This window comes from Gymnoscopelus microlampas, assembly GCF_963454915.1.
Source record: "Gymnoscopelus microlampas genome assembly, contig: SCAFFOLD_60, whole genome shotgun sequence".
Lineage (NCBI taxonomy): Eukaryota > Metazoa > Chordata > Actinopteri > Myctophiformes > Myctophidae > Gymnoscopelus > Gymnoscopelus microlampas.
In genome coordinates this window covers 133499-205587 of record NW_028155639.1, presented here as the reverse complement: position 1 = coordinate 205587, position 72089 = coordinate 133499, and the positions used below count along the sequence as shown (strand labels likewise).

General features: G+C 41.7%; 3 protein-coding genes across 3 annotated transcripts in view; 1 reads left to right on the top strand and 2 right to left on the bottom strand.

The window, feature by feature from the left end:
* Positions 1-25706: 25706 nt before the first annotated feature.
* LOC311041339 (neoverrucotoxin subunit beta-like) lies at positions 25707-40257 on the bottom strand. The gene is made up of 6 exons (XM_084086248.1): positions 40122-40257; positions 37478-37651; positions 36745-36915; positions 36512-36664; positions 30365-30414; positions 25707-26494 (listed from the first exon to the last, which is right to left on the bottom strand). Exons 1-6 carry the CDS (start codon positions 40223-40225, stop codon positions 25953-25955), a joined length of 1194 nt encoding a protein of 397 aa, XP_083942374.1. The 5' UTR covers positions 40226-40257; the 3' UTR covers positions 25707-25952.
* Positions 40258-40259: 2 nt separating this feature from the next.
* LOC311041335 (nucleotide-binding oligomerization domain-containing protein 2-like) lies at positions 40260-68659 on the bottom strand (the record flags this gene model as incomplete). Its single annotated transcript, XM_084086245.1, has 12 exons — positions 68548-68659; positions 65858-65924; positions 56107-56446; positions 55633-55863; positions 50861-51091; positions 49668-49947; positions 49257-49337; positions 46292-46381; positions 44997-45237; positions 42421-42476; positions 40354-41955; positions 40260-40318 (listed from the first exon to the last, which is right to left on the bottom strand). Exons 3-12 carry the CDS (start codon positions 56119-56121, stop codon positions 40260-40262), a joined length of 2886 nt encoding a protein of 961 aa, XP_083942371.1. The 5' UTR covers positions 56122-56446; positions 65858-65924; positions 68548-68659.
* A 3371-nt stretch (positions 68660-72030) lies between these two features.
* The window catches only part of LOC311041340 (actin-related protein 3-A-like), a 22720-nt gene continuing 22661 nt past the window's right edge, over positions 72031-72089 (top strand). Inside the window, exon 1 of the mRNA XM_084086249.1 lies at positions 72031-72089. This exon is cut by the window's right edge and continues 45 nt beyond it. The gene's annotated coding sequence lies outside the window, so the exon portion shown is untranslated.

The window sequence follows — 72089 nt, the reverse complement described above, 5'->3', positions numbered from 1 at the left end:
TCCCCACATGCTTTTTTGGGGGGTCCCCAGATGACAGTAAAGTGACAGTTTAAGGACTTTTAAAACCCTTTAAAAAAAAGAAGGAAAAGAAAAAAGACCATTACTGCATCACAAGTAATAAACAACCTATACTATTTAAAACAAATAGCTGATCTACAAGCTTGTAGATCAGCTATTTTCACAATATTTATCTGTGGAACAGAGTAAGAAAAAAATATAATTCCAAGAGCCTGTCGGGGTGGGGGGTCCCCAGTTCAATTATGATCATTTTGGGGGGTCACGGCCTGAAAAGGTTGAGAACCACTGGTCTTAATCAGCCTGTGTTGTAGAAATGATTAGCTGTAGTAGGAATGTAGCTTATACAGTATATGATGTAGTATTTATGCCAGCATAAGCCCTAATGCAGGGCTTGTCTTTGAACGGTATTCCGCCATGCTGCCGAATGGTCCCCCCCTAGATTGACACAAAAAAAGTGCTACATCAACAGAAAGCTTTTCCCCTCACTGATGCTGCAGGGTATCTGTGTTGGAGCGATTATTTTTGATTTCTTGTCCACCTTTGGAGTTACATCATGGCACGTTAACTACACAACCCTAGCTTTTTACCAATTCAAATGAAAGTGAAATTAAACACAATGGCATCAATTCCTTAATGCTGAGCAGTTCATAAGCTAAGCTCAGTAGCTAACACACCTGTAGAGAACTCACCTTGGTGTGGATGGAGCTAATGTTTCCCTGTACCAGCAAACACAAATGATTGTTACACAGAACTGCTTGTTTAGAAGTAATAACACTTTATAGTGAAATAAACAACTGATAATGTAATATTACTCTACATGGAGGCTGAGTTATCAGTGTTTTTACCAGGCTGGTGAAACACACTGGCCCTCATTTATCAACGTGGTGCAGCCCAAATAATGAGCGTACGGCGTAATCACCGCAATTTTCGGCATTTATCAATATATCCTGACGTGGGCTTTATCCTACGGTACGCTGAGATCTCACGTCTGGTCGAGACCAGTTGTTGACGTTGGCTGCACCCGTTTATTCCATCCTAGAGCTGCGGAGCACCATTGTCTGACTGGTCGCTGTGAAAATATATTATTTTATAAAGTAATTTAAACAAACTGCTTTAACAGTCATTCAGATAAGATTGTAGATCTGTCTGTATTGCAAATAGCAGATATATAAGCTCACAAGCCAGCGTTGCATCGCGACGCGTTGTGAGCTTGTAGATCTGCTATTTTCAAAAATATACGAGCGCTTTTGCGCCGGCGGCCACCTTTTCATGGACAGTGAGGTCCACAAACTTACAGTGGCTTGTCCTATGTTATGGAGTTATGTCATAGAGAGTTATGTAGGCTACACAACCTGGCTGGGTTAAGGATATAAACCCGACGCTCCAATATTAACGTGGCGGCACGGAATCACTGCATTCCGCCCGAGTCTCATGTACCGCTACGCTACGGACACGGACATGAAAGACTAAGTTGGGCGGGCGGGCGCGTGCGTGCGTGCGTGCGTGCGTGTGTGTGTGTGAGAGAGAGAGAGAGAGCGAGAGAGCAAGAGAGCGAGAGAGAGAGGCGTGTGCGTGTGCGGCGAGGCCAGCGGGGGGGGGGGGGGGGGGGGGGGGACTGTTTCTTATTGGCTTTTAATGTCTTTGGTCGTATTCTGGTTCGTCTTCATGTCGTAAAATCGGGGCGTTTTGAGAATATTTTAAGGGCGTGTTATTTAAATGACGCTCGTTTCAGCCGTGACATTTATCAATGCTGGGACCAAGTGTAAGCTCGGATCAGCTGTGTAGGATGCGTTGATAAATGTGACTTCGACGTTGGTGTACGGCCGAATATATGGAAAAATATACGCCGGTTTATACGCTGCGTTGATAAATGAGGGCCACTGTGCGACCAGACTATGTGTCTGTGAGAGAGGGGGGGAAGGGGTGACAATCAGAGTACTTAAATAGCCCCGCCCCTCCCTGCTTCATAGCTCAGTGGTTCTCAATCTGTGGGTCAGGACCCCCAGGGGGGTCCCCACTTGATTTTAAAACATTTTTGGAGGGGGGTGGGGGTCCCCAGATGTAAGTGAAGTGACAATTTAAGGACTTTTAAGACCTTTTTAATAGAGAAAAGAAAAGCACCATCACTGCATAAAAAATAATCAACAAACTATAAAAACTGGTCAAATATTAATTGGCCAAATTGTCAAATAATATAAGAAAGAGGCAAACATTTTCAAAACGCTCACAACGCCTCAATCTATATTTATAGATTTATAGAGTAAAACCTTTATAAACCTTTATTTTCACTGATCACTATGTTGTAGTTTTAGTTTTGTGCCACTAGAGGGCAGCCTGTACCTATCTACCAGACAGGTGTGTTGCTTTACATTAGAATGTGATGTGATATGAAATGACTAACTTGATTTTTTACTTGTTGGTGTTGTTATATTAACATGCTCGTTGCAGAGGAATACATTAAAAAAGAAACTGAACCGTACATACCATGTATGGACAAAATGGTGACAAAGGCTCATGTAGGCCATACCTTTCAGGTCTGGCAATAATCCTCTAATAATAATAATAATTGTGGGATCGCTTTAGCGATCACACTATTGTTATCTTCACTATTTATTATTGTCTCCGCCAGGAGACGTTGTTTTCACTTTCCGTGAAACAAGCTAACATTGGTCAAGCCTCACTTGACACGTGACAATACGGTGAAATAGTGTGATCTGATTGGCTAGTGACGTATAGCGGCCTATAAATACATGTGTCACTTTGAAAGAGTCTGTGCCTCTTTCAAAGTGAGGTAAGACAGGAATAATCACGAAATGGTTGAGAAATGGCGGATACTGTAACAATTGGATAGGACACTTACACAGACAGGACAGATAGGACACTTATACAGACAGGACGGATAGGACACTTATACAGACAGGACGGATAGGACACTTACATAGACAGGACGGATAGGACACTTACATAGACAGGACGGATAGGACACTTACACAGACAGGACGGATAGGACACTTATACAGACAGGACGGATAGGACAGTTATACAGACGGATAGGACACTTGTGTCATGTTACTATGACACAGTAACATGTTCTATTTTTTGTAAGAATTAGAACATAAGAATTAGAACATTCCCAACATTCCCAACACAAGTCTGTTGGCGGAGACTTGTGCTCCGAGGAGCACTTTTTCTAGTTATTAATATTATATTCCCCCCGTTTTTGGGGTAATTTCAATGGAGAAATGCCATTTAGTGACGTCATAGTGCATAATGCCATTCTAGTGACGTCATAATACTGATGTCATTGTATTATGACCCTACTATAACTATCTAACACTATCAATACTCAATACCAGCAACATTCTTAGCGATCACATCCAAGGAAGTATCATTATTTTGGATGAAATATCACATCTAAAATAAAACCGGGCCAATAAGTGAACCCATACGAAAGTGTGCAGATGTTTTGAACATGTCACGTTGAGGTGACACATTTGCACGCGAGCGCTTCGCAGCACGCAGCAGACCCCGTTTCTACAGCGTTTTAAACACACAGTGACGTACCAGCTTCTCTGTGGTGAGGCTGGGTCTCCAGCGGCCTGAGGGCGGGGGTGAGGGTGGTAGAGGGGTGTATGGAAGGGAAAACACAGAGGGAAGAATAGAGCGGAGAAAGAAAGGAATGATACAGAATGATGGGACAAAAGATGGGAGAGAGAGAGAGAAAAGAATCAAATCTGCATCATAAAGTGAGAGTTTCCGTGCAAGAACTCTTCCAATGTGCTTCCAGGGTGAGAAGAGAGAATGTTAGTTTTCATCCAACAGGGTGTCAAACATCAGCAGCATGCTGTGTACATGCTAGTGAGACATTAAGCATTATCAACCACACAATCAACCCTAGCGTCCCTATTCTGGGCATATTCTCCTAATTGGTGAACATTTAGAGAAAAACAAAAATCAGAGACTCTGAAGACAAGCGCAACATTAGAAATCATGATAAAGTCTCCTAGCTAGGAACAGGCCCGGCGTCACGGGGGGCGACACCCCCTCAACCCCCCTCAACCGGACCATTATATTAGCAATATCAGTTGGTCAGTTTGGTTTGTCTACACATTATACACACACAAAATCACTAGTTAATTTACCTTATTGGCAACGGCAGGCGTTCCGCTGTGACAGCTGTGGTCAAGTCTGCCCACAGGCACAAAACAATCCCCAACCTGCTTCACTAAGACATTGCACTTGAGTGCACGTTGAGTGAAACGCCACGTGGTGTATTCAGATGGTGTCGTCACCGTCTTGTGCTTGCCGTATGTGAACCCACGGTTATCAACCAAGCGCTCGTGGCCTCGCTTTGTGCCTCCCCGGACGATGGTGTAAGAGACTGCATCTGCCTCTGCCTCTTCGGTCTCATCTGACTCTTCGCCCCTGGGCTAAAAAGTAAATCAGTAAGTAAATCAGTGTTGCAAGTGTCTTATTCCAAATAGTCCTTATGAGTATGAGATAGATTTCAAAACATTTCAATAGTTTAGAATAAAGTATGAACTAGAAAAAGTGCTCCTCGGAGCACAAGTCTCCGCCAGCAGACTTGTGTTGGGAATGTTGGGAATGACACCAGTGTGTCTACATAATGTATTGCTCCGCCATTTCTCAGCCATTTCGTGATTATTCCTGTCTTACCTCACTTTGAAAGAGGCTAAGACTCTTTCAAAGTGACATATGTATTTATAGGCCGTTATACGCCACTAGCCAATCAGATCACACTATTTCACCGTATTGTCGCGTGTCACGTGAGGCTTGACCAATGTTAGCTTGGCCGAGGAGGGGGGGACGGAAAGTGAAAACAATGTCTCCTGGCGGAGACAATAAGGAAAACATAAGGCTAAGACCAATGATGAGGGTATAGTAGATAGGAAGACTGGTAACTGGTAACAAACAAAAGACATTTTTAAAGTATGTCTTTAAAAACACACCCTGTGTGAAGGAAGCGGTGCCTTCGGGGCGGGGCTTAACTCATTTCAGTTCGTCCCTATTGGTGGTCTGAGGGTTTTATTAGAAGAAACAAAACAGTACTGGGTTTGGTGATGTTCTATATCGTCTGAATCAGCATTGTTTATGTGACGAGGGTGAAATGAGGGGTTCTTAAAAGTTTTGTAATTGTTTTATTGGTGGCTAATGTGTGACTGTTTCCTCATTTAACCCCATCATCTTATTATTTGTGTGTCTTTATATTTGCACTGTATTATATGTTACAACCGTTTTCCCCCCGGCTCACTCATTGAGAGACATTCACTGGCCGAGCGGCAGTCACGTGGTCACGCCCAAGGCCACGGTCATGGCCAATGTCCCGAGACAGCACGTCACCACGGGCGAATGACAGGCGAGGAGGAGTGGTTTTCCCAGGTACAAGAGAGGAGGCGGGACGGTTGAAGGGAGACGCAGAGCCCAAGAGAGAAAACAGTGTCACTAGGGAGAGGGACAGCAACGGGAGAGGTTGGGTACAGAGACACGGAGCAGTGAGACGAATAGCCGAGCGTAGACACACCAGCCACCTGGGAGTTTGGAAGCCGAGGTGTGCCTACCTACGAGGAACAGAAGGAGCAGCGATTGAACCGAAGGGGAGGAAGAGAGCGAGACCAGACCATAAGCGGATGACCATATAAGGAGCGCTGAGACAAAAAGTGGCGATAACGTTGCACACGCAACCTACTCAGCGCCAGGTGTAAAAAGCCTGGCTGCTAGTAAGTACCGGTCCACGCAACGTATATCCTTGTATAAACCACTACCTGTGAACACGCGCATGTACATTGTAAATGCACAGTAAACTGGTCCAAGTTTCCATTGATTGCAGGCGGAGAGAAGAAGAACAGAAGACAAAGACGACTGGCCTCAAATCCCCTTACCCCCATATATGGACATACAGAGTTTCCCCTGAACCAACCCGTGTTGAGTATCCCAAAAGCACTTTATTGGCACCGCACTTTACTGTGAAGTAGTTGCTGCATAGAACCCCTGGTGACCCAGCCTGCACATTTTGCACAACTGTATAATTCGTTTTATAGTTGTTGTGTAGATTGTTGTTTTGTGTTTTAGATAGGTTTTATTAGTATAGTTGTTTATTTGTGATTGTTTTTATGGCGCAGATGCCACCTGTTAGGGTTAATAAATGATTTACTTACCTTGATCCATTGTATCCGTGTCCAGTTCCTCAAGGGATTTCTAAGTGTGTGTTCTCAAAAAACCAAAGTATTGAACTTACCAGTAACTCGAACCTGTGAAGCCTGTGAAATAAGTAAAGTGTATTCAAAAGGGGACTTTCCCTCTATAACAAAAGTGGCGTAGTCGACAAACAAACAAATTTAGATTAGACTCACAATAATCACGCACCCAGCACTTTATTGTGTATTTATATTTTATTGTTGTGAGTTTGATTTGAATTATTTATTAAAGAGAAGAGTGTAACAGCGCAAGCTGATTGCAAGTCAAATGTGATACAATCACGGCCTTGTTCACATATTTGGCGTAGCGCGGCAGGACTGGTTGAGAACACACAGAAATTACCCTTGAGAACTGTACTGTTATTTTGTTTTTGTTTTTGCTTTTGCGGATTTAAATAATGATGATGCCTGTGTACCCTGGTGCCCCTTGGTTGCCCACTTTTGGTGGAACAGAAGGTGAGAGTAGATATAAGGAATGGAAAGAGCAGATCAAAGGATTATTAAGTACCCAGGAATTAACAGAAGCAAAAAAAAGTTAACATTATAATCAAAACACTCACGAGTGAAGCTAAACGGCAAATTGGTGTGGTTGATGAGGGTGAACGCGACACAGTGGCAAAAATCTTCGCATACTTAGACACTTTATACAAAGAGACTGTTTCGGTCGCAGAAATGCGCTCTTTATTTTTTGGATGCGCCCAGCGCACAGGAGAAAATGTACAAGCTTATATCCTGAGACTTAGAGAGCTGTTTTGTGGGCTGCGGCGACACGACCCAAGCACCGCTCCCTCCGATGCCATGCTGCGTGATCAGTTTGTTATGGGCTTAGCTGAGGGCCCTCTGGGCCAAGCTCTAAAAGTATATGCTCGACGACATCCCGATGACGATTTTGCTGCTCTACGTGAAGAAGCCTGTCTGTTAGATGCTGAACATGGAAAGCCTGAAATACTATGCCACGCTGTTAATCCTATTTCTGTTCCCAAACCTTCTCAGGATCCTGCTTGGAGAGAAAAACTAAAACAGGAGATCATGGATGATGTTAAGACCCAAATGCAAGGAATCACACAGGAGCTCATGAAAGAGATCAGACCGTTCCTCCGCTCTGGCGCCGCGGACACACGACCGCGCACTCCGCCGCCACCTGAACGACGGTACACGGCCTCTCAACGATATGAATGGGACGAAGGAGGTAGGCCGATATGTAGGCAGTGTGGACAGGCTGGACATATAGCGAGGTTCTGTAGATCTGACCGCGCGCAGTTAAACTAATACACCCTGTCGCCGAGGTCCAGGGGGCAGAGGTGCAACGTTCACTGAAAAAGTTAAGGGCCAATGAAGTGTTTATTGGGGAATGTCCGGAGATTGGGATAATGATGGGAGGGGTCAAACTGAGGGGTTTATTAGATACGGGGTCCCAAGTAACGCTCATGCAGCAGAGTCTGTTTAATGAAAAGTTCTCGCAAAGAAAGATGGAAAATGGCCCTCTGTTGTTTAGCCTACGGGCAGCTAATGGACTTGATTTGCCCTACTCTGGCTATGCCATATTCGATTTAGAATTAGAAGGACTGAGGATACCTGGAAGAGGGATAGTAATTGTGAAAGATGAACATTGTATCCAGCCGTTGATCATTGGAATGAACGTGGTCCACGCAGTGTGGCACGCACTCTTTAAATTACCTGGGAGGTCTGTGTTTCCATGCCAACAGGAGAGGACACCATGGAGAAAAGCCTTCGCCGCTTGTAGGAGAGTGGAGGCCGTAACCCACGAAGATGGAGCCTTGGGGTATGTGTGGCCTGTCGGCCGACGGAGAATCCGAGTCCCCGCCCGCAGTGAATTAGTAGTATGGGGCCGTGCCTGGAAAGGCCCAACTGGAGCAGAATACCAGGCCCTGATGGAGGCCATGCCAGAAGGGAAGGACCTGGGAGTGGCCCGAGCATTGGTCACCGTGCGTAATGGGCGAGTCCCGGTGCGCATCTGCAACCCCCATTCGTACAGCGTAGTCGTGGGCCGACATCAAAAATTAGGGAAGCTGTATGCGGTGGAGGAGGCCGACGTCCATGGGAGGCGAGACCTGAACCTGTCCCTGGGAGCCGATGGAGCAGTGGAAGTGTCCCTGGTGAGCATAGAAGACGATGGACCAGTGAAGACCTTACCTGAGGAGATGGAGGAGTTGACCCGACGTCATGACTTACCTGACCAGCAGAGGAAGGAACTGCATGCGATGATGTGTAAATGGAAAAAGGTGTTTGCAGTCCACGATGAAGACTTCGGGCAGACGGACGTTGTACAACACCAAGTACCGACTGGAGATGCGGCACCCATTCGTGAGAGGCACCGGCCGCTGCCGCCCTCCATGTATAGAGAAATGAAGACCTTATTGAGTGACATGCTGGACAAGGGAGTGATAAAAGAGAGTTGCAGTCCATGGGCGGCGCCCATTGTCCTAGTGAAGAAGAAAGATGGCAGCTGGCGGTTCTGCGTCGACTACCGCAAACTGAATGCAGTAACGCATAAAGATGCTTTCCCCTTACCTCGGATTGAAGAGACATTAACGAGCCTGACCAAGGCCCAGTGGTTCTCCACACTCGACCTGGCTAGCGGGTATTGGCAGGTGGGTATGGACCCTCGGGATCGAGAAAAGACAGCGTTTACCACCCCTTTAGGACTGTTCGAATTCCAGCGGATGCCGTTCGGATTATGTAATGCCCCCGCAACCTTTCAAAGATTAATGCAGCGCTGTTTGAGCGGTCAGGTGACGGAATCGTTATTAGTGTACCTTGATGACATTATTGTTTATTCACCTGATTTCTCCTCTCACATGCAGCACCTTGACCAGGTCTTCGAGCGGTTGTGGAGACACGGACTAAAGTTGCGCCTGGACAAATGCAAGCTCCTCCAAAAGGAGGTAAAATTCTTGGGTCATGTTGTAGACAAGGAGGGAGTGCGCCCGGACCCTGAGAAGTTGGCAGCGGTAAGAGACTGGACCCCACCCTCGACTGTTCGTGAGGTCCGCGCTTTTCTAGGGCTAGCCGGTTATTATCGCCGCTTCGTGTCCTCATTTGCTGCCATAGCCAGGCCTCTAAATAGTTTGTTAATCGGAATTCCAAATGATGTGAAGTCCCATCAGTGTAAAATAGAGTGGTCTCCTGAATGCCAAAATTCGTTTGATGCTCTTAAGACTGCCCTTACGCAGGCTCCAATACTGGCTTATGCAGACTATGATCAACCATTTGTAGTATATACCGACGCGAGTGGCCGTGGGCTCGGCGCGGTTCTGGCGCAGGTCCAAGATGGCCAGGAGCGAGTAATCGCCTACGCCAGCCGAAGTCTACACCCTACCGAACAAAATGATGCGAATTATAGCTCCTTTAAGTTAGAACTTTTGGCCCTTAAATGGGCCGTGACAGAAAAATTTAAGGACTATTTAACCGGTGCTCAGTTTACGATTTATACGGATAATAACCCCGTTGCGCATCTTCAAACAGCTCGACTGGGTGCGGTGGAACAACGCTGGGCGGCTCAGTTGGCCTCCTTCACGTATGATATAAAGTACCGACCTGGAAAAAACAATGCGAATGCAGATGCCCTGTCTAGGTTCCCTGTTCAACCTGTAGGAGTGGCCGCGGTGGAGTTGACGCCGGTGGCTAGAGAGGACGGGTGGGTTGGAGCTGAGTGGAGGGAGGCACAAGACCGGGATCCAGACATCCAAGTGGTGAGGGGTTGTGTAGAGCGGAGGCGGCTGCCTACCCTTATGGAAAAGAGAGGTTGGTCACGGGAAGCCAGACAGATGTTGCGACAGTGGGACCGGTTACGCATAAGAGACAATGTATTATATAGACAAGTGATTGATCAACATACACAAGAGCCATACTCACAACTTGTTTGTCCAGGAACACGAAGAAAGGAGGTGTGGAAAGGACTCCATGAGGCCGCGGCGCACGCCGGGTTGGACCGGACTTTGGCACAACTTCGCCGCCGGTTCTACTGGCCGGGCATGGAGGGGGCGGTGCGACAGTTCCAGCGAGGTTGTGTCGCTTGCAGCCTACAGAGAGACAGGACAGAGCCAAGGGCCCCCTTACAGCCTTTTGAAGTATCGTATCCCATGGAGGTGGTAGCTATCGATTTTCTCACATTAGGTAGACCTAGTGACGCATGGCAGAATATTCTTGTAGCCACCGATTTATTCACCCGATATAGTTGGGCTATTCCAACGCGTGACCAAACTGCACCCACGACTGTCCGTGCACTTTGGACACATATCATTCAGCCATTTGGCTGCCCGGCTCGTTTCCATTCTGACCGAGGCCCAAATTTTGAATCCGAATTAATGCAGCAATTGTGTCATACTTACGGTATTACAAAGAGTCGCACCACCCCTTACCACCCAGCTGGAAATGGGGGGGTGGAGAGGTTTAACCAAACTCTGTTGAATATGTTGCGTTCTTTAGATACTGATCGCCAGGGGAGATGGAATGAACACCTACCTGAGTTGGTACATGCTTATAACAACACTGAACATAGTGCCACAGGCTATGCCCCTGCGTTCTTAATGTTCGGTCGTCACCTGAGGCGTCCGGTAGACGTAACATTAGGCGTACCACTGGCACAGAATCGAATGGGAGTGGGAGATTGGGTGCAGGATCACCAGAAGCGAATGGCCACAGCGTATAGGACAGCAGAGAAAAAAATGGTGAATATAGCAGCGCAGCGTAAACAGGTTTATGACCGCCGAGCTGGCATGCCGCCGCTATTACCAGGAGAGAGGGTATGGGTGCGAAACAGGAACCGTCAGGGACAAGGTAAACTGGGCCCATGGTGGGACCCAGAACCATTTGTGGTGTTGGAGAGAGTGGGGGACGCGGGGTTAGTATATAGGATCCGACCTGAAAAAGGAGGGCGAGATCGAACGATCCATAGGAATGCATTAAAAGTGTGTATAGCCCCCAGGTCCCCGATGGAGAGCCCCGCACCTGCCCCAGTGTCAGAACCGGTGGGACCAACATGGCCGCCTTATATAGGGTTTTTCCCCGGTCCTAGGGAACCTGAAGGTCCGCGACGCTCTGGGAGAGCGAACCTAGGACAGCCACCTGCGAGGTACGGACATGACGATTAGAACCAGTTGCCAGGGACTGCCAACGAAAAAGTAGGGGGGAATGTGACGAGGGTGAAATGAGGGGTTCTTAAAAGTTTTGTAATTGTTTTATTGGTGGCTAATGTGTGACTGTTTCCTCATTTAACCCCATCATCTTATTATTTGTGTGTCTTTATATTTGCACTGTATTATATGTTACAACCGTTTTCCCCCCGGCTCACTCATTGAGAGACATTCACTGGCCGAGCGGCAGTCACGTGGTCACGCCCAAGGCCACGGTCATGGCCAATGTCCCGAGACAGCACGTCACCACGGGCGAATGACAGGCGAGGAGGAGTGGTTTTCCCAGGTACAAGAGAGGAGGCGGGACGGTTGAAGGGAGACGCAGAGCCCAAGAGAGAAAACAGTGTCACTAGGGAGAGGGACAGCAACGGGAGAGGTTGGGTACAGAGACACGGAGCAGTGAGACGAATAGCCGAGCGTAGACACACCAGCCACCTGGGAGTTTGGAAGCCGAGGTGTGCCTACCTACGAGGAACAGAAGGAGCAGCGATTGAACCGAAGGGGAGGAAGAGAGCGAGACCAGACCATAAGCGGATGACCATATAAGGAGCGCTGAGACAAAAAGTGGCGATAACGTTGCACACGCAACCTACTCAGCGCCAGGTGTAAAAAGCCTGGCTGCTAGTAAGTACCGGTCCACGCAACGTATATCCTTGTATAAACCACTACCTGTGAACACGCGCATGTACATTGTAAATGCACAGTAAACTGGTCCAAGTTTCCATTGATTGCAGGCGGAGAGAAGAAGAACAGAAGACAAAGACGACTGGCCTCAAATCCCCTTACCCCCATATATGGACATACAGAGTTTCCCCTGAACCAACCCGTGTTGAGTATCCCAAAAGCACTTTATTGGCACCGCACTTTACTGTGAAGTAGTTGCTGCATAGAACCCCTGGTGACCCAGCCTGCACATTTTGCACAACTGTATAATTCGTTTTATAGTTGTTGTGTAGATTGTTGTTTTGTGTTTTAGATAGGTTTTATTAGTATAGTTGTTTATTTTTGATTGTTTTTATGGCGCAGATGCCACCTGTTAGGGTTAATAAATGATTTACTTACCTTGATCCATTGTATCCGTGTCCAGTTCCTCAAGGGATTTCTAAGTGTGTGTTCTCAAAAAACCAAAGTATTGAACTTACCAGTAACTCGAACCTGTGAAGCCTGTGAAATAAGTAAAGTGTATTCAAAAGGGGACTTTCCCTCTATAACAAAAGTGGCGTAGTCGACAAACAAACAAATTTAGATTAGACTCACAATAATCACGCACCCAGCACTTTATTGTGTATTTATATTTTATTGTTGTGAGTTTGATTTGAATTATTTATTAAAGAGAAGAGTGTAACAGCGCAAGCTGATTGCAAGTCAAATGTGATACAATCACGGCCTTGTTCACATTTACATTCATTTATGTGCTAATAATAATGTCAATGTTTATGTACAATGTAAGTCAATGAGGAGCATATTTACAATGATCAATTTCTAATCAATGGAGCGATTATTTGTGATTTCTTAATCTTGTCCACCATGGCACGTTAAATAGACTCCAGTAAAGGTGTCACGTGACAAAAATAACAGATCTACAAGCTAACAACATATCACGGTGCATTTTCATTTGTCACTTTTACCTCGCCGGTCTTCTGCAGGTCCTCAGCTTCCTTGTGGCCAGGGGGTGGGGCCGGGAGGAAGCCTCGCCGGTCTGTTCCAGGTCCTCAGCTTCCTCGCGGCCGGGGGGGAGGGGGGAGGGGGGGGGGATGCGCTGAGAGGGACCCACGGTTATCAACCAAGCGCTCGTGGCCTCGCTTTGTGCCTCCCCGGACGATGGTGTAAGAGACTGCATCTGCCTCTGCCTCTTCGGTCTCATCTGACTCTTCGCCCCTGGGCAAAAAAGTAAATCAGTAAGTAAATCAGTGTTGCAAGTGTCTTATTCCAACTAGTCCTTATGAGTATGAGATAGATTTCAAAACATTTCAATAGTTTAGAATAAAGTATGAACTAGAAAAAGTGCTCCTCGGAGCACAAGTCTCCGGCAGCAGAATGGCGGATACTGTGACAATTGGATAGGACACTTACACAGACAGGACAGATAGGACACTTACACAGACAGGACGGATAGGACACTTACATAGACAGGACGGATAGGACACTTACACAGACAGGACGGATAGGACACTTGTGTCATGTTACTATGACACAGTAACATGTTCTATTTTTTGTAAGAATTAGAACATAATAATTAGAACATTCCCAACATTCCCAACACAAGTCTGCTGGCGGAGACTTGTGCTCCGAGGAGCACTTTTTCTAGTTATTAATATTATTCCCCCCGTTTTTGGGGTAATTTCAATGGAGAAATGCCATTTAGTGACGTCATAGTGCATAATGCCATTCTAGTGACGTCATAATACTGATGTCATTGTATTATGACCCTACTATAACTATCTAACACTATCAATACTCAATACCAGCAACATTCTTAACGATCACATCCAAGGAAGTATCATTATTTTGGATGAAATATCACATCTAAAATAAAACCGGGCCAATAAGTGAACCCATATGAAAGTGTGCAGATGTTTTGAACATGTCACGTTGGGGTGACACATTTGCACGCGAGCGCTTCGCAGCACGCAGCAGACCCCGTTTCTACAGCGTTTTAAACACACAGTGACGTACCAGCTTCTCTGTGGTGAGGCTGGGTCTCCAGCGGCCTGAGGGCGGGGGTGAGGGTGGTAGAGGGGTGTATGGAAGGGAAAACACAGAGGGAAGAATAGAGCGGAGAAAGAAAGGAATGATACAGAATGATGGGACAAAAGATGGGAGAGAGAGAGAGAAAAGAATCAAATCTGCATCATAAAGTGAGAGTTTCCGTGCAAGAACTCTTCCAATGTGCTTCCAGGGTGAGAAGAGAGAATGTTAGTTTTCATCCAACAGGGTGTCAAACATCAGCAGCATGCTGTGTACATGCTAGTGAGACATTAAGCATTATCAACCACACAATCAACCCTAGCGTCCCTATTCTGGGCATATTCTCCTAATTGGTGAACATTTAGAGAAAAACAAAAATCAGAGACTCTGAAGACAAGCGCAACATTAGAAATCATGATAAAGTCTCCTAGCTAGGAACAGGCCCGGCGTCACGGGGGGCGACACCCCCTCAACCCCCCTCAACCGGACGATTATATTAGCAATATCAGTTGGTCAGTTTGGTTTGTCTACACATTATACACACACAAAATCACTAGTTAATTTACCTTATTGGCAACGGCAGGCGTTTCACTGCGACAGATGTGGTGAAGTCTGCCCACAGGCACAAAACAATCCCCGACCTGCTTCACTGTGACGTTGCACTTGAAAGCACGTTCGGTGCAACGCCACGTGGTGTATTCCGATGGCGTCGTCACCGTTTTGTGCTTTGTGTAGGTAAACCCACGGTTATCCAGCAAGCGCTCCTTTCCTCGCTTTGTGCCTCCCCGGACGATGGTGTACGACTCTTCGCCCCTGGGCTAAAAAGTAAATCAGTAAGTAAATCAGTGTTGCAAGTGTCTTATTCCAAATAGTCCTTATGAGTATGAGATAGATTTCAAAACATTTCAATAGTTTATTGCGCTTATTTCTGACGAGTCTAGGCTACGAAACCCAGTCCCCTCCCCAGTAGGTGGGCTACTGAATGAAGTGGAGGAGAGCAGAGGAAATAGGGAATAGTTTTGCTTTCCTAGTTGTCTGTTTATCAGCTACTGTACGTTTGATGACAGCTGTATATATATTTTTATATAAAAACGAAATTGAAACTAAAGCTCCTGTTTCTGCAAATCCTCTCTGTGCATTTGCAAGCTTGATGACGCACTAAGGTGTGTCCCCCGGTCTCACAAGATCAAGCAATTGATTCTTTACTTCTGCTGTCAATTCTGGATATTAAAACTTGTGTCAGCTTACTGTATGTTTATATCACCAGGCAGTCAATCAATACCATTTGAAATGTGAATTCACGCGCGACCCGACGCACTGCAAGTCCCTTTAGTTACAGGGGAGGGCGGCCTGGACGGGTGATTTATCCCACAGCACCACGATTTATTATTTGTCCGAATATAAAAAAGTTGACCTGGATGGGTGTGTTTCGCCACATCATTGCTGCAAACTGAGGTAGGCTCCTCTGCTTCAACTTCACTTCATCTCCTAACCTGTGATCTAAGCTTAGTCCTGAAAGAATATCCTCTATGGAAGTGATTTACAATTCTTTGTTGTCTAAAGGTTTGGTCAGTGAGAGAGTGAGCTTGGTGCATGGCAGCAGAAACAGAGTCATGCCGTCTCATCTCGTTTTTTTCATTGACCCGACACAGCACGTGTTACAGCCCAATGTGTAGTCCGTCGTACGACAGGGTCGCGTGCCGAAAATAGCAGATCTACAGGCTCACAATGCGTCATGTCCGCGACGCGTTGTGAGCTTGTAGATCTGCTATTTTTGACACGCGACCCGCTGTACGGCAAAGTATAATTCGAGCTTAAAGGACTGGGGAGCTGTTCTCACATTATTGCTTTTCTAGCACAAATATATCGTCAATCGGCGATTTTTGGGCCGGCGATGGCCGATGGGAATATTTTGGCATATCGCCCAACCTTAGTGTCCAGTTTCATCCCCTTGGCAGCCTGTGGTGATTCTCTCTGGCAGGCAGCATCCAGGATGTTGTCAGCCATGTCTAGAGGTGAGGTGGAGTGGGTCTCGCCTGCAGAGAGAACACACAACATTACTGTTACAGTTAGTACATGTGGTTACACAGTGAAATCCTCAGTGTTCGTTTAACTCTGAGAGTTGGAACCTTATGGTATGAACATGATTCACCCGTTTTCATCTCTTTATTGCCTGTTTATCACAGTGATTTAATTCAACTCAGGCTGAGCATTAGTGAAATGAGGTTGTAATAATGTGGTAAGATGTGAACGAATGCAGTATTGGAGTTACTCTCTCACCACATTTAAATTAACATGCAAACAAATAGCTTCTTGACCAAAAGGGTCCTCTTTATATTCTAACGACACTGTTATCGTCTGATATACTGACATTTTATTTAATCAGGTGAGGTTTGTTGAGCATATCAAGTACTTGTTAGTAATATCCTGGCTTCTACATAGTGTTCAGTTAACAGACATTTTGTACCTGGGAGCTTCACAGTACAGCCAGTCTTCTACGGCCACTAGAGCAGGTTGAGTGGCTTTAAAGGGATAGCTCAGCTCACCCAAAGAGACACTTTGTTTCTATCGATTAGTCACCCCATGGAGACTTAAATTCATGGCTATTTTTTTTGTTTTTGTCGCATTCCTAAGCCAATAATTTGAGGACCGGCGGACCGGTAGGCAGCGGGTCATCAAATTATTGGCTTAGGAATGTGACAAAAACAAAAAAAATATCCATGCATTCAACTCAAGTCTCCATAAGAATAGATAGGAAAAAAGAAATGACATTTTGGTGGTGAACTATCTCATTAAATAACATGTCAGCCACACATCCTAGAGACTCTTCTCCCTCCTGGCTTCTAAGATGTGGAATAAATGCTACTTATACTAACTATGCAGAGATATGCTGGTTATTTGTTCACATCATGTTATTCAGAGATTAGTTTTTGTGCTGTTTAGACAGATCCTAGGAGGATTGACGTTTACCTGCCATCCTAGTTTCTTTGAAGCACTACCTTGTTTTCTTTGCTCTATTTATGTGAGCATTTAGCCGGCTATTTGTTTGACTATAGGGTTCATGTCATTTACTCTGATCTTACACTCTGGGAAGTCACTCTGGATCAGAGGGTCTGTATTTGTAATGCACAAGGTGACCACGAGAGGCAGCAAAGAGCCTCTCATCACTGCTTGACCATAATAATGGTTATAATAACCAGTGTGTTCTGTGTTGGTAAAGAGACTTCACTCCACACACCTACAGTGTGAGACATGATGAAATACCCCAGCATACATACCAGTATTAAAAGGTAGGGTAAGTGATTTTATTTGGCTAAAATCAATGTTAAATCGGTCTATATTCTCATTGCTATAGAGTGTTTGTTCATAAAATGCATTTTCAGGTCGGAATACCAATGTTTTTTTTTAAAGAGATGGAAAGACCCCTGTTACTGAACACTCTATAGCAATGATTACCATCACAATATAGAGCTTCAACCTTTTAACATAAAGTTCTTTGTTTTTTACAAAAAAAAGATCACTTTTACCCTACCTTTAATATTACAGTGATATCTATGGAAGAATACAGACTATATACACATCACAGCTACATACATACCTACATTGATAGTATAGTATAAATGTATACAGACTATATACATCACTGCAACATAGTAAATGTTAGTGTAATATTAGCTGCTATCTATAGAAGAATACATGCTATTATACACGGCAACATAGTACATAGCAGCATCAATGTTACAGTGCTGTGGGCATGCCATTACATACAAATAATTTAAATGTTTTTCCAAATATTTAAAAAAATAACACCCTGTGTGAAGGAAGCGGTGCCTTTGGGGCGGGCCTTAACTCATTTCAGTTCGTCCCTATTGGTGGTCTGAGTCCACTTACCAAATTTGTAATCCAGTCTGACTTTTATCTTCGTATCTATGAGAGTCTTAGCGACCATCTCCCCAGTGTGCCCTGGAATGTCACCAGTAAAGCTAGTGTAGCAGGGCTAGGAAAAGCAATGACTACGCCACCCACACATATAGGAGTGAGGGATCCTTTAAACACATTAATCATATACTGTAGATATATAGATATATAGGACTGAACAAGGTAAGGTTCCCCAGGAAGGTACGGGTTCAGAATTAACAGAACCAGAGGCTGATGTATCAAATGTGTCAAGTTTATTCAACAGTTGGTATAAAAATAATCAGGTTAAAATACAGAAAGGAATAAAGCGGTTAGTATTATTGTTCTGCAAAATGGACTAAATTCAAGAAGCAAAGGGGCAATAAGGGTAAGGGCTTCGGGGCCTCTAAACTAAATATACAGAAATTAAACAAAGCAAATCCAAATAATGCAAAACCAAAAGAGAATAAAGTAAATAAGTAACCAAAAGCAAATCAGCAAATAAGCAAATCAAAACAAACTACAAATAAGCAAAACCAAAGTCAAAATCATGCAATGCTACTTAATGGGCCAGTATAGCTCTGTCCTCAGTCAACCCTATTGCACTCAGTCTAAATAGTGTGTGTGTATGTATGTGTGTGTGTGTGTGTGTGTGTGTGTGTGTGTGTGTGTGTGTGTGTGTGTGTGTGTGTGTGTGTGTGTGTGTGTGTGTGTGTGTATATATATATATATATATATATATATATATATATATATATATATATATATATATATATATATATATATATATATATATATATATATATATATATATATATATATATATATATATATATATATATATATATATATATATATATATATATATATATATATATATATATATATATATATATATATATATATATATATATATATATATATATATGGCACGGTGGGAAAAACAGTGATTAGTTAGTTCAGCTCCTACAAAAATCAAATAATAAAACATTAGACCAACCCTCCAACAATTCATCAGGCTCCTATAGCAAGATGACAAAATACAGAAAAATAACAAACATACCCAAATAGTCAATGTATGCTCATGGCTCCAATTGATAAAGGCCTGCACAGCCACAGAGTACTGCTACTCACAGGACCTGGAGGCTTCTGGAAGTACAGATATGTATTAATATAATTAACAACAGGCCTAATATTGTCAGCCTATCTAAACTCTTATACATATACTATTGTTACAATGAGTTATAAAAAACCTTGTCATTTGTTTCAGATTGTCTTACAGAGAATTAGTGTGTACCCCTCATGCCTCCAGGTCTCTCTCACAAACACTCGAACCAGGCTTCTGGCTAGACAGGAGGCCACAAACCTGGCCACCCCTCTTTATGCACTTTCCTTAAAGGGCCAGTGCTACACTAGCTCCATAAAGAACCTCTCACTCCGCTATACAGCTCCGAGATGAGGTTCTATGTCGTTCTCTTTCCCTTTCCTCTTTATTTTCCTGAATGGGTTCCTAGATGTGTGTGTGGGTGAAATAGGCTCTCTGACTCCTCTCACTCTCTTTCTCTCGCACTGATCAAGCTCTGGTCTGTGTAATGAGCTGAAGTCCACACAGTTGTGTTGGAGGTTAATGAATGTTTTACATAAATAACAGTGAAGAACATGATGGCATGCTGCCTACCTGCTGCCAACCACTACCCTCACTTCCTGGTTACAGCTGTGACATCACGCATGTGTCTTAAAGGTGTACACAGTGACATCATGCATGTGTCTTAAAGGTGTACACAGTGACATCACGCATGTGTCTTAAAGGTGTACAGCTGTGACATCATGCATGTGTCTTAAAGGTGTACACAGTGACATCATGCATGTGTCTTAAAGGTGTACACAGTGACATCATGCATGTGTCTTAAAGGTGTACACAGTGACATCATGCATGTGGGGCCCAGATGGACATGTTGGCTGGGTATTTACACACTCACTCCAGAGGAACACATTGCATATACTGTCGGGCCGTTCTATGTCACACAAAAGTAGCAAAAATAGCAGATATACAAGCTCATATAGCGCGGCACTCTCTGCCGAGCTATGAGCTTGTAGATCTGCTATTTTTGAAAACTCTTGACCATTAAGTGCAAATATTTTAATACACATATTTTTAAAGGGAACATTTGTAACTCAAATCTTTCTGGGGGGGAGGGGGTCCCTGGAACAAAAAATATTTTGAGATGGGGGTCTGCGACCAAATACATGTAATTTTGGGGGTCCTTGACATGAATAAGTTTGAGAAAGTGTTCAAGTCTTCAACAAGGGGGTCCTCAGAGTTACTACAGGGGGTCCTCTAGGGGTCCTCAGAGTTACTACAGGGGGTCCTCTAGGGGTCCTCAGAGTTACTACAGGGGGTCCTCTAGGGGGTCTTCAGAGTTACTACAGGTTTTTTTTTTTACATGAACCACTTGAACCCTAGCATCCATATTCCATATAGTTGAATATTTGCAGAAAATATCAGATCTACAAGCTCACAATGCCTCACAGTGTGTTGTGAGCTGGTAGATCACATATTTTTGGCAACGGTTTAGAAAGTAAAAAAATCACACCCAGTGTGAAGTGGGCGGTGTGTGGTCATCACAACATGAGTCACTTTAAAAAAAAGTATAAATTACTTTTTTTTAAGTCCATACTGCTATTCACATTTCAGCTAAAGCAATTTTTGGATTCTTCTTTACGTCTCCCACGAAGCTACGTCTCTTCCATTGTTGGATTATATAGGCCACTGTATTTTTAGAAATCTTAAATTCAGCTGAAATTTCTCTGGAACCTTGACCAGATCTGTGCTTTGTCACAATTCTGTGTTTAAGCTCTTGTGATATACACTTGGGTCTCACAAGGCCAGTTCTAGGAAGACTTGCCATTGTCTTTGTTTCGGTTTTTACTTTCCTCATTTTAACCATAGTGATTTTGCGATTCTTTTTCACTGATCTCATGAAATACACAACATCTCAGTTAAATATACTACTCTCACATCAAAATGGTTTTCGATTAGCCAATCACAGGATGTGAAAATGGAGCACTATGTCACTGTTGTGACACCCAAGTAGGTGGTGTGTGGTCATCACGACATGACTCACTTTAAGAAAAGGATAAATGACTTTTTTTAAAGTCCTTACTGCTATTCATAGGGCTGCACATGTGTCATGTGTTTCGCTAGCCAATCACAGTCCTGAATTTGCCAAGTCAGCCAATCACATTACACTTAGTGGTGATGACACTAGCTGTAATGTGATTGGCTGATATGAAAAAAGTATCGATTTGCATTAACAATGGAAGGGTTAGGGGGTACATACATTTTTTGGTCAGTGTCCAAAACCCACTTATAGGGGGCGGCTACACCGCCCCAAAAAAGAGCAGACCAAGTACAGAGCTAGATGGTTTAAGGAGTAAAAGCACAATATTTGCCCAGTGATGGAAAAAGTACTCACATGTTTTACTCAAGTAAAAGTGTCAATACCGTGTCGTAGACATACTCTGTTACAAGTACACGTTCGGTATTCAAAATGTACTTGAGTAAAAGTACAAAAGTATTGGCATCAAAATGCACTTAAAGTACCAAAAGTAAAAGTACTCATTATGCAGAATGTCCCCTTTTCAAATGTATACAATGAATAAAAATCCTTTGAAAATAGCAGATCTACCAGCTCACAACACGTCACAAAGCCACGCGTTGTGAGCTTGTAGATCTGCTACTTTCAAATTGTGGAAGTATATATATATATATATATATATATATATATATATATATATATATATATATATATATATATATATATATATATATATATATATATATATGTGTGTGTCTGAAGTGGTTTTGTTATAATACAAAAAATCTACAAAGTAACTAGTAACTAAAGTGTTCAAATAATTGTAGTGGAGTAAAAATATCTGCCTTTGAGATGTAGTGGAGTAGAAGTAAAATTGTAAAAAATAAATTGGATATACTCCAGTAAAGTAAAAGAAAATGCAGTACTTGAGTAAATGTACTTAGTTACTTTCCACCACTACAAACAGAAATAATGTCCTAATAATATTAATACACAGGAACAACGACAGACTTTCAAAACATTTATTAAACAATTACAGTTTATTCTACAAATGACCTTAATCTCTCTCTCTCTGAGAAGATGATGTCATCTTTAATGATGGCACAATAACACATGCAATGAAACATTATGAAGAATGAGAATAATATGGAATGAAAACAACACAATGAAACAATGATCTAATAATGAATCAATAGATAAACAATGAATGATTTGACTTCATTGATGAATGAATGCATTTAGTGGATGTTTGAATCCAGAGTCAAATACACTCTGTTCCTCATTCTGTTGTGTCGAATAGACATGAAATACATGAGTGTGTTTCTACACGTATGACCCTGATATTTACATCATCACTATTTATGATCCATATTTATATCAAATACATGAGTGTGTTTCTACACGTATGACACTGATATTTACATCATCACTATTTATGATCCATATTTATATCAAATACATGAGTGTGTTTCTACATGAGACACACATGTATGACACTGATATTTACATCATCACTATTTATGATACATATTTATATCAAATACATGAGTGTGTTTCTACACGTATGACCCTGATATTTACATCATCACTATTTATGATACATATTTATATCAAATACATGAGTGTGTTTCTACACGTATGACACTGATATTTACATCATCACTGTTTATGATACATATTTATATCAAATACATGAGTGTGTTTCTACATGAGAGACACACGTATGACACTGATATTTACATCATCACTATGTATGATACATATTTATACATCTGTGGAGGTTTGTGCAGCGCTGTCTAATCTAATGTAATCTAATCTAATGTAATCTACTCTGATGTAATCTGATTCCAGGGGCAGCTAAAGTAGTTAACAGCATCACAATCATTTGAACCACTTTATAATGTTATGCGTTGGCTACACAAAAACAGCCAACGCATAACATTATAAAGTGCCGCGCTGTGAGCTTGTAGATCTGCTGTTTTTGAAAAAAGAAAAGTATTGAAAATGTTTGGAACATTTTGAATAATTTAGATTTTTCTGGTAAACATAAATCTTCTCCTCTGGGGGTCCCTGGTACAACACATTTTCAGATGGGGGTCCCTGACACAACTCATTTTCAGATGGGGGTCCCTGGCACAACACGTTTTCAGATGGGGGTCCCTGACACAACACGTTTTCAGATGGGGGTCCCTGACACAACATATTTTCAGATGAGGGTCCCTGACATAACACGTTTTCAGATGGGGGTCCCTGACACAACACATTTTCAGATGGGGGTCCGCAGCCCAAATACATATTAATCTGGGGGTCCTTGACTTGAACAGGTTTGAGAACCACTGCTGTAAGAGTCCATATGGACCCCTAGTGGACCCCGGACCTGATGTTGAGAAACAGTGTCTAGATCAGTGTTTCTCAAAGTGTGGTCTGGGGACCCCCAGGGGCAGTTTTTCTTATGAACCCATTAAAGGACGACTTCACCCATTTTCGACCTATATTCATATAATATAAACACTAATGCTCATGATAAAACGGTACCATGTTTTCCTACTCAGTCTGTGTCTCAGAGGAGAGCTGTGGACAGTTCAGAAACCCGTCTACCAGTGACATCATCGATGGGGAATCCAAGCTGATAGAAACTGCAGGCTTTGTATTCCTGGAAAGTTGCAATGCAATAAAAGAAGCCATTGTTCTCACGTTAATAAACATCTAAATAAAATGTTTTAAATCTTGTTGGGAAAAAAAAATCCTGCCTAATGATGATGTCACTGGTAGACGGGTTTCTGGACTGTCCACAGTCCTCCTATGAGACACAGACCAAGTAGATTTTTTTAAAAACATTTTATCATGGACATTAGTGAGGGCCTATTATATGAAGAGAGTTTGGAAATGGGTGAAGTCGTCCTTTAAGACCTGAGGCCGATAAAAAAAAAAAGATTTCTAAATAATACAATAAAATAAAAATATATATATTAAGGCCGGGCCGTTAACGCCGTTAACGGGCTAAGTTAACGCGGACTCTTATCGTGCGATAAAAAAAATTACCGCCGTTAATCTATTCTCAAAGTTCGGTCTGGGAGCCAAAACATTAGCTGATGTAGAATTATCTGTGTCTGTGTGTGTGTGTGTGTGTGTGTGTGTGTGTGTGGGGGGGGGGGGGGGGGGAATAGGTGTCGGGTTTCACATGGCCAGACGTGCGCACTGCCTCTCATTCATTTCACTCAGACAGAGAGAGGAGGAGTGTTGCTCCACTCGTTAATTCATTTGCTTCAGGTGTGTAAGCTCAGCGAAGCTTATTAAAGTGGTCATTGGACAAAAGCAGAGCCTCCGCTACCGTGTTGATGAACAAACATAGCAGTAGTTGGGCGCTGTTTGGTAATACTTGTTGCGTGAGCATGCTAATGAGTGCTACATGCTAACAACAACAAACACATGTATGCTATTAAGCGTGCGGGTGCACACGCACGCACACACACACACACACACACACACACACACACACACACACACACACACACACACACACAGAGTGTAGGACAGTGGTTCTAAAAGTGGGTCCTTATATGGGTCTGTAACTCGGAGTGTACAAACCAAATGGACCCTTATGGCTTATGGGTCTGTAAATTCAGTGTCCAAATGGAACCAATTGTTCACAATTTTCAATGATAGGCCTACTGGAGAAACTTTTCGATAGCAGACTAGATTCTTTTTTGGAAAAATGTAATGTAGCGTACTCTCAGAGAGTCAATATGGTTTTAGAACTAACAGATCAACATCTCAGGCATTGATGGAATCCATTGAAAGAATCACAGTTGCAATTGGAATATTAATTTACCCCAAAAAAGCTTTTGACACTATCTATCACACCATATTAATAAACAAACTGGAGAAAATTGGTATTAGAGGCATTGCAGTAGACTGGATTAAAGTATGGATGGATTAAAACAAGTTATTTGGACAGACGTCAACAGTTTGTGAAGCTGGGCAAATACAGCTCAAATCATTTGGGCGTCTCCCAGGGGTCAGTATTGGGGCCCAAACTTTTTATTCAATTATTCAATATCAATTGATATTTGCCAAGTTTCTTTCTAAGCTGCTGTCACTGGTACTTTTTGCAGTTGACACATATGTTTTTTGCTCTGGGGATTATCCAGATGATAATATAAAATAATTTGGAATAAACAGGGATTGCCTTTTCAAATGCAGTGTTTACACATGTTTTTCAGACTGGATAAAACTGTTTTTTTTATCGATCATATCGACATCGGTTATATCGGTTATCGGTCATAACAGCAATATATCATATCGGATATCGATATCGGCCAAAATCCCATCGGTGCATCCCTAGAACACACATTTTGAATGCCTTCGGCAGACTTCAAATGAGCCATTTTAATCTAGATTAATCTAGATTAACTCCAGGATTGCTGATAGATTAATCTAGATTAAAAAAATTAATCTATGCCCACCTCTAATATATATTTAAAGATTTGCACAAATTTTCATGATTTCACAAAAATAGCAGATCTACAAGCTCATAGCGCGGCACTCGGTGCCGCGCTATGAGCTTGTAGATCTGCTATTTTTGAATAGCGTAAAGAAATCTAAAAAGTGACACAGATGCTTAATGGGTTAAAATGTGGGTTAATGGGTTAAAATGTGATGTTAAAAAAAATATCTCGGCCTATGGGGGTCCCTGGAACAGACTATGTTCATATGGGGGTCCCTGGAACAGAATATGTTCATATGGGGGTCCTCGACGTGAAAATGTTTGAGAAACACTGATTTACTGATTGAAGTACTCGTGGTATCCATGACAACCTGGACTCACTCAGACATGTTGAGTAACCATGACGACCTGATGTCACCCTCACATAGAGACTCTATCTCTGCTCACACAGAAACACTGAGGAGAAGAGGTTAACATAGAACCCAGCATAGAGAGGTTCAGTGAATGTGTCCCTGAAGGTGTACAGGTGTATCAGAATGTCCTCTGATATTTTATAGAATGACAGAGTTCCAGCAGAACAGTCTAGATACACTGCTACTCTGTTAGAGCCTTTAGAGGGACTGACAGGGAGGAGAGTCTCCTTACTATTGTGTATGACACTGCGCTGTTCTCCTTTACAGAGCAGACACCAGGACATGTCATTGAATCCAAGCCTACAGTCATCACCCTTTCCTTTCCTGCTGATTCCTCTGTCAGTCACTGCTATAGAAACATAACCCTCCCACTCTACCTCCCAGTAACAGTGTCCAGTCAGACCCTCTGAACACAGAACCTGTGTCACATACTGTCCATCAAACCTGTCAGGATGAGGAGGATACTGATGAACCTGTCTGTCACGTGTCACCTTCCTGTTGTTCTCAGACAGAGAGAGTCTTCTGTTTGTTGTGTTTGTGTCCAGTGTGAGAGGATGATAATCTGATGAGAAAAACAACACAGTAAACATTAAACACATCATTCACTGAGTCACACACACACGCACGCACGCACGCACGCACGCACGCACGCACGCACGCACACACACACACACACACACACACACACACACACACACACACACACACACACACACACACACACACACACACACACACACACACGCACACGCACATGCACATGCACACGCACACAAACACATACCAGTGGTGGAACAAGTACTCACATTTTTTACTTAAGTAAAAGTACAAATGTATTGGTATCAAAATATACTTAAAGTACAAAAGTATTGGTATCAAAATATACTTAAAGTACAAAAGTAGGAAGACACAGACACACAAACACACACCAGTGGTGGAAAGAGTACTCACGTAAAGTAAAAGTACAAAAGTATTGATATCAAAATAAACTTAAAGTACTAAAGTAAAAAGTACTCATTATGCAGAATGTCACAAGTTTTCAAATGTATTAAAATATTTTGAAAATAGCAGATCTAAAAGCTTGAGCTTGTAGATCTGCTTTTTCTTATTAACCCATTAAGACCTGAGGCCGATAAAAACACACACACACACACACACACACACACACACACACACACAGTCACACAGACACACAGACACACAGACACACAGACACACACGCACACACGCACACACGCACACACACACACACACACACACACACACACAGACAGTCACAGACACACACACACACACACACTCTCACACACACAAACAGTCACACACACACACACACACACACACACACACACACACACACACACACACACACACACACACAGTGAAACTGGTTGTTGAGGCCGTAGAAGAAACGTTCTTTAACAAATCATTATTTAACTATTTAAATGCTTCTATAAAGCAGTAATTCTAGCTTTTAGAGTCAAGGACCCCCACATTTATATGTATTTTTCTGTGGACCCCCATCTGAAAATGTGTTGTGCCAGGGACCCCCAGAAGAGAAGATTTATGTTAAAAACTATCACTATTATTCAACTTCTTTCCAAACATTTTCAATATTTTTCAAAACTTATCTAAAATAGCAGATCTACAAGCTCGCAGCGCGGCATGAAGTGATGCGCTGTGAGCTTGTAGATCTCAAAGACCCCACTTTGAGAACCAATGCTATAAAGAACCATTAACCACTTTAACCCTTCATCGACCGGTAGATCTGCTATATGTAAACAGCCAACATTTAAAACATGTATAAAGTGGTTGAAATGATTGTGATGCTGAATGAAACATTTTGCTGGGGACCCCCTGGAACCCCCCAAGGACCCCTGGGGGTCCCCGGACCCCACTTTGAGAACCAATGCTATAAAGAACCATTAACCACTAATTAACCATTAACCATTAACCCTTCATCGACCGCTGTCTCCCAGAGCACTTTTACTTTTGATTCTTTAAGTACATTTTGATGCCAATACTTTTGTACTTTTACTCAAGTAAATGTTTAATGCCAGACTTTAACCCATTAAGACCTGAAGCTGATTCTACAAATGTCTTCTAAATCCCAACAGCAATCTGATAAACGTATGTTTCTATATCAGTGGTGCTCAATCTTTTTCATGTCAAGGACCCCCAAAGTGATATGTATTATACCGCGGACCCCCATCTCAAGATATTTAGTTCCACGGACCCCCAGAAGCAAAGAATTTAGTTAAAAAGGTCTGCTTTAAAACATAAATATTCAAAGATTTGCACACATTTTTCACGATTTTTCAAAAATAGCAGATCTACAAGCTCATAGCGCGGCACTCGGTGCCGCGCTATGAGCTTGTATATCTGCTATTTTTGAATAGCCAAAGTGTAAAATAATGCCTTTTTTTTTAGGCCAAATCAAAAAGTGACATAGATGCTTCAGGTCTTAAAGGGTTAACTTGTAACAGAGTATTTCTACATTGAAGTTTTGATACTTTTACTTAAGTAAACAAATTGAGTACTTTTTCCACCACTGCTACTAGCTCTGTGTTGTGAGCTTGTAGATCTGCTATTTTTGATGAATGTTCACGTATTAGGACATGTCAACATTGAGATGCAGGGGTTTAAGTGGTTAATGGTTCAAAGAAGGTTTTTTGAGGAATTATTTGTGGTTGTGAGCTTGTAGATCTGATTATTATCTTATATTTTTGATCTTATATTATCTGTTTAATATAGAAAAAAAAAATAGAAAAAAAATGTTTTATGAATTAAAATCAGTTCCAGATGACAGCTTTAATTAACCACTTGAACCCTAGTCACCCTATTCTGTAATAATAATACTAAAATAGCAGATCTTCAAGCTCACAACATGTTACAATGCTACACGTTGTGAGCTTGTAGATCGGCTATTTTCGGCTAACAGATTTGGTGTAGAGGGAAAAGGAGTGTGCCAAGGACAGAGCCCTGAGGGACCCGGTGTGAGAGAGAGAGAGAGAGAGAGAGAGAGAGAGAGAGAGAGAGAGAGAGAGAGAGAGAGAGAGAGAGAGAGAGAGAGAGAGAGAGAGAGAGAGAGGCAGACAGACAGACAGACAGACTTTCTTTAAAGCGAGAGACAAACACAAAGTGAACCAAATGAATTAATGAATTTGTGGATGGATGGAAAAAAAAGGGGAAAAAAGAGTCAGCCTACTACCTGGCTCTAGACTCTCCATATATTATAGCAGTTAGAGTGTGTGTGTGTGTGTGTGTGTGTGTGTGTGTGTGTGTGTGTGTGTATGTGTGTATATAATTATAATATAATATAGAGCAGGGCTGGGCAACCTTAGGCACGGTGCCAACATTGACACAGAGGAGGGTGATCACTGGCATAAGTGTGAGAGAGAGGTTCTTCTTTTTAATTTAAATATTCAAAAAAAGTTAAATGAATTCCCGTCACATCTATTTACAAATGACATCCTGCACTTAATTCTACATTCATTCAAACTCCCAAATCTGACTGGGGAGGAAGTCTGGGAGCTGCTCTGAGTCTAATGATCATTATAATATATTATTAATATTTCCAAAGCAGAAGAAGAACTAATAAAGGTTGTTATTTCTAGCCAATGGACAATCAAATCAGTTGGAAATATTGAATTGTGATGTGGTGTCACAGCACACTGACTATTAAGCAAATGAAAACATGGCACCTCATGTCAACACACAAGCGAGCACTCAGCAGCAAAAAAATAAATACAAAATTGTGTCCAAAACACTTTCTCTTTTGGCACAAAGGCGCTACTATGTTGCAAAAAACACCATCCAAGTTTCCATTTTATGAACAACATTAAATCCTGTGGGTTAATGATTAATCACCATGCTGTTGGAGAGAGGGACTCGCACAGCCAGTTCGTTCAGTCAAAACGTCTGACTTGTGTTTCAAATCGTATTCTTTGATCTGCTGGTGATATAACTAAACTGACACAAGGTATTTATAAACATACATGTGTGGATTACGGATACATATGAATGATATGTTGCTCAGGGACGTGCGCTGTGCACTAGGGTTTAACATTTTCCAGGAAATAGCTTATTTTAATTCCCGGGAATTTTCAGACCTTTTCCCGAGCTTCGCGGGAATTCCTGTTAAAGGGTAAAAAAGTGCCCACTAAAATGCATTTACATGTAGATACTTAAATAGCCAATTTTACATTTTACATCGAGATGCCCAGATGTCCCTATTGTATCCACCTACCCTAAGGACCAGGCCAAGAGCAGAGAAACCCTCTGAATTCCCTGGAAGTTCTACTGAAGAGTTTTCAGGACAGCATCCAAGGAGGGAGGGGCTAATAGAGTATAAAAACAGTGTATGACACAGACAGACAGACAGACAGACAGACAGACAGACAGACAGACAGACAGACAGACAGATACTCACATTTTTTAAGGAGATGAGGTTTAATCCAGTGTTCTCCTCCGTGATTCACACTGTGAAAGCAGAAAAATAATGCATCAATGCCTGACTGTCTAACACTACCTGACACTATTATTATTATTATTATTATTATTATTATTATTATTATTATTATTATTATTATTATTATGTACACTCAATTGGCTGTGGCAAGGTAGGGCAGGTGCCATACCTTGGTTCCAAAAAAGCAGGTCAGTGGGAGTTTTTTTTTTTTTTTTTTTTTGCGAGGTCAGGCATGTAGTGGGTAGTGGGATGTGTGATGCTTGTGTTTTCTGCCATGTAGTTGATTGATTTGGCCAGCATTGGTAATGCAAGACATGAGTTACAATAATATGCAGTTGTTACCTGATAAGAAGTTGTTTAGAATTTGTTGTTACATTTGTAGTGTTTACATTACAATTGATTAGGATTCTATTTCAATATTTAACTATTAAGAATTGGTACAGTAAAACATCTTGGTAATAAGCACATTACATTACATTACATTACATTACAGTCATTTAGCAGACGCTTTTATCCAAAGCGACTTACAATAAGTGCATTCAACATAGGTAGGGAACGAAACTACTAATCACCAGAGGTCTTAAGTGCATTTCCTGTAAAAACAAGCAACCTAGAGTATACCTAGCGCTAAGGTAAAAGTGCAATATATCAGCTATCTACTTTCAAGCACAGATGGACTTAAGGAGGTGTGGTACAAGAATCAATATATCAACCAATAACTCATACTAAATATCAACGTTTTAGAAACAGGAACTCCAACTCTGTGAACCCCTCTTTGCAGACGTTATTGTAATATTTAAAGTCCTGTTTATTATTGTAGGCCTATATAATAAGCATCAGGGCATTAATTCACACGTTGTGATGCATTTAGAGCTTGGAGATCCATTGGTAGCTTTTAGGAATTTAGCCCCATTTGAAACCTCTCCCTCAGCAGCGATTGGAGTTATTGTCAGCTGTTCAGACACCTAACTTTGTTTGGACAAAACTCCTAACTCCACTTGAGCTGGATTTGGGTAAACTGGTGATCATATATGACACATGCAAGTATCTGACAATATATATATATGTGTATATATATATATATATATATATATATATATATATATATATATATATATATATATATATATATATATATATATATATATATATATATATAGTCACTACACCAACTTTGATGAGGCAGTATTACTTTTTTAATATAATACATTTCGTATTAATGTAATCTATTATATTAATAATGTTATATGTTGTTTTATTGTATAACGTGATAAAGAATGTTTTCTGTGGGATGTTGCGTGCTGGTGGTATGAAGAAGTTATCCCATGCGCCAGCCATGTCTTAAGGCGCAGTGGCCCTCATTTATCAACGCGGTGCAGCCCAAATAATGGGCGTACGGCGAGATCACCTTTCGGCATTTAGCAATATATCCTGACGTGGGCTTCATCCTACGGTATGCTGAAATCTCACGTCTGGTCGGGACCAGTTGTTGACGTTGGCTGCGCCCGTTTATTCCATTCTAGACCTGCGGAGCACCATTGTCTGACGGTCTGACAGGCATCTAGACACATAATCCACTCATTAATGTGTATATCTACACTAATAAATAATCCCTGTGAAAATATAACATTTTATAAAGTAATTTAAACAAACTGCTTTAACAGTCATTCAGATAAGATTGTAGATCTGACTGTATTGAAAATAGCAGATCTACAAGCTCACAAGCCAGCGACGTATTGTGAGCTTGTAGATCTGCTATTTTCAAAATATATGGCGCTTCTGCGAGAGCACCAGGTGGCCACCGGGAGATCAGACATTTAACCCATGGTCCAACACACACCAGCCTTCATTCATTAATGTTCTCTCCAGGCTATCTCTCATTAATGCGGAGCGGGATGGGACTCGCCCGTCTGACGGTCCGAGTCTCACTGGGGAATGGGAATAGCCTACATGACTGCTTTATGTTAGTGTAACTCGAACGCGCACGTGACAAAGATTGTGTACCGCTACGGTACGGATTACGATAATGAAAAACACAGCTGGGCGTGTGTGTGTGTGTGTGTGTGTGTGTGTGTGTGTGTGTGTGTGTGTGTGTGTGTGTGTGTGTGTGTGTGTGAGAGAGAGAGAGAGGCGTGTGCGTGTGTGGCGAGCGAGGGAAACTCTTTCTTATTGGCTTTTCATGATGTCTTCTTTGGTCGTATTCTGGTTCTTCAATCTTCATGTCGTAAAATCGGGGCGTTTTGAGAATATTTAAGGGCGTGTTATTTAAATGACGCTTGGTTTCAGCCGTGACATTTATCAAGGCTGGGACCAAGTGTAAGCTCGGATCAGAAGTGTAGGATGCGTTGATAAATGTGACTTCGACGATGGTGTACGGCCGAATATATGGAAAAATATACGCCGGTTATACGCTGCGTTGATAAATGAGGGCCAGTGTGAGTGTCCAGGGGCCGTATTTGAAAGTCCTTTGTAAGTTTGCCTGTGACGGTGTGGGCTGGAAGATTTTCACAGTGAGCTTGTAGATCTGCTATTTTCAAAAAGTTCAATTCTTGAAAAGAAATAATATTTTATATCGATAGATAGATAGATAGATAGATAGATAGATAGATAGATAGATAGCAAATATTATTTCACTATTTATTTTTTTAAATAGTAGATCTACGAGCTCACTGAGCTTGTAGATTGGCTATTTTCACCATATATATTTATTAATTCAGATGGGGGTCTGCGAAGAAATACAATAATTTGGCATGCACATGTTTGAGGACTGTTTCAACAATAACATCAACAAAGTAACTACACTTTAAAAGCCCAAAAACCCGCATCACGCAACAACCAATATTTACAGGCAACTTTACAGGAAAAACAAGCCCAAAGTCGCTTATAATAAGCCGACATGGCAACCAACAGATCAGTTGCGCACTACAGCGTTTTCAATCAGTGTTGCGTCACCATCTAAAGGCAAAATAAAAAGTGAGAACGCAACGGCACTTTAACGTTTTCACTAGAGAGAAGGTTGTCATCTAAACGTGTACACACGTAAATTAAAGTCCTTTAAGTTTAACTGAGTGTGTGCGCTTGAGGCAGGCGAGGGAACAACAGCCTGCCTGCCTGACCTGTGCTTGTGTCTGTGCTTGTGCGCGCGCACACACACACACACACACACACACACACACACACACACACACAGAATGGTTGTTTGGATTGGATGTGGCGAATGCGCAGTTTGATCGAGCACAGACCAAGACACCACCCAAGACACCGGAGGTTAGTCAAATTATAGGAGGATACACATAATCCATTCATTAATATGCTGTGTCTGGGCGAGGACCCCTATATTATATTTGTTATTAGTGTCCTCTGAAACAATGTGGTTTACAGTTATGAGAACTTACTTCACTTGTCCCTTAAGCTTGAATACTTGTATTTATTTATTTATTGTGTGTAAAGCACTTTGCAAGTGCTTTATGAATAAAGTATTTTTAAACTTAAGCTGATGGTGTGGTGGACACTAGATGGAGGTATCTCACCTCAGAATAGACTGGGTGGGTTTTAATGGGAGGATATTAGGAAGTGCCTGTACCTGTGTGCCTTCTTGAAATGTTCAAACACTGGTGAGACATTCGATTTAAACACACTGTCATTCAATATGCGTTTGCCTCTTCAGTTTTAAAATATGTAAACGTCATCATCACAATAGTAGGCTACAGTAGTTATACAAATTAAAATATTTTAAAAATAGCAGATCTACAAGCAGATTTCACAATGTAAAACATGCTGTCTCCAAGAACCAACTACTACTACCAACTTCGTGTTTTCTTGAAATATGACAGGAAAATTGGACATTGTCCCTGATATTTCTGTTAGGGCTTTACCACAAAACATGCACTTTGCAGCTCATGCTTCTTCTTCGCAATAGTCTTGCAAATAAACTCTTTGTGTTCCACAAAGCCAAACCACACAATAGCTGAATTTGCCGACATCTTCTTGAACGTACACAATTAACCTGTTTGGTGACAGTTTCCGACTGAAACCTTTCAAATGAATGGCTCGTCTTCAAATTAAAACAATACGATCAATGGTGTAAAGTAACTAAGTACATTTACTCAAGTACTGTACTACTTACAATGTTGAGGTATTTTTACTTTACTGGAGTATTTCCAATTTTCAATACTTTTACTCCACTACATCTCTCAAATATTGTACTTTTACTCGGCTACAATTGTTTGAAAAGTTTAGTTACTAGTTACTTTGGAGATATAAATTATGACATTATACATAATTACATTAACCACTTTAGCCCTATTTTATACATAGGCTATTTGAAAATACAAGCTCACCATTGTGAGCTTGTATTGTATCTATTTTCAAACATTTAGTACTTTCGCCTTTGGTACTTTAAGTATATTTTGAAGCCAAAACTTTTGTTCTCTTACTCAAGTAACATTTTGAACACAGGCCTTTACTTGTAACAGAGTATTTGCCTCATGAATACAGGTCGATGCTTTTATATTCATGGTGAAAACGTTTGTGGATGTAGGCCTACTTAATTCTTTATTGCATGAAATAAATAGAACGCGGAGGATCTTAAGATGAAAAGCAGAAAGAGGTAAGTTTCCCAGTGCGTAATAATGCACAATGTGGTACAACATAATAGATCATTTAAGTGATTTGCACATTTAGTCTCTAATCATCTTTAGAGAACCTTGTTCATTAAAACAACCACAGGCTACAACACAGTGAACACACACACAAACAAACACCTGGAAAGCTTGCGCTGTTCGTGGAAATAATTTAAAAAGAATATAAACTAGAGGGACAGGGCAGAGGTGCAGTGTGGTGTCTGTTGGGCTGCCGATGTTCTGCTGCGCTGTGTGTCAACCACAAGAGCTGGCGGGCACATTATGCGCTCCCTTACTAAACAAGACAGCTGTCCATAAGTGACAGACAGCTTACTTATAATGTTAATGTGAATGGGCTCCTCATAATATGGGTATAATAAAATGGCAATGCATTCGTAGTGACACAGACTCGAGTGGACTCGGTGGAGGTAGAGTCCCGAGTCCCTTAGTCTGAGACTGAGTCAAGACCGAGTAAAATCATGGGCGAGACCGAGACAAGACCAAGTAAATCAAAATGCAGACTACAACCAGGTTTTTTTTCGAACCCAAGATGCACTGTCAGGTGCATTTGAGCCTATATGTGGTATGCGCCTGGACCGCTAGGCCGGCGGACGCCCCACAACAGTCCTGTTTAAGTTTGCTGATAAGCATAAACTTTTGCCTTCTGTCATGCACCATGCCCCTGTTTCACTAGGATATACAGCACACAATTATAAATAAATACTGTAAAAACATGTCTTTAAAAAGTGGACATGCATGAATTAATAAAGTCATGATTTCTGTGCAGAAATTTAAATGAAGCCTGGATAAGTTGGGATTCGATCCACCTTCTGACTGATAGGTAGAAACTGTACTTACTGAGCTACAGCAAGCACATAATTGAAACTCGTAAACATGGGGAACTTTTAAAGAAGAACTGTGATTTCAAGATGCAACAGTTGAAAAATAACATTGATTTCTGGAACACTTTGCCCATATCCATGGTTGGTCGTATTAATGCCATAAAGATGGTCGCTCTGCCTAGATTTTTATACCTCTTCAATTGTTTACCTGTGTTTATACCTCTCTACTATTTCAAAAAGTTGAATTCTGTTGTTTCATCATTTATTTGGATAAACAAATCTGTGAGGATATCTAAAAAAACATTTATGTCAGTCTAAGGCAGCAGGGGGCTTTGGGCTACCGCAATTTATATTGTACTACTGGGCAGCCAACTTGTATGCGCTGTCTTTTTGGCGCAACTACCTATCAGCAGAGCATGTAAATGGACCAGCTTGGCTTCAGATTGAGATGGCTTCAGTTGCTGTTACCTCTCTTCTTGCGTTGCTTAATAATTCGGCCAAGCGTAAACTACTACCCTACATAACCAGCTCTATTATACTTGACTCTTTAAAAATCTGGAATCAAATTCATCAATGGCTGGGCCCACCTGCCCAGCCATTGAAGCACTGCATTATCCAATAGAACACAGTCCATGTCTACTCACTCGACAGTCTCCAATCCAACTGATAGCATTTCCTGGCCAGAGTCTCCTGTATGGTTGCAGTTCAGCTCCAGGTGTTTCAGGTAGGAAGGATTGAGTTTCAAAGCTGAAACCAGAGAAGAACAGCCCTCCTCTGTGACCCCACAGCCTGACAACCTGCAGAGAAATAAAGACTTTAACAAACTGAACTTGATGTTCAAGTACAGATCCACACACAAATAAACCACATTATTTACCTCAGGGTCTGCAGTTGACAAAGTGGACTCTTCAGTCCATCTGAGAGCTTCTTCAGTCCTGCATCCTTCAGGTTGTTGAAGCTGAGGCACAATTCTCTTAGGGAGGGAATAAAGCTGAGAGCTGAGGCCAGGATCTCACAGCATCTCTCTGACAACCAGCAATGAGTCAAACTAAAGGAAGAATAAAACACAACATGTCTGATTGTGTGCTACAGTAAATTTAGCACACAACAAGGACTTGGGTGAGTGAGGTGAGTGAGTGAGTGAGTGAGTGCCCATGCTAAGAATGCAGTGTGCCATCCGAGTCGGCAATAGGTTGTCAACTTTTTCAAAATCACACGTAGCCTATGCAGGACATTGCATGAAGCAAAACAAGCATTTGCATCTCCCTAACACGAACATTTTCCTCTTTCCAAAGAAGTATTATCATATTGATATTTGCATTCTTCATTCTGATCTTCTTAGATATTAAAATAGTTTGTGATTGATTGATTGATTTAACATCGAGTGTTAAAAATGTTAAAAATACATAGTATTTAAAAAAACAGGGGATGGAAACAAAACATCCAAAGTCTAGTGTAATCAGAGATATTCAAGGTTAAAATTTATCTCAGTATGCCTGTACATACTGTAGTCACTATACCCAATCATCAAACGTGTTCACACTCCTCAAATGAATAAAATGCATACTAAAACAAAACTTATCAAACTAATTATGGTAAATTAATCTGACCTAAGTTTCTCCAGTTTACAATGTGGACTCTTCAGTGCAGCACACAGTCGCTCCAGATCTGAATCGTCCAAGGCGTTGTCACTGAGATCTAGTTCTCTCAAATGGGAAGGATTAGAGCTGAGAGCTGAAGCCACAACTTCAAGGTGTGTCTTGTCGAGTCCACAGCCAACAAGTCTGTACAAAAAGATTGAATGCAAAATCAGAGATTATGACAATTAATTAGACCATGTTCACTGTCAAGGAAGATAACTAAGAGGCATTCTATCTAGTTATCCATTCATTAACATAAAGTAAGACCAGGCAACCAGAGAACAGAGTGAAACTTGCATGATGTATTAAGTAACCCTTTTGGTGTGTGGGTTTCGTGTGTGTGTGTGTGTGTGTGTGTGTGTGTGTGTGTGTGTGTGTGTGTATCAATGTCAATATTAGTACTATTAGTAATACTGACTATAATTTGTACAGCCACATCTCTTGTGGTTGACTTACTAGCAGTGGCGTAATTTGTATAGGGTTGCTGGGTTATGAGAACCCATACACGGTACTTCCACGCAAGGAGGCCCCCCAGGAGGGGATTCATTAATTCATTTAAGTTTAATTAATTTGTTTTTAATAAACATAAAAATAGACTCCCATATAGGGTTAACCCTAACCCAAGATTCTGGTGGTAATCACAACACTCGCCCCTATTCCTTTCGTGGACAGACCGCCGCATTAGACCCGGGGCGAGCGTGTTTTGGGGAAAGCGTTCTTGTATTCCATTCCAGCCACCATGCTGTACCTGGAAGAGATTTCATTCACCACTTGTTTACGAGTCGATTTTGGGGGGAAAAAATAATTAGGAGCTCAAAATGAGAGGATACAAGAGTTATCTGTGCAACAGCTGCAAAGTGTGCATATTTAAGCAAGTATCTTAAAACAGTGAAACCTACCGAGGAAAAAGACAGAAAGTGATTCTGCGACTCCAGTTCAAAGTAAACTAGCGAGCACGGGAGTTCTCATCAAATCCAAAGATTCATTGTGAATAATTATAAACAAACAACCTCCTGTTGCTCCCAAATTGGGGATCAGTTTGACCAAAACCAAAGGTGTTTAAGAGGAGGAGGCGGAGAATATGTTGCGGCCGTCGGAGATCAAAGGATTTAGCTGTAGCAGCATCAGTCATTCTTAATGACAGGACCACTGGACCAGGCACTACGACCAGGTAGGGTCCAAGTGTTTCCAATTGGTCTGCACCTAACCCTATCCATCAGATCCAAAGTAGACTTACTAGGTCATTTGTGAGTGTTTGCCACTGCCCCCTGCTGGAACCGGCTGGCTCCAGTGACCAGGAGGACTTAACTAATAGGGGTGTGCCGATATATCGTCCCGCGTTATATCGAGATACGTTTTCGTGACGTTATGTATCGTTTTGGGGAAAAAAATATCGTTTTGAAAAAAAACAAAAAAAAAAACATGTGACAACATGTTTGTTTTTTTTCGGGTCAGGTGTCACACTATTGCCCTATTTGGATTCAAAACAGCTCTTGTAGCTGAAAAGTTACAAGTTTGCATGTCTGAATAATGCAAAAACAGAATTATTTGTTTGCATTTGCTTTTTTTCTCCCCCATATATTTTCATAATAAAAGAGTGCGTATCGTATCGAAATCGTATCGAAGTTGTGAGCCAAATATCGTATCATATCGTTTGGTGAAATTAGTGTATCGGCACACCCCTATTAACTAAGATACCTTTTCACAACAGTTTTAACAAAATATGATTGTTTATACATCTACAATATTTGAAATTCTTATTAGACACAAGCCAACAGACTAGTGATACCTTTCAAAATGATCGGGTAGAAATAGCGGATTTTACCGCGATTTTGCAATTTTTGGATGGAATCTGACGATTTTGTTAGCAATGCTAGCACATGCTAGCTCTAACCTTATATTTTAATACATGTTTATGCATTTATTTCATATTTACATGTCGACTTAAGCTCTGAAATTTCTGTCAGACATACTCTGGTATGTGAAGAGTCTAGCTGGGCTATAAACTTCCTGAACAATGGCCACCAGCGAGAGACAGATCTTAGTCTGTTACTGTAAATGTAGTTTAAACCAGTGAAATTGCCGCATATGATGCATCCATATTAAGGGCCCTTCTGATACAAAAACCCACGGCAAATAAAGTCGGTCTACGCCACTGCTTACTAGGAAACCACGAGAGATGTGAATCAGTTGTATTTAATGGCATTATTATGTGTGTATATGATATAGTTAGTTTTTGGTGACTAAATATTTGTGTAGAGTTGATGTTGGTTACCACCATATGTTTTCACCTCACCTGAGTCTAATTACATGGTGGTTCTCAAACCTTGTAATTTCAAGAACCCCTATAACTCAGAGTGTACACATGGAACCAAATGAACCCTTAGGGTCCATTTGGTTCCGTTTGTATCTCAGAATTACGTAAAACCCCCTCAAAGAACACTGATATAATTATATATCAGTGGATATTGTTCCGATTAAACTGAAATACCATTTGTTTTAAAACATATTTAAGATAAATGTGTCTATTATGGTCTAGTTTATACTATATTATTAGAATACACTATTATGGGAAAAATATGTTTTGTGTTCTGAAAAGACAAAAAATACTAACCGAGCCTTTGTGCAGTTCCTCACAGCTGGGACCAGTGTCTTTTGCCCATCCGATGATGTGTTGTATTTCTGCAGGTCCAACACCTCCAGAACCTCCTCTGACATCTGCAGCAATCTGACCAGAGCTGAACATTGGATCTCAGAGAGTTTCTTCCCTGACTCCAGGTAATTTTGGATCCCCTGACTTACTGAGAGGGCCTTCATCTCCATCAAACATTGAAAGATGTTGATACATCTGTCAGGAGAGCCACTGCAGGGATCCATCTCCTTCAGGTTGGCGATGACTTTCTGGATCTCCTCTGGGCTGTTCTCTGTCTGACCCAGCAGGCCTCCTAACCCTCTTTGGTTGGACCCCAGTGAGATTCCATGCAGGAAACGGACAAAGAGGTCCAGGTGGCCACTTTCACTCTGCAGGGTTTTTTCAATTACAGCTTTCAGGAAGTCAGACAGGGAACTGTTGCTGTTGAAATCGTCATTGTTCAGGAATGCCTTCAGTACTTCCATGTTCTTCTGTGTGAAACAGTCAAACAGGTAAACTGCAGCCAGAAACTCCTGGATGCTCAAATGAACAAAGCAGTAGACAGTTTCCTGGAAGAATTTACTGTCTTGTTTGAAGATCTCTGTGCACAGTCCTGAGTTCACTGGACCCTCTTTAATATCAAGGTGACATCTGTCCAGGTCTTCTTCGTAGAAAATGAGGCGGCCTTTGAGAAGATGTTCAAACGCCAGCCTGCCCAGCTTCAGAAGAACTGCTTTATCAGCCTTTGTGAGTTTCTTTTGATTCTCACCATGCTTTAGCCACTTCATCTTTGTCTGGACAAAGATGAAGTGGCTGTAAATCTCAGCCAGGGTCTTGGGAAGCTCTCCTTTCTCATCTGTCTTCAACTTGTCCTGCAGAACGGTGGCAATGATTGAACAGAAGACTGGGGTGTCGCACATGATGTGGAGGTTCTTTGATGCTTCGACGTGTGAGATGATTCTGCTGGCCTGCTTCTCATCTCTGATTCTCTTCCTGATGTACTTCTCCTTCATTTCATCAGTGAATCCTTTCACCTCTATTACCATGTCAACGAAGCATTCAGGAATCTGTTTGGCTGCTGCAGGGCGTGTGGTTATCCAGATTTGAGCACAGCGAAGCAGTTTCCCTTTGATGAGGTTGACCAGCAAAACTTCCAGTAATGCGGCCTGGGACAAGTCCTTAGAGCATTCATGCTGGGTTTTGAAGTCTAAGTTCATGTGGCTTTCATCGTATCCATCAAGGATAAACTGAACTTTGCAGGGACTCTTGTCGTAATTTGCCTCTCCTGACGTCTGCAGCTTGGTGAAGATATCATTAAGAGCTTCTTCTGAGATGCATTCATATGTGGGGTTGCATTCATGAATTAGCTGAGCCAAACTAAACTTTCGCCCCTGCAGCAAATTGAGTTGGCGGAATTGGAGCACAAATGTGAGATGGGGATCTTGATCTTTTTCCGTTGCCCAGTCAGAGACATACTTGTGTACGAGAAAGGTTTTGCCAACTCCTGCTTCGCCAATCGACATCACTGTTCTCATGCGTTTGTGTTGTCCAGAAGGGTGTGTAAATATTTCACTGAGTTGGATCTCCTGCCCTGCTTTCTTCCTCTCCATCTGTGCGACCTCAGGTGAGCTGCTGATCTCTGTGCCACCCACACGTGCGATTGTGAGACGTGTGTAACATTCTTCAAAATCCTTCTTATCCTCCCTTTGGACTGTCCCGTCAGGTACACACGCAAATGGGTCCTCTACTTTTGTTTTAAGCTCGTTTTGGTGGTGTTTAATAGGACGGGTATCTTTTTGTGTTTTAACCAGGAAATCTGTAAGGAACAAAACAATTCCTTTAGATATTAGGGGAAATTACAAGATCGGCATGATGTGTTAAAATAATGAATAACAAAATGTTTTCACTTGACATTATTATTACTATATTTCTTTGCCCATATCTTTTATACTTTACTTTGTTTACTTTACTTTACATTATTTTACTTTACTCCAGCTGTTTTGTACAAACCTGAGGACCCATGTTATCCCAGCATGATCTGACATGTCTGATGCAACAATGCTACATGCTACCATTATCAGAAACATGTTAACTGCTATACAATGCAATGTAATGTAATTGAGGGTAAGTGTAATGTACGTTTAATGTCCAATGAAAAAAAATCAAACAAAACAAAAAATGTATAATTGTTCTTGAAGAAAGTTACTAGGCTGAAATGGCACCGAATAGTAGGAATGACCCATCATTATTACTACAAAAAATGACTTTAAACAGCACTGACCTGAGACAGAAGCAGCTGTTCCTTTGGGTTGTGTTGCACTGGGCGTGGGAGTGTTCCTGTTGTGAAATTCATTTTTTTCTTTACTAACTATACTGTATATACAGTAAATCTACCATCCTATACAAATCCTATATTACACTATAGAACCAAACATTGTCAGTCATTTCATTATACTATTCATAGATTATAACTAAGACATATTTTGTCTGTTGAAGATCACCTAATGCAGGGGTGGCAAACTCATTTTGGGGTGAGGGCCGGATTGGTCAAATGGTGACTTGATGGGGGCCGGAACCAGTTGCGGGCGCACATGCGCGCTCACACGCACTCAGACACGGCTACTAACTATGCATATCACTTTTTTTTTTAATGTATTAAGAAGAATAGCTACTTTAATTATTGACATTAAAAACAAACAATGCAATTTGTAATAATAATAATAATAATAATAAACCATTTTAAGTAGAATAATTCAATTTGAAGTGGGTGGTTAAATAATTAGATTCATAGAACAACAGCGGTGTAAAGTAACTAATTACATTTACTCAAGTACTGTACCTAAGTAAAGATTTGAGGTATTTTTACTTTACTAGAGTATTTCCAGTACTTTTACTTCTACTCCACTACACCTGAGTCACTGCTATACAGTATATCAAATTCTTGGCCAAAACCGAATACCGAATATAGGAAACACTTGGCCGAATGGCTGAAAATGATTATTTAAAAAATATAAAGTATATACATTTTCTTAAATATTATTTTGTACCATTGCTGTCATGGCTATGCCTCTGTTGTAGAGCTACATGATTATGGCAACACTTATCATAACTATAATCCATAGATCAGTTATTTAAAGCTTATTTTTAGAATTATTTATTTACTATTGTGTAGTAATATAATACAATATGTCTCAAAACCTTAGCATGCCATACAGTTGCAAATTAAATAAATATGATTTCAAGAAATTAAAACTAACATTGAATAGCCTAACAAAAGGCAATATAATGTCTGCAGTTCAGGCCTGGAATTTCGTCATTTTAGGGGCAAGGCCACTTGGCCTTTGGTGTTGTAATTTTGGCTATTTGCACGATTTTAAATTGTTTTAAATAATAAAAAAAAGGAACATACAAGATTTCCAACGATAATATATTAGCCTGGGATCCAGCCTGCTTCGCTACGTTCGGCAGACTTTTTTATTCTCTCTTGCTTATCAGTCTGGAACGCCTCCGATTGACTCGTCTTGCAGAACTACGCTGGAACTACATATGTTACGTTAGGCAACGTCGTTGCTGATTGGATGTTGTTCAAACGAATGACGAATCACAACGATCACACTGTTTTTTATGTCCCGCCCCGCACCACAGACCAATCAGAAGCCACGGTAGGTTTGGAACCTTGGCTGCTGTGTCCCGCCTCCTGGAGATAGGAGGCATTCCAGACTGATAAGCGAAGAGAGAATAAAAAGTCCGCCGAACGTAGCGAAGCAGGCTGGATCCCAGGCTAATAATATATAGCCAATATATGGTTCTGTATCAGTATATGAGTCCGTTTTTGCAGATTTCATTCTAATTGGCTACTATGCCTGCATATGAATTTCATGGGTCTGTTGGTCACCCTGGCTTGGCGAAGATATGCCCTGTTGCGCACTCTCCGCACAGCAACAGCAGGTGAAAGCGATTGACTTAAACGAGGGCTGTGTTGCGCACCAAAAAACGGACTAAAACTGACACACACACACACACACACACACACACCGACACACACACAGTCAAGCGTTCACAGCTGGTGTTAATTATTTTGCCCTGCGCAGGCTCTTAACTGTCGCTGGTTATCCTACTAATGTCACACCCTCTGACAAATGGATTCTAGTTTTCAAGATTAGAACAGCAACACTGGTTACAAAGTGGGGGGCGGGGTGTGGGGAGGAATGCAGCCACTCTCTACTCCTCCAAATGAGAGACGCAACTGGTATATACTTCTCCAAACAACGGTGTTTTACCGGATTTGTGATGCTGTTGAACAAGCGCTCTCTCCAGTACAGGTAGAGTTGAATGGTGATGGTCCTCTATATGTTAATGACCTTGGCTGTGGCTTCACGGCTTGTCCATTGTTCTCACATAACAAGTTTGTCCAGTATTCAACCCCCAGGCAGCCTCAGTAAGGAACTGGCGGGCGCTGGCGTTTTTTCCTGCCTTTTTTTTTTCTCTCTCGTTTTTTTTCCCATTAGAGGTAGTATTAAATGCCGTTTTTTCAAATCACCTCGCGGGCCAGATTTGACGACGTCGCGGGCCGGAATTGGCCCCCGAAACACCAGTTTGCCACCCCTGACCTAATGCAAAGTTAACACCACAATGACAAACATAAGATTAACTATATATGAAAATATTGGGTCAACAATTCTAATTAATATTGTAAGACGTATGAATATACTGGCATTAAAGTGAATCTCTTGAAAATTGAAAGAGGATAAATGAGAATGACACATGATAGTGAAAGCATCATGGCCTGAAAAGGTACATTGTCTTGTAATAATACAATGTTTGGCCTAAAGATGAACATGAATGAGTATTACTTACAGCTCATCAAGAAGACCCTTCTCATCTGTTTCAAGACCTTTGTAGAAAATGTCTTTGGCTCTTCTGCTGTTAAGGAGATTGTATAGCTCCCTCATCTGATCCTGAGGGGTGGGCTTGACCATCACATTATTGTAGCCCTCCTGGATGATAACACGCTCCTGAAGGAGCATATCCAGGATGGGTTTGACCATGGACACTCTCTGAACCAGGACGGGCCGGTGTTCATCGACAAAGTGATTATCTGAAGATAAGTGGAATGAAAATGTAGTTATTGGTGATACGCTGTGCCAAACCCATTTAAACACGTTTCTAAACATTCTACATTTTAAAATGCAAAGACTTTCCATCCCTCTGTTAATGGAATATCAATCTGGGAACCCATCGTCAAATAAAAAGGAAAAACAGCGCCCTCTGCTGTTTTTCACATTTCCATTTGACCCTGGGCGGAGCTGTACGGAGGACCTGTGCTCAAGGAAACCGGGGTTTTGGTCTGTCCTCAGCCCTCCACTTCCAGTGGTGCGACTATGTTTTCATTCCCACTAACAATATTTCTCCATGGAACACTAACACCACTTCTCCCAGAGAACATGGATGGTTTTGGTTATAAGCCCACTTGTTTCTATGATGAAAGAGCAAGTTAAAATGTTACTAACTTTACGTGGTTTTGTCGGCTTCGAGGACGCTATTGTTAAATGAGTTTCTATTTGTTTCCAGTGGGAAATGAGCGCAGAGATGTAAATCCCGCCCACTACATTTGATTGGGTAAAGCGCGGCCTGCTTCCTGATCTGAAGGCACGCTCACTTGTAGCTACTGTGCATGGGTTTTCAACACGCCTCCAGACAGATTCAAGCGCAGCAATGAATCTGTTCTTGAGAGATTAATGGAATATTAGCAAATGTTTGTATACACCTATATCTGTTTTGGAGGGGAATTTAAATGGGCTCGTCAATCATTGGATTAGCCAACAATTCTTCCAGTATTCACCTGTTTCCTAGGCTGTGTGTTTTCCACTTCCTGTCGGATTTCATTGGATATCATTAGTCATCTGACCGGTTTCATTGGATTTCATTGGATCAATCGACAGGAAGTGGAACACAGTGAAAAGCCTTTGGAAACAGGTGAATAAAAATATATGGATGGAAAGTGATCATGTGAATGGAATGTTAGATCTGTTTCATTATGATGTATGTGACCCTGTTTTAACTCAGTATATGAAGCACTTAAAGGAATACTACAGACTACAGGTAAAGAATGTGAACAGCTCATAGCACATCTATTCATAGTGTCAGCTTACCTTTAGCTTTAGAGACTCCTGGACTTGTTGACGTTGGAGTTGACATTGGTGGGTCAGTGTCTGTAGCTTCACGCTGGTCTGATGTTACAACTATTGTTGAGTTAGAAAAGACAAAAGACTTGTATAAGAAACCTGGTATTACCTGACAGTAACTGATATTAAATTAATTGCATTTGTGTTAACAAATAAAGTGCACAAGGTTTTCCTGTACTGTTTCCTGGAACCTGCCTGGTGCACTGGGAAATCTAGAAGGTGTTCCGTCACCTCAGATACAGATATAACATTCGCCTCAATAACCATTATTATTCGCTGTTAAAAATGGTTGCCCGTGAGTTGGATGGTCTGACTCCTACTCCTACACTCACTACATTAGTGGCAGAGGGCTACGCAAATAACGCAGAGGCTGCAGTAAATAAAACAGTGTTCAAATTAAATTAAAACACACACACATGTGAGCTAAAATGGCGTAATAAAGATGAACACTAACTGTTAAGATGAATCACTTACCTAGCTAAATGCATTGATGAAGGACCGTTTCTCTATTACATTTTTTTAGCCAGAAAAGTGAAAGAATACTGTGTAAATATAGGCTTGTAGCTCACATGTAGTGTATGGTGAAGCCTTTCTTAAGGAGTCCCCAGTAGGAGACTTGAGTTGTCTCCTACCGATCATCAAATTAATGGCTCAGGAATGCGACAAAAACTACAAAGTCTCCACGAATTCAAGGCTTCATTGGGTGAGTAATTGATAGAAAATAAGTATTTTTGGGGGATAACTAATCCTTTAATGAACTAAGCAACTATTGTCTACAATATTAAATCCCTAGCTTTATATTTCACATTTATAATCAATCCAAAGTACCTAGGCCTACACACAGTCAGTCCGGCTAAACACATACTCACATTGGCCCCTATTCACTAAGCAATTTACGACCATATTTTGATCGTACCGGCATTTAAAATAATTCCTACACTAGCAGTCAGATTCATTCATGTTTTTTGTAGGTGATTTGAGCGTGAGGTGCGTCCGTTCTCAAGTCAGCCCCTAGGCTGTCTTACCAGGGAGCAAAGCTGTGCGTATGTCGTTAGAATGCTTTATTCTTCATGCAAAATAAATTACAACAGTGACAAACCTCAAATAAAATAGTATGTGCCCAACATTTGTCAACACATATATATAAAAAAGAAAAAATATGTCAAGCGATGTATTGCTTGTAGCCGATGCATAATAGACCATAGGTATAGACATGATGCAGATTCCACAACTTTTTCCCCCCTAGGCTATCAGTTGCATTTAGAGCAGAATTATTAGGTCCCTCAGAATGTTTGCCAGTGTCGCCCTAGGCTGCCCTAGTGCATCTGATATCTGGTCTAGAGGGGCGGGTTCAAAATATCCGGAGAAAAATTCCGCGGGATCCCATTGGCAGGGCCAGGTTAACTTAAGAATGGGCCCTAGGCTAAGCCCGATCCCCCCCCCCCCCCCACCTCGCTACATATAAGGTAAAATATAAGGTGCTTATCCTCTTGCCCCAAATGTTAACTAGGTGTCCGGAGTATTTGTACAATGTATTAGTCCATATTTGTCAATAAAGAAGTGTTTTAATCCCGTCTGTGACCGTACGCCATTTACCCCCCTCGTTTACTTCCTGTTTACATTGAGTGTAATTCCGGCTTTCACCGGATGTGCTCCCTCACTACCGCCCATTGGGAAATTCTGACTCAGAATCGGCCATCAGCAGACAGCAGACAGCAGACAGCAGAAGCCAGTTGTCCAAGTCCAGAAAGTAATCCATTATCCATGCAAGTTTTAACGTCAGCAAACTAAAGAATGACGGCTTCATTGGGTGATGATGGGATATGTTGCGTGCAGTGTTGAGCAACATTACTCTATTAGATAAGTAATATGTTACTAATTACTTATCCTTCTAAAAAGCAATAATGGTAAATGGACTGCATTTATAAAGCGTTTTTCTTCAAAGTGCTTTACATTACAATGTTCTTCACACACATATTCTCACACACACACACACACACACACACACACACACACACACACACACACGCTATTTTTTTTTAGCAATTTACAGTAGCAGGAAAGATAACCAGGCACTCAAATGAGTAAAAAGTCTGAGACAAACTATAATTCCCCCCAATTTCCCTTCCAGTGATTGAAAAGGACCATGAATGAAATGAAACTGACTTATGTTTGTAAATTATTCACTGTTAGGAAAAATCAATCTTGGAACCCAGAGACAACTGAAAAGGAAAAACAGCGATCTCTGCTGTTTGTTACTACCTCAGTTGGCTCTGGGACAAGCTCGACGTAGCACGTAGCACGTGCGCAAGGAAACCAGGGTTTTGGTCTGCCTTCAGCACTCCACTTCCGGGTGGTGCGACTATGTTTTCATTCCCACTAACAATATCTCTACACGGAACACTAACACCACTTCTCCCAGAGAACATGGATGGCTTTGGTTATAAGCCCACTTGTTTCTATGATGAAAGAGCAAGTTAAAATGTGAATATCTTTCCGTGGTTTTGTCTGCTTCAAGGACGCTATTGTTAAATGAATTTCGGCTTGTATTCAGTGGGATTGATTGGGAAGGGAGCGCACAGACAGTAAATCCCGCCCACTACATTTGATTGGGTAAAAAGTGCAGCCTGCTTCCTGATCTGAAGGCACACCCACTTGTAAGCTAATGCGTACACGTTCTGAACGGGGCTCTCGACAGATTCAATAGCGCAGCTCTTAATCTGTTCTTGAGAGATTAGGAAAAATGGGTGCGTCTGTGGGCCAGATGATCGACTCCAACATTACGTTACGTGGTAAAGTAATGATATGAAGGGTAATATATTACTAAGTTACATGTTATTGCCCAACACTGGCTGTGTGTTTCTACAGACTACAGGTAAATAGTGTAAACAGACCAGACAGTTGAATCAGTTTATTGAACACATCTATTCACCTTCAGTTGTAGAGACTCTCCTCGTTGTAGAAGTTGTTGGTGGGTCAGCGTCTGTAGCTTCATGCTGGTCTGATGTTACAACTATTGTGTCAGAAAAGACAACAGACTTGTATAAGAAACCTGCTATTACCTGGCAGTAATTACATTAAATTACATTGATTATGTTTGTGTTTTAGTAATGTAATTGACTGTTGTCTACAGACAGTTAATCTGCAGCAGGAAAAACAACCGTGTGTGTGTGTGTGTGTGTGTGTGTGTGTGTGTGTGTGTGTGTGTGTGTGTGTGTGTGTGTGTGTGTGTGTGTGTGAGCGAGTGTGGGTGGATGATGGATGGGTATTAATGAATTGCACCTGCTGTTCGTATCCAATTACAACATAGGAGTGTTTCAGTAGGTTTATCTTGTAAACCTACCTTGGGATATGTCTGGAAACCTGTCCACTAGATCATTCCTGTGGATGTTCTTCAGAACATTCACCACGATCCTCTGAGCTGCATCACTGGAGTAGCGCTTCACCATCAGATGAGCGATGGTCCTCTTGTCCTCCTCCTTCGGGGTTCTCTTTGGGATTGGAGCCAGGCCTTCAAGGACATCAGGGTGCCGCAAATGTAACTTGAACATCTCGAACTCCAAGTCTACCAGCTTATCCAGAGTTTTCAACATGTGTTTCTCAAGTGGCTCAATAGTTGAGTCCTGGTACAAACAGAGGATGGTAACATCTCAGCTTCATTCTCTTCATGTGTTGGTTGTGAAGAAACACAAGCTTAACCATGCTTTATACATTAGTGAATATACATGAATGTACATGAATATATATTTTGTACGTGAATGTACAAAATAGCAATTACATTGCTATTTGTGTGAACTAATGTCTTAGTTCTTACAGTGAATGTCTACAATGTATTTAAACACTGAACTCTGGTCTTTAATTTGTTTGTTCTTACAGTGAATGTCAATGTCTGTGTCTATGTCTATGTCTGTGTTTTCAGTGGTTTTACGCTAGATGGCGCTGTTCGCTAATCTATGAGTCACCATTTGACTCCCAGTGAAGGAATGAAGGAAAATCATTGGAAAAAAAACTGCTACTGGGAAAATGTCCTTTTCTCAGCTTTCTGTACTTTTTGGCGAAAACAACCCACATTCAACTGCCCACTATGGAATGGATTATTGCGTTTTTTTTCTGACTTTAAAAGACCCCCAACGTCTTTTAAAGTGATCAGCAGGTGGATCGTGATGAATAATGATATTCTATGATTATGATATTAATATTCTATGATAAATATTCTATTCTTTGTTGTCCCTGCTGCCACACCCCCTACCTCTGTCTCTGTTGTCCCTGCTGCCACACCCCCTACCTCTGTCTCTGTTGTCCCTGCTGCCACACCCCCTACCTCTGTCTCTGTTGTCCCTGCTGCCACACCCCCTACCTCTGTCTCTGTTGTCCCTGCTACCACACCCCCTACCTCTGTCTCTGTTGTCCCTGCTGCCACACCCCCTACCTCTGTCTCTGTTGTCCCTGCTGCCACACCCCCTACCTCTGTCTCTGTTGTCCCTGCTGCCACACCCCCTACCTCTGTCTCTGTTGTCCCTGCTGCCACACCCCTACCTCTGTCTCTGTTGTCCCTGCGATCATGGCCTCCTCTCCTGTTGTAGGAGAAGTCTCTGCGGTCTCCCTCGTATCGGTAGCGGTTGCTGCCCTGCATGGAGCTCCTCTTAAAGCCGTGGTCCGCCGCTGTGCGCTCTGCGCTCCTCTCGCACACGCCCGCGCCGTTGCCCCGCGACTCCTAACTGTCATGGCTGCTCTCCCGCTGGAAGCCCCGGGAGTTTCTGCTGGAGCCTGATGGAAGAGGAGACACATGATGTTACCGCCATTTTTATTTGTTTTCCACATGAGGCGCTCTAAGGCAACTTTGGAATGATCCACAGACCCTGTAAAATGGAATGGACGGATGTCAATCGAGTCCATAGGCCCACAGGTTGTTCTACATGTAACCCCCCCCCCCCCCCCCCCCTCAAAGAGCCACAGTGTAAACAATATGTTAGACATGGAAGAAAGAGAACATTACCATCCCTGTGCTCATGCCAGCGCTGCTGGACGGACGGCAGGCTCCTCTCCCTCTCGTCGAGGCTCCTCTCGTGGCCCTGCTAGTGGCGCCGGGCGGCCGGGCTGGACCTGTCGGAGCGGCCCCCCCGGTGGGGCGACGAGGTGTCGTGGGAGGAGGAGGGGAGGGGCGACCGGGAGCGGTGGTGGAGGTGGTGGTGGGCCGGGGAGAGGGAGTGGTGGTGGTGTGGGGGCGGCGAAGAGTGCCTCTGGGTGGAGGAACCCGAGTGGGAGGAAGGAGAATGGTGGCGGGGGGAGGTGGGTGTTCGCTGGCGTTGAGGGGGACTGGGAGACCTGCAGGGGGGGGCACATCAGAGATATGTTGCTATAATCAGTGGTTGTCAAGGACCCCCAAAATGATATGTATTTGGCCGCGGACCCCCCAGAAGCAAAGACATGAGTTACAAATGTTTGCTTTAAAAATATATATATTTTCAAAGATTTGCACACATTTTCAAGAAAAAAAATAAATAGCAGATCGACAAGCTGCTATGAGCTTGTATATCTGCTATTTTTGAATAGCCAAATAAATCTTAAAATGACACAGGTGCGTTCCCGGTCTAAAAGGGTTATGGTACAGACATGTTCCTACAGTCTGTAGTAAACGTTGTGGTAAAATAAGTGTTTTTATTTGTTGTTGACACGCTGTGCAGAACTTTTAATTCAAAGACACAGGAGCGTGTATTTAAAAAAAAAATCTTAAACTTAAAATTTTTACAGAGCATTTCTTTGGTCACAGGTGTCCACAGGGGTCTGTCAAGCTCTTTAGTAAACAGAATATAGTACATTTTCAGGTAGGTGACAAAATTTAAGCCAATCAGGAGAGAGCACTGAAAAAACATTTTCTGTTTAATAAAGAACTGGGATATGGCCTGAGGAACATGGAGGGAGAGAGGATTCTGGAGTTTGGAGATGCACTGGAGCTGGTGGTGTGCAACACATTTTTCAAGAAGGACGAAGCCAAACTAGTAACATACAGTTCGGGCGGATGTAAGAGCACAATAGATTACATCATGGTCAGAAAGGAGGATCGCGTCCTGGTCAGGAATGTCAACGCAATTGCTGGAGAAGAGTGCGTGTCTCAGCACCGCCCAGTCATCGGAGATCTAATTCTGCGTGCCAAGAAAGTGGCGGCAAAAAAGCATCTCCCCAAGTTGAAGGTGTGGAAGCTACAGAAAGCAGAGAGTCGAACAGAGTTTAGGGAGAAGATTGAGCAAAGAGCTGAGGAAGTGGAGGAAGCGTTGAAATCAGGAGACGTGGGGGGAAAGTGGCAGGCAATGAAGAAAGCCCTGCTCAAAGTAACAGAGGATGTATGTGGGTGGACAAGGGGTGAGGCAAGACAAAGAGAGACATGGTGGTGGAATGACAGCGTTGAAAGTGCAGTGAACGAGAAGAGGCGGTGCCATAAAGTATGGAAGAAATCTAGGGATGAGACAGATAGAGTACGGTATGTAGAGGCAAAGAGGGTGTCATGGACAGCAGTATGGCAGGCCCAAGAGGCCAAGAGGAAAGAATTTGCAAGTGAGCTGGAGAGTGAGAGAGGGCAAAAGAGCTTCTTCAAGATAGCAAAGCAGATGGTGAAGGAGAGGCGTGATGTGACCAGTGCAAGCTGTGTGAGGGATGAAGATGGCAACATCGTGACAGATAACAGAGGAGTGAAGGAAGTATGGCGAAGGTACATGGAAAGACTGCTGAATGTGGAGAATGACTGGGATGGAGAGGTGGGATGTGACGAGGTGGAGGGTGAATGCTGCCCGATCATGCCAATAGAAGTGGTGAAGGCCCTGAAAGCCATGAAGGAGGGAAAGGCGCCTGGGCCATCTGGAGTGGTGGCGGAGATGCTGAAGGCGGCAGGGGACATCGGTGTGCACTGGATGACTGACCTGTGCAACAGTGTCGTGACCGAGGGGCACATTCCAGAAGACTGGACAAAAAGCATCCTGGTGCCACTATTCAAGGGGAAGGGTGACCCACTCGCATGCGGGTCATACAGGGCAATTAAGCTGCTGGAGCATGGAATGAAAGTGCTAGAGAGGGTGTTGGAAAAGAGGGTGAGGACACAGGTAGATGTGGATGAGATGCAGTTTGGCTTCATGCCCGGTAAAGGTACAACAGATGCAATCTTTGTCACCCGACAGATGCAAGAGAAACATCAGGAGAAGAGGAAGAGGTTGTACTATGCTTTTGTCGACCTGGAAAAAGCATTTGATAGGGTGCCAAGAGAGGTGGTGAGGTGGGCCCTGAGGAAGTCTGGAGTGGAGGAGGGACTGGTCAGGGTGGTGATGGCTCTTTACAGTGGAGCATGTACAGTAGTTAGAACGGGAATGGGAGACAGTGATGGGTTCGAAGTAAGGGTGGGTGTGCATCAGGGGTCAGTACTCAGTCCATTACTGTTCGCTATTGTGATGGATGTGGTATCGAGGGAAGTGAGGGGTGGACTACCATGGGAGCTGCTCTATGCGGATGACCTGGTACTGATGGCTCACTCAAGGGAAGACCTAGCAAAGAGACTAGCAGCCTGGAGGACATGCTTGGAAGTGAAAGGGATGAAGGTGAATGCGGCAAAGTCAAAGGTCATGATTGGTGGTGCAGGCCTGGGAGTGATACAGCAGTCAGGAGCATGGCCATGTGGAGTCTGTGGGAAGGGAGTACAAGCTAACTCTCTCCAGTGCAAGGGCTGCCAAAAATGGGTCCACAGGAGATGTAGTGGAGTAAAAGGTAGCCTGCAAGTGGCCAGCGAAACATTCCAGTGCAAGCGGTGCAGGGGAGAAGTCGCACAGGCAGATGCAGCCGAGCAAGAGGGGCTTGTAGTAGACGGGGAGACGTATGAGGTGGTGGACAGTTTCTGCTACCTGGGAGACATGCTTAACGCTGATGGGGGGGTGGACCTAGCGGTGACCACAAGGGTGAGAAGTGGATGGAAGAAGTTCAGGGAACTTATGCCCTTCCTAACATCCAAGGCCCCATCCCTGAAGATGAAAGGGCAAGTGTACTCAGCCTGCGTCAGAAGTGGCATGACATATGGAAGTGAGACATGGGCCCTGAGGGTGGAGCATGAAGAGAAGCTGAACAGAGCAGAGATGAGGATGATCAGATGGATGTGCGGTGTATCACTGAGGGAGAGAAAGACCAGTGCAGAGCTGAGACAGAAGATGGGAGTGGAGGCCATAGTGGATGTGGTGAGGAGAGGCAGACTGCGATGGTACGGACACGTTGTAAGGAAGGAGGAGAATGATTGGGTGAAGAAAGTAATGTCGATCAACTTGGAGGGGACAAGACCCAGTGGCCGGCCTAAGAAGACCTGGCAGATGACCGTGTTAGCTGACATGAAAGCACTCGGCATCAATCACGAGATGGCCATGGACCGTTCCCGGTGGAAGAAAGCCATAGCGAGAACCCAGTCCAACCCAGCGGAGCCTGGAAAGCGGACTTTAAACAGATGATGATGAAAGAGCTGGAGTGACATGGGAGACTCCTTCTACTGAACAAACACTCTATAGTAATGAGTAGTATCACAATATCACAACCAAATGTGAATACAATATCATTGCAGTAAATGGTTAACATTGCTTTAATGGTTATATATGCAATATATGGTAATGGGTGATAAACGGTATTGGTTATTCCTGAGCTGAAGTGTCTAAATGAATGAATCATGACGTAGCATGTCAAAATTGCTTGTTCAGGGTGGGATTTTCGGGTCTCTTCTCTACATGTAAAGTGTCTTGAGACAACTTGTTGTGATTTGACACTTTAATAAAATTGAATTGAATTGAATAATGGTGACAGCCCTACTGATACGTGCCTGGTGTTAAGCTCCTCGTGGGCGTCTTGCGCCGGCCGTACGTCCCTGTGGTCGTCTCTCCTCTCGCGGACTGACTCCTCCCTTCTGCCCTGGTGTATGCTGGGAGAAGACGCTGAAAGAAAACACAAACAGGCATTGGGTTAAGAACAACCAATCACAAATCCTTTCCAATTTGTCTGCTGCTCAGCACATTGTACGCCATTTCATTTCCATCAGGAGATCATGTACGTGTGTATGTGTGTGTGTGTGTGTGTGTGTGTGTGTGTGTGTGTGTGTGTGTGTGTGTGTGTGTGTGTGTGTGTGTGCGTGTGCGTGTGTGCAGTTAATCCTGCATACTACTAGGTAGTAAAACTGTGATGAACATCATTTCTTGTGCACGCTGACAGCAGTTCAACAAGTCAGGGATCTCAGCTCTGTGCATTAACTCTTTGACTACCTCTGTCTCTGTTGTCCCTGCTGCCACACCCCCTACCTCTGTCTCTGTTGTCCCTGCGATCATGGCCTCCTCTCCTGTCGTAGGAGAAGTCTCTGCGGTCTCCCTCGTATCGGTAGCGGTTGCTGCCCTGCATGGAGCTCCTCTCGTAGCCGTGGTCCTCCGCTGTGCGCTCTGCCCTCCTCTCGCACACGCCCGCGCCGTTGCCCCGCGACTCCTAACTGTCATGGCTGCTCTCCCGCTGGAAGCCCCGGGAGTTTCTGCTGGAGCCTGATGGAAGAGGAGACACATGATGTTACCGCCATTTTTATTTGTTTCCCACATGAGGCGCTCTAACGCAACTTTGGAATGATCCACAGACCCTGTAAAATGGAATGGATGGATGTCAATCGAGTCCAAAAAACCTACCCATAGGCCCACAGGTTGTTCTACATGTAACCCCCCCCCCCCCCCCCCCCCTCAAAGAGCCACAGTGTAAACAATATGTTAGACATGGAAGAAAGAGAACATTACCATCCCTGTGCTCATGCCGGCGCTGCTGGACGGACGGCAGGCTCCTCTCCCTCTCGTCGAGGCTCCTCTCGTGGCCCTGCTAGCGGCGCCGGGCGGCCGGGCTGGACCTGTCGGAGCGGCCCCCCCGGTGGGGCGACGAGGTGTCGTGGGAGGAGGAGGGGAGGGGCGACCGGGAGCGCCTGGAGGAGGAGCCACTCGAGGGCGGTGAGGAGCCGGCGACGCCCCCACCTTGGCTGCCAGCGCCACGGTGGTGGTGGTGGGCCGGGGAGAGGGAGTGGGAGGAAGAGAGCGGTGGCGGGGGGAGGTGGGTGTTCGCTGGCATTGAGGGGGACTGGGAGACCTGCAGGGGGCCAACCAGAAGCAAAGACTTGAGTTACACATGTTCACTAAAAAAAAATATATATGTATTCAAAGATTTGCACATATTTTCACGATAAAAAAATAAATAGCAGATCTCTTTTTCTAAATGGGGTAAAGCAGCATGAAACCCAGGCTGATTATGTCTGGGTTCTTTTCCGGTTCAGTTTCCAAACTACAGCTGAGTGAAAACATGGCTCTTATGGCAGCGCCTGTGATGTAAGCATTGCATTGTTTACCGTTGTTTCATAGTGTAGTTTCAACCGCCCCAAGTTCTCCCACACAACTATCCTTCTCCGTTCTCTACACTGGCTCCCCGTAGCAGCTCGGATCCAGTTTAAAACCCTGGTGCTAGCCTATAGGGCAGTGAAAGGAACAGCTCCTTCTTACCTCCGGGCTATGGTTGATGCCTACACCCCTGCCCGACCACTTCGGTCTGCCACCTCGGGGCGACTGATTGCCTCGTCACTCAGGGGTCCTTCTGGTCGATCGACACGGTCACGACTTTTTTCTGTTCTGGCCCCACAGTGGTGGAATGAACTTCCCACTGATGTCAGGACAGCAGAGTCACTGCCCATCTTTCGCCGCAGGCTGAAAACCCACCTCTTCAGGAAACACTACCCTTCCTCTTTGCCTGGCCTACTTGTTGTTAACTACTTGTACGAACTCTTGATTTAGTTTTGTATTGTTTTATTGGATCTTGTTTAGTCGATTCACTTATTTGTCTGAGCTCGTGCTCATTTGATTTAGCTATTTTGTCTCATCTGTTTAGGAAAGTAGGTAGCTGATATATTGCACTTTTACCTTAGCGCTAGGTATACTCTTGGTTGCTTGTTTTTTACAGGAAATGCACTTAAGACTTCTGGTGATTAGTAGTTTTCGTTCCCTACCTATGTTGAATACACTTATTGTAAGTCGCTTTGGATAAAAGCGTCTGCTAAATGACTGTAATGTAGTGTCATAATGTTTACAGGCTTTATCAACCAGCATACAGACTAAAGCAGAGCCTGTGATGTAACATTGTTTAGCGTTGTTTCATAGTGTAGTGTCATAATGTTTACAGGCTTTATCAACCAGCATACAGACTAAAGCAGAGCCTGTGATGTAACATTGTTTACTGTTGTTTCATAGTGTAGTGTCACAATGTTTACAGGCTTTATCAACCAGCATACAGACTAAAGAAGAGCCTGTGATGTATCATTGTTTACCGTTGTTTCATAGTGTAGTGTCATAATGTTTACACAGGCTTTATCAACCAGCATACAGACTAAAGCAGAGCCTGTGATGTAACATTGTTTACCGTTGTTTCATAGTGTAGTGTCACAATGTTTACAGGCTTTATCAACCAGCATACAGGCTAAAGCAGAGCCTGTGATGTAACATTGTTTACTGTTGTTTCATAGTGTAGTGTCACAATGTTTACACAGGCTTTATCAACCAGCATACAGACTAAAGCAGAGCCTGTGATGTAAGCATTGTTTACTGTTGTTTCATAGTGTAGTGTCACAATGTTTACAGGCTTTATCAACCAGCATAAAGACTAAAGAAGAGCCTGTGATGTAAGCATTGTTTACTGTTGTTTCATAGTGTAGTGTCACAATGTTTACAGGCTTTATCAACCAGCATACAGACTAAAGCAGAGCCTGTGATGTAACATTGTTTACTGTTGTTTCATAGTGTAGTGTCATAATGTTTACACAGGCTTTATCAACCAGCATAAAGACTAAAGAAGAGCCTGTGATGTAACATTGTTTACTGTTGTTTCATAGTGTAGTGTCATAATGTTTACAGGCTTTATCAACCAGCATAAAGACTAAAGAAGAGCCTGTGATGTAACATTGTTTAGCGTTGTTTCATAGTGTAGTGTCACAATGTTTACACAGGCTTTATCAACCAGCATAAAGACTAAAGAAGAGCCTGTGATGTAACATTGTTTACTGTTGTTTCATAGTGTAGTGTCATAATGTTTACAGGCTTTATCAACCAGCATACAGACTAAAGCAGAGCCTGTGATGTAACATTGTTTACTGTTGTTTCATAGTGTAGTGTCATAATGTTTACAGGCTTTATCAACCAGCATACAGACTAAAGCAGAGCCTGTGATGTAACATTGTTTACTGTTGTTTCATAGTGTAGTGTCATTATGTTTACAGGCTTTATCAACCAGTATACCGACTAAAGCAGAGCCTGTGATGTAACATTGTTTACTGTTGTTTCATAGTGTAGTGTCATAATGTTTACAGGCTTTATCAACCAGCATACAGACTAAAGAAGAGCCTGTGATGTAACATTGTTTACTGTTGTTTCATAGTGTAGTGTCACAATGTTTACAGGCTTTATCAACCAGCATACAGACTAAAGCAGAGCCTGTGATGTAACATTGTTTACTGTTGTTTCATAGTGTAGTGTCACAATGTTTACAGGCTTTATCAACCAGCATACAGACTAAAGCAGAGCCTGTGATGTAACATTGTTTAGCGTTGTTTCATAGTGTAGTGTCACAATGTTTACACAGGCTTTATCAACCAGCATACAGACTAAAGCAGAGCCTGTGATGTAACATTGTTTAGCGTTGTTTCATAGTGTAGTGTCACAATGTTTACAGGCTTTATCAACCAGCAAACAGACTAAAGAAGAGCCTGTGATGTAACATTGTTTACCGTTGTTTCATAGTGTAGTGTCATAATGTTTACACAGGCTTTATCAACCAGCATACAGACTAAAGAAGAGCCTGTGATGTAACATTGTTTACTGTTGTTTCATAGTGTAGTGTCATAATGTTTACAGGCTTTATCAACCAGCATACAGACTAAAGAAGAGCCTGTGATGTAACATTGTTTACCGTTGTTTCATAGTGTAGTGTCACAATGTTTACACAGGCTTTATCAACCAGCATACAGACTAAAGAAGAGCCTGTGATGTAACATTGTTTACTGTTGTTTCATAGTGTAGTGTCACAATGTTTACAGGCTTTATCAACCAGCATACAGACTAAAGCAGAGCCTGTGATGTAACATTGTTTACTGTTGTTTCATAGTGTAGTGTCACAATGTTTACAGGCTTTATCAACCAGCATACAGACTAAAGAAGAGCCTGTGATGTAACATTGTTTACTGTTGTTTCATAGTGTAGTGTCACAATGTTTACAGGCTTTATCAACCAGCATACAGACTAAAGCAGAGCCTGTGATGTAAGCATTGTTTACTGTTGTTTCATAGTGTAGTGTCAACCAGCATACAGACTAAAGAAGAGCCTGTGATGTAACATTGTTTACCGTTGTTTCATAGTGTAGTGTCACAATGTTTACAGGCTTTATCAACCAGCATACAGACTAAAGAAGAGCCTGTGATGTAACATTGTTTACCGTTGTTTCATAGTGTAGTGTCACATTGTTTACACAGGCTTTATCAACCAGCATACAGACTAAAGCAGAGCCTGTGATGTAACATTGTTTACTGTTGTTTCATAGTGTAGTGTCACAATGTTTACACAGGCTTTATCAACCAGCATACAGACTAAAGCAGAGCCTGTGATGTAACATTGTTTACTGTTGTTTCATAGTGTAGTGTCACAATGTTTACACAGGCTTTATCAACCAGCATACAGACTAAAGCAGAGCCTGTGATGTAACATTGTTTACTGTTGTTTCATAGTGTAGTGTCACAATGTTTACACAGGCTTTATCAACCAGCATACAGACTAAAGAAGAGCCTGTGATGTAACATTGTTTACCGTTGTTTCATAGTGTAGTGTCATAATGTTTACAGGCTTTATCAACCAGCATACAGACTAAAGCAGAGCCTGTGATGTAAGCATTGTTTACCGTTGTTTCATAGTGTAGTGTCACATTGTTTACACAGGCTTTATCAACCAGCATACAGACTAAAGAAGAGCCTGTGATGTAACATTGTTTACTGTTGTTTCATAGTGTAGTGTCAACCAGCATACAGACTAAAGCAGAGCCTGTGATGTAAGCATTGTTTACTGTTGTTTCATAGTGTAGTGTCAACCAGCATACAGACTAAAGCAGAGCCTGTGATGTAACATTGTTTACTGTTGTTTCATAGTGTAGTGTCAACCAGCATACAGACTAAAGCAGAGCCTGTGATGTAAGCATTGTTTACTGTTGTTTCATAGTGTAGTGTCAACCAGCATACAGACTAAAGCAGAGCCTGTGATGTAACATTGTTTACTGTTGTTTCATAGTGTAGTGTCAACCAGCATACAGACTAAAGCAGAGCCTGTGATGTAACATTGTTTACTGTTGTTTCATAGTGTAGTGTCAACCAGCATACAGACTAAAGCAGAGCCTGTGATGTAAGCATTGTTTACCGCTGTTTCATAGTGTAGTGTCACAATGTTTACAGGCTTTATCAACCAGCATACAGGCTAAAGAAGAGCTTCTCATTGTGGGGTCCAGGGACCCCCCAAGGACCTTTCTGGGAATTTCAGGGGGTCCACAGCTACATGGTTATGTATCAGATGGACCTATACGGGACTGTAACTCAAGAGTGTACAGATGGAACCAAATGGACCATTTCTCAGCTAAGTTAAGACAGACAGACGGACAGACAGACTTTAAAAACAAGATTAATGTTTATGTTTTAATCCAACGTGTAAAAACACTAAATGGAGTCAAGTTATGTTCTGTGTTGTTGTTGTCAACGCTCTGACATTTATTGTGTGTGTGTGTGTGTGTGTGTGTGTGTGTGTGTGTGTGTGTGTGTGTGTGTGTGTGTGTGTGTGTGCACTTGGATCTACACTCCGGTGTTTTTATCTCACATAACTTCAACCAGGTAGAGTCTTGATCCAACAGGTCCTAATGCCCCTCTGTCACCACAATACCTGTACCTTAAAGGGTAAGACCACTGTGGTAGAGGTTTGGGTTGTGTAGTTACCTTGCCATGATGTAACTCCAAAGGTGGACAAGAAATCAAAAATAATTGCTCCATTGATTAGAAATTGATAATTCAAAATATGCTCCTCATTGACTTACATTGTACAGTAAAACAGCTCTCAAAGTCACTCTTTTAGCACAAAAATGAACCCAAACAAAGCTGATTCAGACAATATAGAACATCACCAAACCCAGTACTGTTTTTTTTTTATAAAAATGTGAACTTCCTGTTGATTTTACTATTTGAAGATCTGGATCCGGATCCGCCGATCCAGTTTTCTACTTATTAAAAATGGCAAAATCAACAGGAAGTTAACATTTATATTTAAAAAAAAACAGTACTGGGTTTGGTGATGTTCTATATTGTCTGAATCAACTTTGTTTGCGTTTGTTTTTGTGCTAAAAGAGTGACTTTGAGAGCTGTTTTACTGTACAATGTAAGTCAATGAGGAGCATATTTTGAATTATCAATTTCTAATCAATAGAGCAATTATTTTTTATTTCTTGCCCACCTTTGGAGTTACATCATGGCAAGGTAACTACACAACCCAAACCTCTACCAAAGTAGTCTTGCCCTTTAACAACAGTCTGTCTGTCTGTCTGTCTGTCTGTCTGTCTGTCTGATCTGTAATTCTGAGAATGTACAAATGGAACCAAATGGACCCTTACATTTCATCATGATTGTCTTATATTTCTGTAACTCAGTGTACAAATAGAGCAAACTGGACAATAATAACAGATCTACAAGCTCACAACGCATGTCTACTGTCAAACTGAACAATAACAGATCTACAAGCTCACAACGCATGTCTACTGTCAAACTGAACAATAACAGATCTACAAGCTCACAACACATGTCTACTGTCAAACTGAACAATAACAGATCTACAAGCTCACAACACATGTCTACTGTCAAACTGAACAATAACAGATCTACAAGCTCACAACACATGTCTACTGTCAAACTGAACAATAACAGATATACAAGCTCACAACACTTCATGTCTACTGTCAAACTGAACAATAACAGATATACAAGCTCACAACACTTCATGTCCAGTGTTGGGCAAGTTACTTTATTTTAGTAATATATTACTATTACTTATTACCTAGCTTTTAAAGTAGGTAGAAAGGCAGGGAATTCTGGCTGGGTAGTGATGAGGACATTAATAGTAGTTCGAAGGATGAAAAAGATACATTGGATTTTTTATTTAGTGGGTATTTGGAGTTATGGATCAGCGCAACACCCCCACCTTTTTTTGTGTTACAGGCTACTTGGGAGAACACAAAATCTGGTGGAGAAGCATCTATCAGGAGCTGTGCATCACAACAAAGTTATACTGGTCTCAATATATGTCACTTTCAGCCCTGGTCTTCACTGACTGAAGTAGGGCTCACATGAATCACATTAGATTCACAGATTAGAGATGTTATGTATTTTCCCCACAAATAATTTTAATTCAAATGAAATGTGACTGAACTTGCACTAATAATGACTTTAGTTGATTCTTCACTATTTAAAATATAATAATTCTTAATTATTAATAATTATAGCTTGCAGATTGGCTATTTTCACAATTTTAAATTGTTTTAAAATAATAATGACAAAAATAACATAAGGTTTCCATCCGACAGTGACAATATATAGCCTATATATGGTTCTGTATCAGTATATGAGTCAGTTTTAGCAGATTTCATTCTAATTGGCTAATATGACTGCCTATGCATTTCATGGCCTGGGTAGGTAAACCTGGCCTGGCGGAGATATGCCCTGTTGCGCAAAGCAGAACAACAGGTGAAGGCAATGAACATAAACGAGGACTGGCCTGCGCAGCAAAAACGTCTCAAACTATGTCAAACTGTCACATATAGCTGCTGAAATAAACTTTCCATTTAGATCATTGTTGACAAAAGGATTATTTCTTGTCCATTTGTTTGTGAGGTGAGATCACAGCTTCTCTCTACTTTTGTGTGATATTGATAGCATATAACTTTGAATTTGTTTGCAGTTAATTTCTATTGCTTACGGTACTGAATATTAAGAATTTGGGGATTTCGCTGTATTTTGTCAAATGTATTGCTGTTGATAGAGACAAAATAAGCGTCTGGTTTTTGAGATTAGATGTGCACACTGCGCTGCCAGCCACTGACAATCAATTTAATACCTTTACTAGGCTAGATGCTGCGGCTTTGTGGGTGGATAAAAAAACACCTTCACTTTGGGTAAAGCACAAAGTAACGTAGTGTCATTTTAATAATATATTACAGCTTCTCCTTGTAGTAATGTGTTATATTACCCGTTACCGCAATTCGGTAATATATTACGTAACAGCGTTACGTAACAGCGTTACGCTAGTAACGCACGTTACCCAACACTGTTTACGCCTACTGTCAAACTGAACATTAACAGATCTACAAGCTCACAACACATCATGTCGACTGTCAAACCGAACAATAATAATATTTTATAATGTATAATTATATTCATTAATATTAATATCTACCTAAATGTTCATAATACAATACATGTGAATATAATGCAACCAAATGCACCCTTACAGGTCTGTAACTCTGAGAGTGTACAAATAGAACCAAATGGACCCTTATAGGTCTGTAACTCTGAGAGTGTACACATTGAACCAAATGGACCCTTACATTCCATCATGATTGTGTTACATTTCTGTAACTCAGCGTACAAACAGAGCAGATATTGAACACAGGTGTGTGTTGACATTTTAACTTGTACTCGGATGTGACTCGGACACAAACAGTTTAACCCCTTGAACCCCTCGAGTCTCTGTGTTCATGGGAGAACTTTAGCAGAAAATAGCCGATCTACAAGCTCACAATGTGTCACAATGCAACTGCCTTTTAGGTCTGTAAACGTTGATTCTGATTCAGCTTCAAATGGCCGTACGCTGAGATCACCTCAATGGTGACATTTATCAAGCTTTATTCATCTTCACATTTAGATAAAAGATGTAAGAAAACAAAACGTGTTCAACAAAGGCTCAGTCTACTATGTCAATCCAAAGGAACATTATTTATGAAATATTTTAACAACACAAATCTTGTATGGGGGTCCCTGGTACAACATATTTTCAGATGGGGGTCCGCAGACAAATGGATGAAATGTGCCTTCCTAGGGCAAACACACACAGACACAGACACACACACACACACACACACACACACACTTTAACGTTCTCCACACGGATCGACATCAAAAAGCTCATATCATTTGACTCTGGCTTTTCCTTATGTTTGTCTCCGCCAGGCCGAAGGCATGGTGGAGAGTATGTTTTACCCTCTGTTTTTTTGTGTCCGTCCGTGTATGTGTGTGTGTGTGTGTGTGTGTGTGTGTGTGTGCGTGCGTGCGTGCGTGCGTGCGTGCGTGTGTGTGTCCGTCTGTGAACACCTAACATTGGTCAAGCTTCACGTGACATCACAATAAGTAATATAAATAGGTAAGACAGAATGAATCAGGAACAGTACTTTCTTTTATCACCTCGTCTGGCAGAGACCTGTGCTCCGAGGAGCACATTTTCTAGTTACATTTGTTTTGCATAGATTTCACAATGATAGCTTACGAAACACTGTATCAGAAAATACATGAATGCTGACATCATTCTATGGTTGGGTTGTGTTACATTACATTACAGTCATTTAGCAGATGCTTTTATCCAAAGAGACTCATAATAAGTGCATTCAACATAGGTAGGGAACTAAACTACTAATCACTTAAAGTCTGAAGTGCATTTTCTGCAAAAACAAGCAACCAAGAGTATACCTAGCACTAAGTTAAAGTGACATATATCAGCTACCTACTGTCTTAAACAGATGAGACACAATAGCTAGATCAAATGAGCACGGGATAAAACAAATAAGTGTATCGACTAAACAAGATCCAATAAAACAATACAACAATAAAACAAGCGTTCGTACAACTAGTTAACAACAAGTAGGCCAGGCAGAGAGGAAGGGTAGTGTTTCCTGAAGAGGTTGATGTTAAAAAACAAAACAACAGCTAAACTAAACGTGTCCTCACTGACACGGCAGCCCCTCCTCTAAACATACTGGTCACCTGACCTGACCTCGTTTGTCCTCACTGACATGGCAGCCCCTCCTCTAAACATACTGGTCACCTGACCTGACCTCGTTTGTCCTCACTGACACGGCAGCCCCTCCTCTAAACATACTGGTCACCTGACCTGACCTCGTTTGTCCTCACTGACACGGCAGCCCCTCCTCTAAACATACTGGTCACCTGACCTGACCTCGTTTGTCCTCACTGACACGGCAGCCCCTCCTCTAAACATACTGGTCACCTGACCTGACCTCGTTTGTCGTCTAAAGACTGCAAACTCTGGAAGTCATTCTTAGCCAGCACTCAACTTCTTTCTTCTTTTATACATATTCCATGAATGAAAAGGAGCAGGAAAGAAGATAAATCTTGAATCTATGAATCCAGTCATGATTTTATTCCATAAGTCTTACCTGTGTTGTTGTAGTTCAGTGTAAGAAGACGTCTCTAGTGCTCTAGATCTTCATAGCTCTCACAGGACTTGATACAGGACATGACCATACAAGGAAAGGAGAGTTTGATTGGTTTAGAACAGCGGTCAGGTGTGTCCATACATTCAGGTAAACATGACCTTATAAAACCTTGGAGTAAAGAGAAAGGGGCGTGGCATAGTGGGGTTTGTTGGTGAAGTGAAGAGACGTTTAGTAATAACTCTAAAAAGCTACTGTAGATACAAATAAAATAACCCAAAATGACTTAACTCCACCTGGAGTTGAATATACAGTTATATTAGTTATTAAATATCTCAGCCAGGCCGGACGGTGAAAGGATTATGTTTTTGCCCCTGTTTGTCTGTCCGTCTGTAAACAGCTAATCTCCAGCAACGTTGGACCGATCAGTATGAAACTTTGCACACACTCCCTGTAGGCCAAGGAAGAACCCCTGTCACACATTATTAAAATGGGCCTCATGGTGGCGCTATAAGACGCATTTTGGCCTATAACTCAAACCGTAGGTTCTAAAATCACATTTTCTTGCTCCTTGTATTCCTTGGATCATGCTGCAACTAATCATATTGGCCCCGCCCATTTATGCCTGACTAGATATTCCACCATTTTGTTTTCCTCAAAACACACGTTTTGCTACAACTCCTACAGATTGTGTCCTAAACTCTCACACATCTCTACACATTACATGTGGAGTCATGTGATCAAGATGTGATTGATTGATTGATTGATGTACTTTATTTAGTAAGACATGAGAACAGTACATGGCAGTACATAACAGTACATGGAAGTACAAATTCGCAATACAAGGTCTACTAAACTGGATAGCTCATTAAGCACTGAGCTTGTTTAAGATGAGATCCCCATGCACACAAATCATGATGACATATAAGAGACAGACAGATATACACACTACTATACAGAATGTCATACAATCAGTTTACAGGTTACTGGTATGAAGTATGAAGGGTGAAAAATATGTACAAAAAAGAGAGAGAGGGGGGGGGGGTAGGTTAGGTTAGGACATGGGGTAGGTTAGGACTTGGACAGGGGCCATTTTTGAATTGCAGCCTCCTGAAGGATCAGTCAGATCCTGCATATTAAATTCCAATTGTCTATGATTGACTTTCAAACTTGTCTGTCTGTCTGTCTGTCTGTCTGTCTGTCTGTCTGTCTGTCTGTCTGTCTGTCTGTCTGTCTTTTCTGGATTCCAATTCAAAATGTGCAAAATATAGCAGATCTACAAGCTCAAAACGTGTCGCACTGTGACGTGTTTTGAGCTTGTAGATCGGCTATTTTTGCTTTACTTTTGTGCGACATAGGATGGCCTGACAGTATATTATGCAATGTGTTCCTCTGGAGTGAGTGTGGAAATATATTGGCCCCTACATAACCTAATCATTTATATCTGCAAAGTAACTAGTAACTAAGGTTTTCAAATAATTGTAGTGGAGTAAAATTATAATATTTGCCTCTGAGATCTAGTGGAATAGAAGTAAAAGTACTGGAAATTGGAAAATACTCCAGTAAAGTAAAAAAATACCTCAAAACTGTACTTAAGTACAGTACGGTAAATGTAGTTAGTTACTTTACACCACTGACGGTGCAATAGTTAATTCTCATTAGACACACAGTAGGCTCTAGACCAAACTCTTTAGCTCAACACCTAAAAGACAAATTAGACAGAAAATAGCAGATCTACAAGCTCACAATGTGAGTCACTTCACTTCACACAGCGTTGCAAGCTTGTGGATCTGCTATGTTCCTTATGCTTTCGACTGCGTGACCCTATTGGTTGGGAGGGGTATTGCACTCTGATTACACTATAACTCTAGGAGAAAATGGCCGCCGATCGGATTAAAATGCTTTTTATTAATCAATACGGAGGATACGGATACTTTTGAGGACCCGTAAATCATTGTAACATCCGTGGCCATACGGTAAGCACTTAATATATGAAATATGAACGTTTATGTAGATGTACGGACTGTAATGGAGAAAGTGCAAAAAACAGGTTGAAGTTCAGCCTCATAATCAGCTATAATGAACGAACAGCTGAGAAACAAAGCTGCACATTTAAGCACATAGAATAGAAGTTGTGCTGAAGTCTGTGTCACGTGTCCTCTAAGGTTTTCTATAGTCTGTGTCACGTGTCCTCTAAGGTTTTCTGGAGCTCAACAACTTCAAAGTATGTTTTAAAACGTTAAAAACAGAACAAAAACACATGAAGCGAGCCTACGTTACTGAAAGCTTTGTGACCCATAGAAAGCTGTGACCCTAGAGGGAGCTGTTTCACAGGAGAGCAGAGAACACGGGTGGCCCGAGTCATACTTCGTCACACGACGTCACGAAGCAACTACATTTACTCAAGTACTGTACTTAAGTACAATGTTGAGGTATTTTTTACTTTACCGGAGTATTTACGGTGTTCAGTGCTTTTACTTCTACTCCACTACACCTCAGAGGTAAATGTTGTACTTTTACTCCACTACAATTATTTAACAACTTTAGTTACTAGTTGTTACTTTGCAGATTTTGATTAATATTAGAAAATACTTGGTCTTTCCTCTTATAAATATTCAAAAAGACACATGGCGTGGATCCTGAAAGTTACAGTTTAGTTCAGACGCTTTGTAAACATATAAATATAACTCTACCTGTCTCAGTGTAACAGCTGCTCCACATCAACATGTATAAATAAATACATCCATGACTTTACAGATAAAACACTGACTGAGAAGAACAAACATCCTCCATCTTGTCTTCTTGTTCCTCAGAGTTTACTTTAAACTATCATTTACTTTCGATTTCGTCCGTTTCTTTAAACCAAGGCTGCTTTTCATTACAAACTGAACAGTGACATCCGGTCTTAGACCCGCCTCCAGTATCCGGCAGTTCACACCGACAACATTACATTAGAAAACTGTTTCCGTATCCGGTCTAGAGACCCAGACCGGATCAGCAACACGTGGTGGGTATTTACTCCCTACGGATGCGATACCGTGTTCGGCCACTGCATGAACGTACTAGTCCCGGAAGGACCCTGTCATTGGCTGACAACCCTTAAAGTGCCATACACACATAGCAGATCTACAAGCTCACAACGCATCGCGATGCGACGCGTTGTGAGCTTGTAGATCTGCTGTTTTCATTTTAGTACTTTCACTTTTGTTACTATAAGCACATTTTGATACCAATTACTTTTGTACTTTTACTCAAGTAACATTTTGAATTGCGGACTTTCACTTGTAACAGAGTATTTCTACATTACTTTTACTTAAGTAAAATATCGGAGTACTTCTTCCACCACTGCTAGTTTACTTCACATCCATTTATTTTGCAACACTATTACAATTTAATATTTTACATTTTATACAACACTATTACAATTTAATACTTTACATTTTATGCAACACTATTACTATTTAATACTTTACATTTTATACAACACTATTACAATTTAATACTTTACATTTTATGCAACACTATTACTATTTAATAGTTTATATTTTATACAACACTATTACAATTTAATACTTTACATTTTATGCAACACTATTACTATTTAATACTTTACATTTTATGCAACACTATTACTATTTAATACTTTACATTTTATACAACACTATTACTATTTAATACTTTACATTTTATACAACACTATTACTATTTAATACTTTACATTTTATGCAACACTATTACTATTTAATACTTTACATTTTATACAACACTATTACTATTTAATACTTTACATTTTATACAACACTATTACTATTTAATACTTTACATTTTATGCAACACTATTACTATTTAATACTTTACATTTTATACAACACTATTACTATTTAATACTTTACATTTTATACAACAGTATTACTATTTAATACTTTACATTTTATACAACACTATTACAATTTAATACTTTACATTTTATACAACACTATTACTATTTAATACTTTACATTTTATGCAACACTATTACTATTTAATACTTTACATTTTATACAACACTATTACTATTTAATACTTTACATTTTATACAACACTATTACTATTTAATACTTTACATTTTATGCAACACTATTACTATTTAATACTTTACATTTTATACAACACTATTACAATTTAATACTTTACATTTTATACAACACTATTACTATTTAATACTTTACATTTTATACAACACTATTACTATTTAATACTTTACATTTTATGCAACACTATTACTATTCAATAGTTTATATTTTATACAACACTATTACAATTTAATACTTTACATTTTATGCAACACTATTACTATTTAATACTTTACATTTTATGCAACACTATTACTATTTAATACTTTACATTTTATGCAACACTATTACAATTTAATACTTTACATTTTATGCAACACTATTACAATTTAATACTTTACATTTTATGCAACAATATTACAATTTAATACTTTACATTTTATGGAACAATATCTTGTCATCGTGACACATGTTTTCATCCTGAAACAACAGAATAGAATAAAAACCAGAGGTTATGAAGCCTCTAATGTTATCCTACGGACTGTGTCGCCCTCTAGTGGACAAACTCTACTCTCGTCTCTATGTCTCGTCTACTCTAAGTATATTATTTATAACTATGACGCAGTGACTCAACAAACACTATTTATGGATATTTAGTCCATTTAATCATTTTATAAAGAGCGTCATCATAATAAGATGATGATTTGCATTGTTAATTCCTCCTCCACTCATTGGTTTGTTAGTTTGTTACTGCACAAAGCAGCTAGCTGCTAGCTAGCCGCTAGCTACATAAACAGACACACGTCACACATGACGTCGGCAAGACGTCGTCACGTCGAACGTAACGCTGCAAGTAGTAACTGTGCTACATTCAAAGAACTACATTTTCCATCCACCATGGGTGGCTATAGAAGAACTACAATCGCCTACTACATTTCCCACACTACACCGCGGGTAGCTATGAGAACTACATTTTAAAGAACTACATTTTCCATCCACCACGGTTGGCTAGAAGAACTACAATCGCCTACTACATTTCCCACACTACACCGCGGGTAGCTATGAGAACTACATTTTAAAGAACTACATTTTCCATCCACCACGGTTGGCTAGAAGAACTACAATCGCCTACTACATTTCCCACACTACACCACGGGTAGCTATGAGAACTACATTTTAAAGGACTACATTTCCCGAACACTGAGTGTCATGCTTCACACGGAACGCCACGTGAACACTTCCGTTTTCCTCTTCAAAATAAAACACACGACGTGACAAGCCTCACACACACACACAACGCAACGTGAGCGCTTCCGGTCTTTAAAAAAAAAAATACAACCGTTATAATTCTTAAATACTCTGTTCTACGACGGTGTCTCGTGCCGCAAATAGCCGATCTACAAGCTCACAACGTGTCTCGTTGTGAGCTTGTAGATCTATTCATGCTGTTTTAAATGTTTTAAATGTTTTATAAACAGAGACTTCCACTTGTATTTACTCATTTTGTCCACACGAAGGCGACGAAGATAGATGAACGAGTCAGATGTTTGCAAAAGTTTACAGTCATTTATATATTTAGTTTATGGTTAGTTAGATAGTTTATGGTTACATAGTAGTTAGTTAGTTTATAGTTAGTTAGATAGTTTATGGTTACATAGTAGTTAGTTAGTTTATAGTTAGGGAGCAACACTGGCATAGATAGATAGACTGTATATTATTGACTCATTATATTAACTGTTGTAATAGTTAGACAGACAGACAGACAGACAGACAGACAGACAGACAGAGAGAGAGAGAGAGAGAGAGAGAGAGAGAGAGAGAGAGAGAGACAGACAGACAGACAGACAGACAGACAGACAGACAGACAGACAGACAGACAGACAGACAGACAGACAGACAGAGTTGGTTCTGGTATTTTATTTTGAAATCCTCTCTACAGGAAGTGGATGAGTGTGTGTCTTTTGATGGTTTGTTTTGTGTGTCGTTTGTTGTGACATGAAATGTCACGACGTTAACAACACACACACACGCACGCACGCACGCACGCACGCACGCACGCACACACACACACACACACACACACACACACACACACACACACACACACACACACACACACAGAGAGAGAGGAGAACAGACAGTCTCTTCTCTAAACAGGGACAGAAGGTTTATTTTTATCCCGA

Coding starts and splice junctions, on each gene's coding strand:
- LOC311041339 (XM_084086248.1), bottom strand. CDS start 40,225: ATGTCAGAGGAGGTTCTGGAGGTGTTGGACCTGCAGAAATACAACACA. Junction 37,652..40,121: donor AGGAACTGCACAAAGGCTCG/GTTAGTATTTTT, acceptor CTTTTTGTACAG/ACTTGTTGGCTGTGGACTCG. Junction 36,916..37,477: donor TGTAAACTGGAGAAACTTAG/GTCAGATTAATT, acceptor TTCTTCCTTTAG/TTTGACTCATTGCTGGTTGT.